This window comes from Triticum aestivum, chromosome 5B (assembly GCF_018294505.1).
Source record: "Triticum aestivum cultivar Chinese Spring chromosome 5B, IWGSC CS RefSeq v2.1, whole genome shotgun sequence".
In the NCBI taxonomy this organism is placed as follows: domain Eukaryota; kingdom Viridiplantae; phylum Streptophyta; class Magnoliopsida; order Poales; family Poaceae; genus Triticum; species Triticum aestivum.
The window spans coordinates 629,956,639-630,028,727 of NC_057807.1; the positions used below are offsets into that span (position 1 = coordinate 629,956,639).

The following is a 72,089-nucleotide window of genomic DNA, read 5'->3' on the forward strand; positions in this document are numbered from 1 at the left end:
TCCTTAAACCAGTTTTGCCATGAGAGTCCACCATACCTACCTATGGATTGAGTAAGATCCTTCAAGTAATTTGTCATCGTGCATGCAATAAAAATTGCTCCTTAAATATGTATGATCTATTAGTGCTAAGAAAATAAGCATTATACGAACTTGTGATAGGGAAGAAATAAAAGCGACAGACTGCATAATAAAGGTCTTTATCACAAGCGGCAACATAAAGTGACGTTCTTTTGCATTAATATTTTGTGCATCCGACCATAAAAGCGCATGACAACCTCTACTTCCCTCTGCGAAGGGCCTATCTTTTACTTTTATCTTCTACCCTTATACAAGAGTCATGGTGATCGTCACCTTTCCTTTTTACATTTTTTTCCTTTGGCAAGCACTTTGTATTGGAATGATCCGGATATATATATCCACTTGGATGTAGGTTTTCATAAATTATTATTGTTGACATTACCCTTGAGGTAAAAGGTTTGGAAGGCGAAACTATAAGCCCCTATCTTTCTCTGTGTCCGATTAAAACTTTGAACCCATAAATATCACATGAGTGTTAGCAATTGTGAAAGATTAAATGATAGTTGAGTATGTGGAGTTTGCTGAATCAAAGCTCTTACATAGAACCTTTCCGAAAATAAGATGAATTGCAATTTATGATCTATACTTTAACATGTGAATAGCTTGTTACTTGATCATGAGAAGTTTTATGAGTTGAGCTACTGTTATGATATATAATGATGCTAGAAAAAGTGATTGAAACTATCATTGATCAAACTTAAGCACTTGCTAGCATTCACACTTCATAAATTATTTCTTTTATCATTTACCTACTCGAGGACGAGCAGGAATTAAGCTTGGGGATGCTGATACGTCTCCAACGTATCTATAATTTATGAAGTATTCATGCCATGTTTATAATACTTTTACATGCTTTTGGTATGATTTCGTTAGAACTAACCCGGACTGACGCTGTTTTCAGCAGAACTACCGTGGTGGTGTTTTTGTGCAGAAATAAAAGTTCTCGGAATGCGCTGAAAATCACGGAGATTTTTCTGGAAAATATAAAAAATACTAGAACAAACTTCCAGAAAGAAACCTAGATCGGAAGTTCTCGGAATGCGCCCCTGTGCCTCGTGGACTCCTCGTGGGTCCCCCTAACTTGTTCTCGACGCCAAACCCTCCTATAAATACCCAAACTTCCAGAAAGAAACCTAGATCGGAAGTTTCGCCACCGCAAGCCTCTGTAGCCACGAGAAATCAATCTAGGCCCTCTCTGGCACCCTGCCGGAGGGGGCCATCATCACCGGAGGCCATGGGGAAGGATCTCGGAGGGGCCATCATCGCCATGAAGGCCAAGGACCAAAGCGGGAACCTTTCCCCATCTAGGGGGGAGGCCATGGAGGAGGAAGCACAAGGGGGAGAACCTCTCCTCCTCTCTCTCTCTCGGTGGCGCCAGATTACCACCGGGAGGGGAATCATCACCGCGGTGATCGTCTTCATCAACATCACCATCATCATCACCATCCTCATCGCTTTTACGTGGTCCACTCTCCTGCACCCCGCTGTAATCCCTACTTGAACATGGTGCTTTATGCCACATATTATGATCCAATGATGTGTTGCCATCCTATGATGTTCTGAGTAGATATCCTTTGTCTTTGGGTTGATTGATGATCTAGATTGGTATGAGTTGTATGTTTTATTTTGGTGATGTCCTATTGTGCCCTCCGTGTTGCGCAAGCATGAGGGATTCCCACTGTGGGGTGTTGCAATATGTCCATGGTTTACTTATTGTCTGCGTTGCTTGAGCGGTAGAAGCATAAACACGGATAAGTGGGTCACGACGTATGGGAATAAAGGGGACTTGATATGTTAATGCTATGGATGGGTTTTACCATAATGATCTTTAGTAGTTGTGGATGCTTGCTAGAGTTCCAATCATAAGTGCATATGATCCAAGAAGAGAAAGTATGTTAGCTTATGCCTCTTCCTCATATGAAATTGCAATAGTGATTACCGGTCTTGTTAACAATTGCCTAGGATAATTCCGCACACCAACCCATCATTATTCCACACTCGCTATTTATAATAGTTAGTAATATATTCTAACTTTATGATAACAGTACCTACTTTTATATTTTAGCTCTCCGATATCATGCAAAGCTATCCTCTTCATACTCGCAACATAGTTTTATTTCTCGTTTCTAGTTGGAAGCAAACGTTTGGTGTACGTAGAGTCGTATCAGTGGCAGATAGGACTTGAGAGAATATTGTTCTTACCTTTAGCTCCTTGTGGGTTCGATACTCCATGTTTATCACCTCCACCTTTGGAAATTACTATGATGATTCCCTGCACTTGGGGATTATCACTTGACAAACAGAAAAGTATCGAATATATTACAACAAGAAGTAGGGGGTCAACATAACAAAACAGCTTCCACACCCATCCTAGTTATTAGTGCTACTGATGGCCAATTTGTGAGATATTTATACAACTTAAGGTGATGCAAGTGCTAGGAAGTTTTTTCCTTGTAAACCTCAAAGAACCAAGTATCAACCTCTACGGAAGCGATATTGGTGAAATGGATAATTATAATATTATGGTCATGTTTAGATATTTACAGGGGTGAATCTAGTGTTCAGAATAGAACACACACACACACAGTGTGTAGCTACAGATTATGGAGTGTATGTGGTAAAGGATAGCTACTAGGTGGTTGATCATTGCCATCATTCGGGGCAGTCAGAGGAGTACGGTTAGTAGGAGCCTGTGGACCTCCTGTTTGCTGGAGCCACCTTAAGAAAGGTGTAATTGCTGCAGTTTGATATTTGGGAGAGATGAAACCCCATGGTTATTGAGGGAGTCCTGGACTAGGGGGTGTCCGGACAGCCGGACTATCATCGTCAGCCGGACTCCAAGACTACGAAGATACAAGATTGAAGACTCCGTCCCGTGTCCGGATGGGACTTTCCTTGGTGTGGAAGGCAAGCTTGGCGATACGGATATGTAGATCTCCTACCATTGTAACCGACTCTGTGTAACCCTAGCCCTCTCCGGTGTCTATATAAACCGGAGGGCTTTAGTCCGTAGGACACACAACCATTACAACAATCATACCATAGGCTAGCTTCTAGGGTTTAGCCTCTTTGATCTTGTGGTAGATCTACTCTTGTAATATCCACATCATCAATATCAATCAAGCAGGACGTAGGGTTTTACCTCCATCAAGAGGGCCCGAACCTGGGTAAAACATCGTGTCCGTTGTCTCCTATTACCATCCGCCTAGACGCACAGTTCGGGAGCCCCTACCCGAGATCCGCCGATTTTGACACTGACATTGGTGCTTTCATTGAGAGTTCCTCTGTGTCGTCACCGATAGGCTTGATGGCTTCTTCAATCAACAACAACGACATCCAGGGTGAGACTTTTCTCCCCGGACAGATCTTCGTATTCGGCGGCTTCGCACTGTGGGCTAATTCACTTGGCCATCTGGAGCAGATCGAAAGCTACGCCCTTGGTCGTCAGGTCAGATTTGGAAGCCTAAACTTCACAGCGGACATCCGCGGAGACTTGATCTTCGAGGATCCGATCCACCGCCGAGCGTGCCGCACTGTCGCGATGGGCATGATCTAACTCTGCCGCCGGATAGTACCTCGGAGGCCGCACACGAATCCGCTCCGACCCATAGTCCAGAGCCGATCGCGCAGATCGAGGACGGATGGCTGGACACCGCCTCGGGAGCTGCAACTTCCACGGCAATGGAGCCGAACACTGACCCCGTCCCTTATAAAGCTCGTGACTCCGAGGTGCCGGACTCCCTACCGGACTCCGAACCTCCTGCGCCCCTGCCAATCGAATCCGATTGGGCGCCGATCATGGAGTTCACTGCGGCGGACATCTTTCAGCACTCGCCCTTTGGCGACATCTTAAATTCGCTAAAGCATCTCTCGCTATCCGGAGATCCCTGGCCGGATTATGGCCAGGATGGTTGGGATGCGGACGACGAAGAAATTCAAAGCCCACCCACCACCCATTTTGTAGCCACTATCGACGATCTAACCGACATGCTAGACTATGACTCCGAAGACATCGACGGTATGGACGACGATGCCGAAGATGAACAAGAACCAACGCCTACAGGGCACTGGAAGACCACCTCGTCATATGACATATACATGGTGGACACCCCAAAAGATGGGGACGGCGAAGAAGCAGCGGAGGCAGATTCCTTAAAGAAACAGCCCAAGCGCCGACGTCAGCTGCGCTGCTCTAAATCCCGCCACAGCAAGAATGGAGATTCCAGCACAAGAGATAATAACACCCAGAAAGTGCCGAAGACAATCCCCTCCAGCAAGATTCAGCGCAGGAGGATGCAGAAGCAAGCCCTCACGAGAGAGCGGCAGACGAAGAGGTCGAGGATGATAATTACATACCTCCCTCCGGAGACGAGGCAAGCCTCGACGACGACGAATTCGTCGTGCCCAAGGATCCCGTCGAACAAGAGCATTTCAAACGCAGGCTAATGGCCACAGCAAACAGCCTAAAGAAAAAGCAGCAGCAGCTTCAAGCTGATCAAGACCTTCTGGCCGACAGATGGACCGAGGTCCTCGCGGCCGAAGAGTATGAACTCGAACGTCCCTCCAAGAGTTACCCAAAACGCAAGTTGCTCCCCCGATTAGAGGAGGAAGCATACATACCTTCATCACCAGCGCACAATACGACCGACCGACCACCCCGTGGTCGCGACAGAGAGGCATCCAGGCCCTCCACCAAGACCGTACCCCGGCATCGCTCCAAAAGTACGAAGCCACGAAGGAACGCGCCAGACTTGCGAGATATATTGGAGGACAGAGCAAGGCAATCCAGATCCATCTATGGATCACGTGGGCGCCCCACGACCCACGACGAATACCGTCGCGCCGGATACAACAACTCCGGCCGGGCTGAACACAGCAGACAACGCTCCCTTGAGCTACGTCGTGATATTGCTCAATACAGAGGAGCCGCACACCCGCTATGCTTCACTGACGAAGTAATGGATCATCAAATCCCTGAAGGGTTTAAACCCGTAAACATTGAATCCTACGATGGCACAACAGACCCCGCGGTTTGGATCGAAGACTATCTCCTTCATATCCATATGGCCCGCGGAGACGATCTCCACGCCATCAAATATCTCCCACTCAAGCTTAAAGGACCAGCTCGGCATTGGCTTAACAGCTTGCCCGCAGAGTTAATTGGGTGTTGGGAGGACCTGGAAGCCGCATTCCTCGACAACTTCCAGGGCACATATGTGCGACCACCAGACGCCGATGACCTAAGCCACATAATTCAGCAGCCAGACGAATCGGCCAGGCAATTCTGGACACGGTTCTTAACAAAGAAAAATCAAATCGTCGACTGTCCGGATGCAGAGGCCCTCGCAGCCTTCAAACATAACATCCGCGACGAGTGGCTAGCCCGGCACCTAGGACAGGAAAAGCCGAAATCCATGGCAGCCCTCACATCATTAATGACCCGCTTCTGTGCGGGAGAGGATAGCTGGCTAGCTCGCAGCAACAACCTCAGTAAAAATGCTCGTAGTCCGGATACCAAGGACCACAATGGCAGGTCGCGTCGAAGCAAAAATAAACGCCGCGTTAACGGCAACGACAAGGAGGATATGGCAGTCAATGCCGGATTCCGAGGCTCTAAACCCGGTCAGCGGAAGAAGCCATTTAAAAGAACCACCCCGGGCCCGTCCAATTTGGACCGAATACTCGACCGCTCTTGCCAGATACATGGCACCCCTGAAAAACCAGCTAACCACACCAACAAAGATTGTTGGGTATTTAAGCAGGCAGGCAAGTTAATTGCCGAAAACAACGACAAGTGGCTGCACAGCGACGAGGAGGAGGAGACCTGGCCGCCGAACAGTAGAGGACAGAAAGGTTTCCCCCCACAAGTGCGGACGGTAAACATGATATACGCAACCCATATACCTAAGAGGGAGCGGAAGCGTACACTAAGGGACGTATATGCGATGGAGCCAGTCGCCCCGAAGTTCAATCCATGGTCCTCTTGCCCGATCACCTTCGACCCAAGAGACCATTCGACCAGTATCCGCCATGGCGGATTCGCCGCATTGGTTTTAGACCCAATCGTCGATGGATTTCACCTCACAAGAGTCCTGATGGACGGCGGCAGTAGCCTGAACCTGCTTTATCAGGATACAGTGCGCAAGATGGGCATAGACCCCTCAAGGATTAAACCTACAAAGACGACCTTCAAAGGCGTCATACCAGGTGTTGAGGCCAATTGTGCAGGCTCAGTCACACTGGAAGTGGTCTTCGGATCCCCGGATAATTTCCGAAGCGAGGAGTTAATCTTCGACATAGTCCCGTTCCGCAGCGGCTATCACGCTCTGCTTGGACGAACCGCGTTCGCAAAGTTCAACGCGGTGCCGCATTATGCATACCTCAAGCTCAAGATGCCAGGCCCTCATGGAGTCATCACGGTCAACAGAAATACGGAACGCTCCCTCCGAACGGAGGAACATACAGCGGCTCTCGCGGCAGAAGTACAGAGCAGCCTTCTAAGGCAATTTTTGAGTCCGGCTGTTAAACGACCGGACACGGCCAAACGTGTCGGGAGCAACATCAATCAAGACCACCTGGCACGTTCTGAGCACGCGTAGCAATGCGGCCCCAACCCCAACCCTCGCATGATTGCAAGACAAGCTCTCCGCGTACATCATTACGCTCTGGAGATACCATGGGCATAGGGGGAGGGGCATGACCACAATAGACCCAGAGTGCGGCTCGACCACACCAGGGGCTCCCAAGTGTGTCGCTCTTTTTATTTTTATTTTCATTTTCCTTCTTTTTATACACAGGACTCCATTCACCAAAGGCTCTGTCCGACGGTGAACCTGCCGAACTCACGATGCAACAGCCAGGGAAGGACACAGGCTGCGACGAACACTCAGGTGGTCTCCATTATGAGCATTAAATTTGTCAAATACACCATTCCGCAGCCTACCCCTAGAGGGAGACACATCTAATTAGTCCAATCCCTTGCTTACCACACTGTTTGTATCATTCTGCACTCATAGCAGAATTCCTTGAATAAATAATGCAGCACTTTTTGCCTATAATTGCATTACTTTATATATATGTTCATTTATGATATCTTGCATCCGTCTATTTTGGTACGGTCGAATACACCAGGGGCTTATGTTCCCCGCATTATGGTGTGATAAGTCCGAACACTTTCACAAGTGCGGCACCCCGAACTTATAGCATTATATGAATCGGCTCTGAATCATGTCTTGGGTCAATAGTTGGGTTTGCCCGGCTCCCACGTTTTGGTACCTTACGTTCCATTCTGTCGGCTAAGGTGGCACTGGGAGAACCACTGCTATTGCGCCCCGGTTGAGCTGGGTTAACGCCTCAGTGGAGAAAGCTAAAACTGACTGTCATGATAAGGCGAGAGACTGGTCGCTGTTCGAGAGGTCTTTTCGAGTCCCTAAAGACTCATGCCGCTTCGAGCGAAGAACCGGATAATTCCGGCCAAGGCGTGGATAGCGCCCCGAACTGGGTCTTCCGAATACTAGGGGCTTCGCTGAAATTTAAAATTATAGAATTCTATGGCTAAGTGAGAGTGTTCAAGCATTATAAGTCCGGTTGGCTTGTTCGTTGTGTTGATCGCCTCCCTAGATGGACCCAAAAATGGGAACAAGAGTGCTCAAGTTTATCCCGAACACCCCAGCACTCGTGGCATGGGGGCTGAAGCCGACAACTTGCCATCTCTCAGATTTAATAAACGGCCGCACAGAAGGTAATATTTTAAATCAATAAGCGTTGCTTAGCGCATATGAACGAAGTTTTCAGCGCACAGGATAACACATTGCGAATTTACTCAATAATTACATCTCTGGGGCACTCATCCGCAATCTTGCGGGCACCCTTCAGGACAGTCTTATAGTACATCTCAGGCGTACGATACTCCTTGCCCGCTGGCGGGGCGTCAGTGATTAGCCTCTCCGCATCCAGCTTGCCCCAGTGCACCTTTGCGCAGGCAAGGGCCCGACGAGCACCATCAATACAGGCGGAGCGCTTGACGACCTCCACCCAGGGGCACGCATCCACCATCCGCCGCACGAGGCCGAAGTAGCTCCCCGGCATGGCCTCTCCAGGCCACAACCGGACTATGAGGCCCTTCATGGCCTGCTCGGCTACCTTGTGGAGCTCGACCAGCTGCTTCAGCTGGTCGCTAGGGGGCACTGGATGGCTAGCCTCAGCGTACTAAGACCAGAAGACCTTCTCCATTGAGCTCCCCTCCTCGCCACGGTAGAATGCGGCGGCATCGGATACACTGCGAGGTAGATCTGCAAACGCCCCTGGAGAGCTCCGAATTCGGGTAAGTATCAGGTAGTTTACATTAACATGCTTGCTTTGCATGAAAAATGCCTTACCCGCCGCTATTTTCTTCACATCCTCAACCTCCTGAAGGGCCTTATGGGCCTCGGCCTTGGCGGCTTTGGCACTTTCGAGAGCCGAGGCAACCTCGGACTCTCGAGTCTTCGAGTCATGCTCCAAACTCTCATGCTTTTCCATGAGAGCCTGGAGCTCTTGCCGCACCTCCGCCACCCGCGCCTCCTGCTTCTCTCGCTCTGCCCGTTCCGCAGCCGCATTGCGTTCGGCCGTGGACACAGCCTCCTTCAGGGTTGCCACCTCGTTCATGGCCCCTGCAGTACCCACGTTATCCTTGTTATTTTTATTGCAACCTAAATCCTTTTCTGTAAGGTAACTATTCAAAGTGGTGTTACTCACCTTCTTTGTCCTCGAGCTGCTTCTTGGCACGGCCGAGCTCTTGCTCGGACCGCTCGAGGTCCTGCTTCAAAGCACCGACCTCCGCAATCAGTGCGGCAGAGGTCAGCAGCGCAGCCTGCAACCCATATTGACATAATTTTTAGCAACCCTGCGTATATCTTTTTAGATCCTCAGTCCGGCTTTTCTTTCCGAACACCGAACCGAGCATCAGGGGCTACTGTCTATGCGGTATTACATTGAATATTTTTAACTTCTTACCTCAAAGCCTGTTAGAAGGCTACTGCAGGCTTCGGTCAGCCCGCTCTTGGCGAGCTGAACCTTCTGAATCACCGCACTCATAATAGTGCGGTGTTCTTCCTTGATGGAAGCGCCTTTGAGCGCCTCCAGCAAATTGTCCGGCGCCTCCGGTTGGACGGGGGCCGCCGGCGTCACGGTCTTGCCCTTCTTGCGAAGGGGCCGCCTGCCGGACTCCGGAACCACTGCGGGTTCCGGCGTGGAGTCTGGCGCAAAGTCCGGGAGGCTGCCTTGCGGCGCCTCCAGAGCCTCCTCCTGATGGGTCCCTTCCTGGGATCCCACCTCGGCGTCCTCAGCGGCGCGAGGGGTGGAGGCAGTCGGGATGGAATCCACATCCGACGGAGCCAACGACCCGCTCGATGAAGCGGGGAGATCATCATCGGCCGGACTGCGGGCAGTGTGCGGCATTAGAAGGACACTATGTGACACAAAAGAGAAATTGTAAATCATTCAGGAATCCGGATACTTACGATCTTGCCGGAGGCCTGGCCCTTGAGGGCCACTCTTCGTCGCCAACGTTGGTGTTGGCGGAGCTGTCCGGGGGAATAGTCCTTCCCCTCTTGGACCCTTCGGCCTCCCCTGTCGGGGAAGCCTTCCTCTTCCTCTCTTCTTCCTCTGAGAGAGGGTCTTCTCCCCCCCCCCCTCGCCTTCGGGGGAGGAGTCCGCCCCGGAATCGTCGGACACCTGAAAGCGGGAACTCTTTCGAGTACCCGTGGCCTCCTTCTTGGCCTTCTTCTCCGGCACCACATGCGGTGCCGGAACCAGCAGCCCCGCTAGACGGTCGTCTACTGGGTTTTCTGGCATGGGAGCTGGGCAGATGATCTGCTCGGCCTTCCTCATCCAGTCCTGTCAAAGGAAAAGGGAGATTGAAACCCGCGTGGAGTCAAACTATTAAAAACAAGTGTCCTGTAAAGGGGTAGAATCACTTACCTCGTCAGCTGGACGCTGCGAGCAAAATCCGCGATCTTCAGTGGCGGATGCGGGAGCCTCGGCGCCCTTGAACAGCACCCTCCAGGCGGCTTCGTACGTCGTATCGAAGAGCCCGCTCAATGCCTGGTGCTGTGCCGGATTGAACTCCCACAATCTAAATGCCCGTTGTTGGCAGGGGAGAATCCGGCGAATGAGCATGACTTGGACCACATTGACAAGCTTGAGCTTCTTGTTCACCAGCTTCTGGATACAGGCTTGAAGTCCCGTCAGCTCCTCCGAACTACCCCATAGCAAGCCCTTCTCTTTCCAGGAGGTGAGCTGCATAGGGATACCAGATCTGAACTCGGGGGCCGCCTCCCACTTAGGGTCGCACGGCTCGGTGATATAGAACCACCCCGATTGCCACCCCTTGACGGATTCCACGAAGGCCCCTTCGAACCAGATGATGTTGGGCATCTTGCCCAACATGGCTCCTCCGCACTCCGCTTGAGTGCCCTTCACTACCTTCAGCTTGACATTGAAGGTCTTGAGCCACAAGCCGAAGTGGGGCTGGATGCAGAGGAAGGCCTCGCACACGACGATAAACGCCGAGATGTTGAGGATGAAGTTTGGCGCCAGATCATGGAAATCTAGGCCGTAATAGAACATGAGCCCCTGGACAAAGGGATGCAGCGGGAAGCCCAGTCCGCGGAGGAAGTGGGGGAGAAACACAACCCTCTCATGGGGCCTGGGGGTGGGGATGTCGCCGGAAAGGTATCCGGCGCTGCGCAGTTTTGCGATGTGCTCCTCCGTCACGGAGGAGGCCAGCCATTTGCCTCCCGCTCCGGACATGGTCGGAGAAGGTCGAGGCGAGATGCGCGGACTTGGGCGCTGGAGCTCGAGAGTGCGCGGAGATGGATAAGCAAAGGAGGAAGAAGGCGTAGGTAAAAAGGGTGGATCCTTATCCCCTTATATATGGGCAGACGAAGACTATACGTCCCCACTGGCCTGGTAAAACTCGCTTATCTCCCAAGCGCCACCATCAATGGCGCGGTTGGGTTACCCACGTCCGTATTGATGAGAACCCCGGAATAAGGGGAACACGATCTCTGCTTCGACAAGACGTGCCAAGGAAACCGCTTCGCTAAACGCGTTGAGGTGGTATAATAAAAAACGATTCAAGTAAAGGCTTGGTAGTGGCATGACGTCATGCTACAAGATACGTCAGCAGATTGAACTTGTGTACATAATATTCTCTCTATGGTGGAATGTGGAAATTATTTTGCAGAGCCGGACACTATCCTGGTGTTCACAATCTTCTATGGATTATTCGGAGGAGGAACCCGCCTTGCAATGCCGAACAATATGCGCGCCGGACTCATCGTCATTGAAGCCTAGTTCAGGGGCTACTGAGGGAGTCCTGGACTAGGGGGTGTCCGGACAGCCGGACTATCATCGTCAGCCGGACTCCAAGACTACGAGGATACAAGATTCAAGACTCCGTCCCGTGTCCGGATGGGACTTTCCTTGGCGTGGAAGGCAAGCTTGGTGATACGGATATGTAGATCTCCTACCATTGTAACCGACTCTGTCTAACCCTAGCCATCTCCGGTGTCTATATAAACCGAAGGGCTTTAGTCCGTAGGACACACAACCATTACAACAATCATACCATAGGCTAGCTTCTAGGGTTTAGCCTCTTTGATCTCGTGGTAGATCTACTCTTGTAATATCCACATCATCAATATCAATCAAGTAGGACGTAGGGTTTTACCTCCATCAAGAGGGCCCGAACCTGGGTAAAACATCGTGTCCCTTGTCTCTTGTTACCGTCCGCCTAGACGCACAGTTCGGGACCCCCTACCCGAGATCCGCCAGTTTTGACACCGACAGTTATCTAGCAACATAAGAGAGGCTATACAAGAACTGAAGTGCAAACTGCAAAAATTAGAATGGTATCACATTCACACTAACTCATTACTTATTCTCCAGTTTCAGTTCAATTCCATGTTGTTACCCCTTTGCATAAAATTTCCACAATAGTTTAATCTAGGGTCAGGAACAATACACTATTGTAGTGAGGGTGCAAACTCACCTACCTCTGCAAACACATCAAGCAGAAACACAGAGCAGCAAACACATCTTTCTCCGGATCAAGAGCATCTCGTCCATCACCAACAGGGCCCCTGTCCTCTCGTATCCTCCCTCCAATTCCTACTGACATCAACATGTTCCCTTTCTTTGAAATCCGGGCAAAGCAAGGCTGTCCCCTCAATCTCCAGAGCCACCTTGCCTGCATGCCACCATCCTGGATCAAGACCATATCGTCCATCTCGAACAAGGTGAGCCGCTGAATTTGTGGGAGCACTGGTCACTTGTTCTCCAGCACCCTCGCTCGGTGCATTAGCTGACGAGTCTTCAACTTCGATCCTCTTATTCCAGTGATGTCGTACGACAGCCAGTCTTGAGGAAGGAGAGGTAGCCGTCTTCAAGGTTGTTGAACCGCAACAAAGATAATTGAAACAAATGACAGGTAAATATCACATCGTGATTCTTAAAAAATATATCTATCAATAAACAAGTCTATCAGTAGTTTGGAATTTCAATATCCCGTTAGAGGAAGTTTCATTAAGTTTATGTAATGAAATCAGTAAAACATCTTGAGTTATGTAGAATTGGCATGCCTGTTCATATAATCAAATTAGTGAAACATAGTGGGTAGGGTAGAATAGATAGCATCATTAGATAGGAGAACACTACAACTATAGACTCATCCTGACGATGTTGAAAATTAGAAGCAAAAAGGTTGTCATGCAATAGAAACTTAGTGAACCCTACCTTACCACAACCTGGATGTGGGCAAAAAAGCTCCTTTTGTCCTATGTGAGTAAGATTGTGCCCCTTCGACTTGAAGCTATGTACAGATTTTTGCAGAACAAACAGGAAATGATTCATCAATTGTACAAAAAGAAATATTCAGATAGTTAGGAACTATATTCCCCATTCAAAATTATATCGTACATATAACGGTTTTGCAGTTCACAAGTAACCGATACCGGAAAAAACCAAAGGTCTTGCATGTGAAGTTATGCTGGAACAAATCACTCGCCTTAAAAAATCATCAATAACTATGGAAAACACAGAACGGACACTGTGGAAAAGAAAGATAAAGAGCTTAAAGCCATTCCTCCTATGAGCCTAACATGCATGGTTTCAGTTAGGTACAGACTATAGGCACACTGTCCTCATAATTTTCAAAGCCTACTGTCGATTTAGCATGACTCAGACTGAAATTCAGTTTACATATATGATGCTTATTCCTGTTAGTATATGTGTTTAAGCAACAAAACCTGTCATGTCCAACATAGCACCAAAAATCCAGTGCAATTAAACAAAGGACATGACATGGCTGTGTAAATGAGAGGTTGCAGTATGGCACATTCAGTATAGGTATTTGAAGAAATAAGTGCCATCCATATGGAAATTTTGTTTCCTTCATGCAACAATATAGACGTGCTGCACATAATAGTAACATGTAGAAATATGCATGACTAAATACTACATTACTTACTGTGGAATCCAAATCCAAACAATATATAATACATGATTGTTTAAGTGTGTGCAAAGCAGTTATGTATATATTTCCACATATGCTTCACAGACTAAAACTAAGGGAAAGGAAGGTTACCAAGGTCATCGTTGTTGTGATCAATTCAAATCTTGTGAACAATATAGGACGGAGGGTAATATACTAAAATAATTCTCAAAGAAGAGTAGTTTCCCAGTTGTAAACATACCTAATTGTAGAACTTCCGTTGACACGTTACTTTTCAGCCATCAAATCGATCAACATGTGTCGTCATGTACGTGCATACCCGACGTAATAAACTAGCTTGGGGCGTACCTAGGGCGACGTATTATCTTGTACAATCCGCTCCCTGTGCCTCCACTCCCTTGGGCGACGCAGGCAGAGCCAAGGCACGGTGGATATGAACGGACCTTGCCCCAGACCTCAATGAATGCTAGCATGGGGTGTAGCCGGCGCGCGTTGGCGACGACGGTCGATGTGGGCAGCGGCGGGATGTTGATGTCCCAGACTACGTACCTCTAAAAGAGCAAACTCGAACAGGAAAATACCGCAGCAGTGACGTCCTAGGGATCCGCGGCCTCTTGGGGATCTGCGACGACGGCGCCCTGGCGATCTACGACGGCGGTGTCTTGCGGATCCGCAATGGCGGTGTCCTGCTGATCCGCGACGACATCGGCGGTCGGCGACGTCCTTGGAGATTGACGGCGGCGGCAACGGCGATGTATATAATCCTAGACAAATGATCTCTCCAGGGAGAGAAGCGGCGGCATGGGTTTGTTTCCTTTCTAGGGTCGCGTGGTCATAGGCGTCTCCTTTTTTTGAAGGAAAATCAAGGGGCGTTCTTGTTTTTGAAAGTCTAATCAAGGTATTCTTTATTTTTATAGCCAAATCAAGCTGTGTCCTTGATTTTGGAAACCTAATCAAGACGATTTATTTTTTATAGCCAAATCAAGATAAAATGGAGTAATTTTTTGTCAGCCAAATCAACACGTCTTTCTTTTCTGGGAGTAAATATTAAAGAAGTGGTGGCCTACGGTTTTTAGTGGAGTTTGGTTTTCTAATGAGAGGAAAAAATCGAATGGGAGGGAGTGGTGGGATGTGAGGCAAAAAAAACCGCGGGTACCGGCCTACCAACTCTCCTTTAGGAGTAGAGAAAATACATTTAAATAGGAAAACAATATGCATAATTTTCACACTGTGATACGTGATTACGTGAGGGTGTGGCTTCGACGGTTGTGTTTTTTTTCTAGTGGAGCTAAGTATGAAAGAGGATCGGTCGGAGAAATAAATCGGAGAGGGAGGTGATCTATTTGGAAGATGATCTCATGTACATGATATTATTTCTGAATTCTTAATTACCAAATATTTACATGATTGAATTGAATCGACACCAAGCAAGCACGAATAAATGGAAGGAGTGTCAGACGCGATTCGGTTTTAAGTGCTAAGAAGAAAAAAATAACGTGGGGGGTGGTGGGAGGTGAGACGAAAAAAACAGACAAAAATAAACCAGACAAAAGTGATGGGACTATTCAACCAACTCGTCCATTAAAAGTAGAGATACGTGTTCGTATCCCACCTCTTTGAGACATATCGTGCCTTTTGAACTCGCTGAGGCTGGAACATAGCTGAAACATGTAGGATTATAACCTTTCTCACCTTGCCTTTGGCATATTTTTTATGTTCATGCTCTATATCTTATATTGAAGTTTTAGATGCTTGGCCACAGTGATGAACCAGGCAAAGCGCGCCAGGACGCACTTTCGGTCTAGTAATCTGAGATTGAGGTCAAGATTAGCCTTTTCTTTCATGGTAATATGTGTCTCATTTATATAGAATAAAGATCAAGTTACAAGGCACGTGAGTACCGACCATACATGTTTGAAAAGATAGTAAAATCCTATGCAAAATACCAGCGCCTGTCCCTTTCCTTCGACACCACCGAACCGGCCACCAAAGGGTAAAAAGACAGATCACCTCTTCGCCCAAGCTCGACGCGGCTCCATCGCTGATCAGCAGCTTTACGGACCTCCAAAGTAGTTTGCCAAAAGCAAAACCATAGCCGTTGAAAGAATCAGACCGGGGCAACATGTCCCCGGACACGCCATCGAACTTCAGAACTGACACCCTCGCATGACGACGACGTCGGAGAAGGAAACCAGAACTGCCCGCCTTCGACCACAGACCCAACACAAGATACTCCATCTTCCAGCTGTCACTTGCGTAGACAACCGCCTGCGCGTACTCCTGAACGACAAAACCTCACTGCTCCACCATGACGTCGGAGACAACGCCACAGCAACGGGGACAGAGCAGAAGGAGAGACACACCTGATGGAGTTGCCGCGGCCGCCTCGTCAACACCATCCATGAACCCTAACATTGTCGATCTGAGGGATCGACAGAGACACGATGCCATCAACTCCGAGACGCCGCCATGAAGGACACCGCAGGTGTGGGAGTGGGGTTGAGGCAGATTTATTTGTCCGGACGCCGCTCCCACCACCCCAACGACGCACCACAACCTACAAATCCAAAACCTAACTACAGAGCGGAGGAACGGGGTCCCCCCTCCCTCCTGCCGCCGGAGCAGCAGTCGAAGGGAGAGAGGGCCAGCGCACCGGCCGGTGGAGATCGGAGGAAAAAGTGCCTCGCCCTAGTCGCCTGGTGGCGGCGGCGGCTAGGGTAGGAAAACGGATCGGTGTCCAGTGCTAGCGTTAGGTCAAGATTAGCCTGGAGAGGCAAGAAATGGATAGAAAAATAATACTCCCTCCGCTTCCTAAATACTCCTTCCAAAAATTTTGTTTTAAATTTGTCTACATACGGATGTATCTATTCACATTTTAGTGTGAGATACATTCATATCTAGATAAATCTAAGACAAGAATTTTGGGATGAAGTGAGTATAAGTTTTTGGAGAGATTCCACTATAAACCACATACGGATGTATGTAGATGCATTTTAGAGTGTAGATTCACTCATTTTTGCTTCGTATGTAGTACATAGTGAAATCTCTACAAAAACTTTATATTTAGGAACTGAGGGAGAAATAAATAATCTGAGATTGAGGTCTAGATTAGCCTGGAGAGACGAGAGAGAAAAATCACATGTGGGTGAACTACACGAGTACAACCCGAGTGAAATCAAGATGAAGATTGGAGAGATCTTTTTTCAAAAAAGGGCGTCCTTTCTTGAGAGTGGACGATCTGCATGTTAAAATTAATTCTATAATTAGGGGGAAATCTCCCCTTGCCCAAACCGTTGTTGCGGTTTGTCCCGCAACCGACGCCTCCCTTCGATCTCCTGGAACCGACGCCTCCTCGAGGGATCGTCGTGTCTCTTCGGGACATATAAAAGGGGGCATGTAACCATCGATCAATCAATTCGATCATTTTGATTCAAAACACGTTATCACGCACATAGAACAGCCAGCGAGAGCGAAAGGCCACAGAGAAAGGAGAAGAGAGGAAGCACTCACCGCCGGTGAGATGACAGGCCTCGTCTCCTTCTTCCTCCGTCTGATCCGCGAGGACGGTCGCTGCTACCGCCTCATTGCCCTTCGCCGCCATGGAGTTGGTGGCCACTGCCGTTTCCGTCGCCGGATGCAAGCCATCTGTCGATTCGGCCGCAGCGCCGCTGGACGTGGCGCTCCTGGCCGCCACCGCGCCGCTGGACGTGGTGCTCCTGGCCGCCACCGCGCCGCTGGACGCGCCCCCCGCGGTGCTCCCCTCGCCCCTGGACGCGCCCACGATGGTGCTCCCTGCGCCCGTGGCTTGGCGCCCATGGGGTTCGACCCCTGGCTAGTGGCCGGCCCGAGCGCCTCCATGGTGCACAGGGCTGCAGCCGCGCCTGCACCGCCCCCTGGATCTCCGCCTCCACCACCTCCTCCGCCGGCCGTGTGGCTCGCGCCGTCGACACCAACGCCCGCTGCCGAGGCTGCCGGCCCGCCCGGATACTGCCCCGTGCCGATGCGCGTCGTCATGAACGAGGAGGAGGCGCTCGCCTTTGTCTCCGCGCCGACCGGTGCCTCCGGAGTCGTCCGCCTTGGAGCAGGCATGGAGGACGGTGCCGCCACCGCCACGCCTCAACAGGAGACGGCCGCGGGCTCGAGAAACCGCAGTGAGGAGCGCTTCGGCCGCCTATTCGGGCGCGCCGTCGCAGCCCTCGATCACCGTCCCGGCCGCCGCGCCGGCTCGTGGGCTCCGGCGAGCCTCGGCCTCACCAGCGCCGCGCCTCCAGGAGTCCGCCTGGACCCCGTCGTCGTTGCTTCTTCTTCGGACGAGGAAAGCTTGGCGGGGCTGCGCCGGTAACCAATGGAGAAGAAGGGATGCGGCGGCGGCCACTCCTCCCCGCGGCGGCGCTGTGACCAGAGGTGGGGATCGAGCAGTGGCGCGGGGGGTCGGAGTATCCGACCGACCCATATCCGTAACCGCTCTCCCCCCTCTGCTTTATGCGGTGCGGCGGCAGAAGGGTTGGCCAAAGGCCGTGCAAGCCTAGGCCCAGGCGCATACGGGTCCTCGTGGTGGCTACGAATTTTTTTTCTCTGTTTCATTGAACATTAGTACTAATTATTGTATTAGTGCAGTTTTAGACTATGTTTAGTACTGTTTAGTACCTAGTTTGACTGCTACTTACATTCTAGTCTTGTTCTAGGTTACATCTGACTAGGACTTGTGTTATTAGTGTGTTTATATTATGTAATGGATTGATAATATAAATAAAGTACCGGATTTCATCTGGGAAGTATGACATGTTCCATGTGTTTACCACATATCAAGTTCTCTTGAACATGTTTTAGCGATCGAGATCATCTTCTCTCGCACACCAAACTTGGAAATTTTTGAATATTTCTCCCTCATTATATTTGGAATCACAAGGTAATGAGTTGGGATCTACTGCTCATTTGCAGATTATCCCCTCTTACTGTGAGGTCTACGCTTTGTCATTCTCAACAAGCGATTACCTCCAACGTGTATTCCTTATATCTAAATTGTAGCATACACAAGGTAATGGCGATATAGCCTATTACTGTGAAATATAAATGATCTTCAAAGTGTTATGTTCACACAATTGAGGTTGAGAATTTTTCAAGTTTACACTTGAGTATCAAATTTTTGCATTCTTATTACAGAACCATGATGGTTTTTAATTTACCACCTGTAAATTAATTATCTCTGGTTTTCCCATGTAGGTGAAGATGACTGCCAAAGAGTTTGAGGAGCTTGCCCTCAATGGCCACAATTACCATACATGGGCTATGGACATCAAGATCAGTCTTGCGTCCCGTGGGATAGCGCGTGCAATACAACCCCCGGAGACTCCTCTCCCGGATGGGGCCACGCCGCTGACAGAACAGCAGAACTATGCTGCCTTATTCATCATAAGGCACCATATTCATCCAGATCTCAAGTCTGAGTATTTACAGGAGGAATCTCCTAGTACTCTATTTCTGGCCCTCAAAACGAGGTATGAATAGCAGAAGGCAGTAGTCCTGCCCGAAGCACTCCATGATTGGACTCATCTTCGTCTTCGGGATTTCAAGTCCATCGGTGAGTACAAGCATGTTGTTCATAAGATATGTTCCAAACTGCGCTTTTGTGAGAAGGAACCTACTGAGGGGGAGAAGATAGAGAAAACTTTATCTACTATGCTCCCTTCAGATAGGATCCTCCAACAGCAATACCGTGCTCGTAACTACACTGTCTATTCCGAGCTTATTCACATGTTACTTCAGGCTGAGAAGCATGATGAGCTACTCGCTAAGAATGGCTCTCAGCGCCCAGTTGGGGCACAACTTTTACCTGAAGTCCATCTGAATGTTGCAAATAGACAAAAGTTTAATGGTACCCCTCGGGGTAAACAATCCAATTTCGAGCATAAGCGAAAGCGCAATGGGAACAGGAGATCTAGACACCCAGGCAAGGGAAAAGGCACTTCAAAGCCCAGGTTTGATAAATCTAAGCTTTGCAACAAGTGTGGATGCTCCACGCATTCTACTGAAAAGTGCACAATGCCCAAGCATCTGGTTATGTTGTACCAGCAATCTCAGGGACGCAAAGCACCTCAAGGGAAAAGGTTTGAAGCCAACTTCAACCTTCATCCGGATAGCGCAAAAGGAGCTGGTGGTTTGCACGATGTTCCTCCTGGACCGAGCAACGCCGTGGTTCCTTATCTGCCTGAGGCTACTGCTGAAATGGAGAACACGTTGATTGAGTACACTGCAAACGTGTTTGGCGACTTCGACTAGTCCCTCAATATCCTTAGTGATCTACTTAATTATGTCCATTTGTGATGATTGTAATAAGAACATAAGTTTATTGTTGTCTTTATATTGTATTGTATCAGCACATTTGATATAATAAAGATTGTATTCTATATATTACTATGAGGTTTTCTTATTGAAAATTCTTTGTTTTATATAGTATTCTACGGGGACAATCCGATGGAAGAGGAATTATGCCTTGTGGACAGTGGTGCCACAAACTCCATACTGAGGGAGATGAAATATTTCCAAACTCTGAAAAAGACAAATGGAGATATTCTAACTATCGCTGGACGCGATACTGTGATTGTTGGTACTGGGCGTGCCATATTCATTCTCCCAAGTGGTACATATGTGACAATTGAGGATGCTTTACTGTATCCCGATTCTGCACGTACCCTGATCAGTTATCGAGATATCCGTACAAATGGTTTTCATATTGAAACCCATGAAGACAACAAAGAGGAGTATCTACTCTTTACTAAAGATGACAGATATGGCAAAAAGGTACATGAGAAAATTCCTTCTCTATCGTCTGGTTTGTACTATACGTACATCAAACCCGTGGAACATGTTGCATACAAAGTAATTTTTCAGAATGTTAACACATTCCAAACCTGGCATGATCGCCTAGGCCATCCTGGAATAGGGATGATGAGAAAAATTACTAGCAATTCCATTGGTCATAATTTGCTTGAGTCAAAATTTCCTCAATCTTCTAATTTTGTGTGCACATCTTGTGCCACGGGAAAGCTAATTTTGAGGCCCTCACACCTCAAAATACAAGCTGAACCACTTCAGTTCCTTGAACGTATTCAATGAGACATTTGTGGTCCCATTCAGCCATTATCTGGACCTTTCCGGTATTTCATGGTTCTGATTGACGCATCTACACGATGGTCACATGTGTGCCTTCTATCCACACGAAACCGTGCATTTGCCAAGATAATGAGGCAAGTCATTAAGTTGCAAGCCCATTATCCTGAAAGTCGAATTAAGTCAATTCAAATGGACAATGCTGCAGAATTCTCCTCACGTGCTTTCAATGATTATTGCATGGCTTTGGGGATTGAAGTTCGGCACTCTGTTCCATATGTCCATACACAAAATGGTTTGGCTGAAGCATTGATTAAGAGGATCAAACTCATTGCAAGACCTTTGTTGATGAATTGCAATTTTCCAACCACTTGTGGGGCCATGCTATTTTACACGCTGCTGACTTGATACAATTGAGGCCAACTGCATATCACAATTCTTCCCCACTGGAATTGGTACGTGGAAATCCTCCAAGCATTTCCCATCTGCGTAAGTTCGGATGTGCTGCATACATCCCGATCTCACCACCACAGCGGACATCTATGGGCCCACACAGGAAGTTGGGGATCTATGTGGGGTACAAATCACCGTTGATTATTAAGTACCTGGAACCCCTGACAGGGGATCTGTTCACAGCCCGTCACGCTGATTGCATATTTAATGAGGAACATTTTCCAGCATTAGGGGGAGATTTCATGTACCAGAAAGAATGCCCGGAAATTGATTGGAATGCTCATTCCATTTCATCCTCCGATCCACGCACCCATGAGACCGAACTTCAAGTTTGGAAGATCATTAATTTGCAACATCTTGCAAATAATCTGCCAGATTCATTTACTGATTTGAAAGGTGTTACAAAATCCTTAAACCCGGCCAGAAATGCGCCAGAAAGAGTGGAGGTACCAATAAAAACCACTCAACTCCCTATTCCTAAAAAGAGGGGGAGTAGTAAGGCCTCTGACCCGGAGCATGCTTCTAGCAAGCAGCAAAGGAAATCGAGGAGAAAAACCTCGGAGTCAGTAAATGCAGGTCAACTCAACATTGACAAACACCTGATGGGTAGTATACACCTAGTGGAAGGGCAACCTCCACAACCCAGTTCCAGTATGCACAAACTGACTAGGACATCGGAACACCTAGACTCGATCGTATTGGGAAATCAAGAAGAGTCACTAGGGGTGCAGGAAATTTCCATCAACTATGTTGATTCTGGAGAATCATTTGACCGTAAGACTACGACTGTCAACATATATTTTGCTGAAAAGATTGCAGATACCCTTCTCACTGATCATGATCCAAGGTCTATCGTTGAGTGCCAAAAGCGCTCCGACTGGCCTAAATGGAAGGATGCAATCCAAGCAGAAATTGCCTCGCTTAACAAAAGAAAGGTATTCACTGAAGCAATACCCACACCTCCCAGTGTTTTCCCTGTGGGATTCAAATGGGTTTTTCTCCGGAAACGGAATGAGAACAATGAGGTGGTGAGATATAAAGCAAGGCTCGTAGCACAAGCTTTCACGCAGAAACCCGGCATTGATTTCACTGAAACATATTCTCCAGTAATGAGTGCAACCACTTTCCGATATCTTATATCTTTGGCAGTGAAAAATCGTCTATCTATGTAGTTGATGGACATCGTGACCGCATATCTTTACGGGTCACTAGATTCGGACATATATATGAAGGTTCCTGATGGAATCTCTGTCCCGAATAAAAATGCAAAACATAACATGTATTATGTAAAGCTGAATAAGTCATTATATGGCTTAAGGCAGTCAGGACGGATGTGGTACAACCGACTCAGTGAGTTCCTTCTTCAGAAAGGTTACTCCAGTAGTGCTGATTGCCCATGTGTTTTCATCAAGAAGTCCTCTATAGGATTTTGCATCATTTCTGTGTATGTTGATGATCTCAACATCATCGGCAGCACACCAGACATTGATGAAGCACGCAATCACCTAAAGATGGAATTTGAGATGAAGGATTTGGGTAAAACCAAATTTTGCTTAGGTATTCAACTTGAGCATCTTCCCTCAGGAATCATGGTACACCAATCTGCCTATATCCAGAAAATATTGGAGAAATTCAATATGGACAAATCCTATCCATCCAAAACTCCTATGGTGGTTCGATCTCTAGACGTTGAGAAAGATCCGTTCAGACCAAGGGATGATGGAGAAGAGGTGTTGGGACCTGAAGTTCCATACCTCAGTGTCGTTGGAGCGCTTATGTATCTTGCAAATTGCACAAGACCTGATATTGCATTTGCAGTGAATCTACTTGCTAGACATAGCGCAGCTCCCACCAAACGTCATTGGTCTGGAGTGAAGAATATCTTTCGATATCTCCAAGGCACAAAGGATCTTGGCCTATTTTTCCAGTTCCAGAAAAATCAGGACTCTGATGTGATTGGGTATGCAGATGCCGGCTATTTGTCTGATCCCCATAATGCCAGATCTCATACCAGCTTCGTGTTCCTACATGGTGGCACTGCTATATCATGGAAGTCTTCGAAACAGACTCTGGTGGCAACATCTACCAATCATTCTGAAATAATTTCATTATTTGAAGCAACATGCGAATGTGTATGGCTTCGCAGAATGATAAACCACATACAACAGTCATGTGGAATGGGTTCGATAAAATCACCTACCATTATCTATGAAGATAATGCGGCCTGTGTTGCGCAGATGCAAACAGGATACATCAAGAGTAATATCACCAAGCATATTTCTCCTAAATGGTTTTTTCCCATAATCTTCACAAAAGCGGGGAAATAAGAATTCTGCAAGTCATATCATGCGACAACCTTGCTGATTTATTTACCAAGTCTCTACCAAATTCTACATTCCAGATATGTGTTCATGGAATTGGTATGCGAAGACTTAGGGACTTGCAGGTGTCAGGGGGAGTCTCTTCTTGAGATATCCTCATTTTAATGATATCACATTATGCTATCTTTCTTTGTGAGTATATGTTTCAGGATCTCATCAAAGATTTTATGAAGAACTTTTGAAGGAGAATCTTTTGAGATGATAGAGCTTCCCGGACAATCGTGAAGATGATCTACATGGTCAAACGTAGATTAGGGGGAGTGTTAAAATTAATTTTGTAATTAGGGAAAATCTCCCCTTGCCCAAACCATCATTGCGGTTTGTCCCGCAACCGACGCCTCCCTTCGATCTCCTGGAACTGACGCCTCCTCGAGGGATCTTCGTGTCTCTTCGGGACATATAAAAGGGGGCCTGTAACCAACGATCAATCAATTCGATCATTCTGATTCAAAACACTCCACACAGGGGCATCTGCACCTGCTTTTCAAAAATGTACCTTTTACGCGTTTTGTAATGCTCAAAAATTCTAAAAAAAAAGATTATGCATACATGTTAGCAAAGGTATGTCCACAACACAAAGTTTTGTGTAAAAAAGTATTTTTGTTTTGTCTAAGTAAAAAAGACAAATTTTACTGCTTTTAAATAGCGTTTTACAGCACAAAAATTTGTCTTTTTTGCACAGGCTACAAAAAAATTGTTTTTCTGTGAAAATTTCTGCACACACATAGAATATGAAGATGTCCGCGCGCACCTTTTTCAGAACTTTTTGACATTGCAAAATGTGTTTTCCAAAGTGGGTTCATATGTACCGGGTTCATCCATGCACTTCTCGTCCTTTTATCTCATACTCCCTCCGTTCCGATTTACTCGTCGTGGTTTTAGTTCAAATTTGAACTAAAACGGCAATGAGTAAATCGGAAGGGAGGGAGTATGGATAGAAAACACCATATGGCCACACGAGAGGACCCGACTGAGAGGTGCAGGCAGCAACAACTCTAGACCATAGAGCTATGAGAGCTTCCCAATTAAAGAGAGCTTAGAAATTGTAGGAATATTCATCAGTACATCATGATTAGATGATCCAGAAACATGCATAGTCTACTCTAATAGATATAGGTATTCATCAGTACATTATCTTCATCACATATATCGATTTTGCCCTATTAACTTGGTTCTGCCTGCAGTGCACCATTAAGGCATTAACACAAACATCATCTTCGATAGGAGCGACCCCAAAGTGATTAACACCATGTCACCAGATTTAATTAAGAAGACTTCAAATGGAAAAGTTCTCAAAGTGAGAAAGTTTCGTATCGTCAGAAGGAGAAATTTTGATATTTGGGCCATAGCCATCTGATCTAATCTCTAAGGCCGAAGTTGTGTTTGAAGTACTGAGATTTTGCATTCAAAACACTATTCGGCTGATTATGCCCCAAGATGGCCTCATATGGGAAAAGTTTCTACATGGATTGTCTTTGTCTCGTCGAAACGATCGATTTTGATATAAGAAACGTCTAAATCGGAGCTCATATGCAAATGTTAGAGCCAAAACGGTGTGCTGCATAAGTCTGCCCCAGAAGTTCCGGGCAAAACTTCCGGGGAGGTTCCGGGATAAACCGAAAGTTTGCACGTGGTGCGCCCCGAAACTGGAATTTTAACATTATTTGCAGATTAGCGGGGCCGATTTCAACATCAAGATGACCTAGGATGAAAAAGTGATCAACTAAGGAATTTTTGTGCATTGCAAGATCTACAACTTTGCTTTTGGGACCATCGCGATCTGAAGCCATATGCGACCTCCAGGAGCTGTGCAATAGGGCTACTTGATGTAATTTTAGCCCGGAAGTTCCGGGCTGACCGGAAGTTTCGGCCCTCGTAGTCCGAGTTAGGTTATGTTTTGATGTTTTGGACATGATTTGAGTCCTTTTCTTGTACGGGAAGTCCAGCCGCCTCATATATATGTAAGGGGTGACGGCCGATTGAACAACACACAATCGAACCATCAATCTATCATCTTTTACCTTTACCTTTATCTCTCTCCCTTGTTCTTCTTCTTCCTCGTTCTTCCTTCGTTCTTCTAGTTGCAGGGCGGCGATCCACGAGGCCCTAGGGGCGATCAGGTCGACCTAGGGCAGCCCATAGCCACCGCACGCCCTGACGGGGTCCCTCCCGGGCGTGTGGGGTTTCGGGTCTACAAAAGCGCCCGCCGGATTGCCTGCGTACCGCGCTTCCGGATGGGTCTCCTTCAACGTGAGCTACGGTGCATCACCCTCGGCATCGAGGGTACACAGTGACGTGTTCATGAGCGAACAGTCTCCACAACTCCTTTCCGACACACACCGATCGATAAACCTCTCCAGCGATGCCTGCCTACAGCCTACACACACAGCTTCAATCTCCTCCTTTATGTGTCCTTGCCCCGTGTCTCTCATATGGTCAGACACATGTGTAAACTCTCACCCCTCTTTTAATCGATCTCACAACCGCACACTCCTCCCCCTATCCAGCTAGTAGTTGAGCCTCTCGCACCACCTCCTAGCTCCATTCTCTCTGTCTATCCGTCTCGCTGGGCCTTATGTGCCTCTAACAAATGGACGTACACCGACCGATCTCTCGCTATACATATAGCCAGCTAGGTCCTTATAACTCGTTTTTACCCACACATCGATCGATCTACCTCATTAGTTGTGTCTCTCCCTTCCTCCGACAAACAACAATTGATCTACAGATCTAGTTAGGTTTGCTTGCCAAGCACATGGTTCCCCTTCATCATCCATGGATGCGTCCCGACAGATCTATCACGCACAGGAACACACAGAAACACATCCCCACTCTTATTGATAACATTGCAGTTCCACCCTCAGTTTGTCTAGTAGGCCTCTCCCAACATCTCCGAGAAGCAACTCCATCACCCATCCAGCACTCTACCCCTCTCCCTCCCTCTCCCTCCCTCTCTCTCTCCTCTCTCTCTCTGTCCCATCATATTTCCCGCAACCTTGGACGCAAGATACATGTAACAGGAGCTGGAAGCTTCATAGCATTGTACAAATTTATCTCACCGATAAATTACAGTACGTACTAGTACTATACTAGTACTTCCTCCGTTCCTAAATATAAGTCTTTGTAGAGATTTCACCATTAACCACATGCGGATGTATATAGATGCATTTTAAGTGTAGATTCATTCATTTTGTTCCGTATGTAGTTCACCTAGTGGAATTTCTACAAAGACGTATCTACTAGTAATAGCTAGCCCCCACTACTAGGAATTCTCTATCCTCTCCTTGAGCCCCATCATCAAAATTGACGTAGCCGTTAGATGAAGTAAATCAGTCATAATAGCCGTCTGATCTAGACATTGAGAGGCTCAGCACTAAGCCACATGCAAGCATGCAGAAATACCGTGGCACATGCATGTGAGTGGGTTTTAAATCACATCAACATGTATGCATGCAAGCATTCACCGGTAGCATGCATGTAAGTGAGCTTTTAAGTCCCATTAACATGTCAAAAAGAAAAATATAATCCCATTATGCAGTAGGAGTTGGCTGATCTTTTTTCCTTATGTGGGATGATCTAAATGATGATGGGAGTTTATTTAATTTGGCTACCACATTTGTCATGCGGTTATAGATTTTTTCTTAGTTCTATGAAATCGATAATTTTGCGCAGAGAGATATACCGTTGTTCCGCGGCAACGAGCGAGGACTCATCTAGTAATATTTAGGAACGGAGGGAGTACTATGTAAAGAGTTAGGTGTCGCACGGTGATAGTGTGAGGTGGGCCATGTAATCACTGAGCCTGCGTGTTTTCACTGCTCTTGCACTCCTCTGCTGTAAGAATGGAGAAAATTGTAATCTACTACCTCCTTTCGCCGAAAGCGTGGGACATCCAGCAGTCCTACCACCTCAGTAATAAAGACCAATGAGCCGTCAAATCACATAGACCCAGCAGTAAGTTGGATGGATGAAGCAACCATCACTCTTGCGCCAGTGAGAGGTCGCGTCCGCTCTGCCCGGGCATGAATGCGGCACCGATTCTTTGGAGCGGTGCTGACCGTTTCAGGCGGGAAGCGCACGGGCGGTGGAGGGGCTTTGGGTGGGCCAGGCTAGTGAGAAGCGGGCGTGGCAGCTGTCGGCATGTCCCTACCGGACACGCCCGAAAACGAGAGGATGCACCGACTCTCGCGGCTAAAATCGTACACTACACACCATATCTCTGTAGGAGTAGGTCGATCTGTCGCACTCTCTAACACACACATGCTGTTAAACGCACACACGCACACGCACGCACCTTGGTCCCGTTGCACCTTCTAACGTGACTTATTACACCTAGACGGAGGGAGTAGTAAGTATACGAGATACGGTGGCACAATGACTTAAGTTGAATACAAGTGCCCAAAATTTGTGTGCATGTTATAATAAGGATTCACTTAAAATAGTACGTGAGCGAACAGAGGGATCAATTGGACAGTGTTCCCGAGCAGTAGCGAGATGTGTGAGGTAGTAAGATACACCGCTGGCGCTTTTAATTTTTCTTATTAATTTGTTTCTTTCACCCTCTGACTGGTGGGATCCAACGTACTACGTGGAGAGAGGTAAGGTGACTAAGGCTGCATTATTTCTGCACCACTGTGGATAGTCTTACCACCAAAGCCACATGACACGATTATGATTGAAATCCTAATGACTCCCACACACACACACACACACACACAAAACACGGCATGCCTGTCACACGAATGCAGGAATGTATAAAAGGTTATTTTCCTCTCGTTGAACATAATGGGAGGGTTGTGTAGCTGGTTAGCCTGTTCGCTCATCAAACTTGAGGTCTCGGGTTCGATAACTACACTTGAGCATAATTTTTGCCAGGAGGATTCTTTGACTGGTCAAAATGTTTTCTTGGGTTTGCACGCTTCACACTCTCTCTCTAGTATATATATACATGCTGGAGCCTCAGCGCTTGTAGTTGCTCTCTTCACACTCTCTCGCCCTCTCCTGCTGGATCCTCAGCGCTTGTAGTTTCTCTCTTCACACTCTCTCGCCCTCTCCAGATCTAAACAAGACTTCGTTGGCCTCTCTCTCCCCTCACTGCTGCTCAAAGAGCCGGCAGGATCCGTCCGTCAGGAAGGGAAGGAGGCTTAACGTTGTCGCCGTCGGTGAGGGAGGGAATCCACTACCAGCACTGCTATTCACTTTCCACCCAGCGGCGGCACGGGAGGGCCTCCGACCCTTCTTCTTTGCCGCCGTCCCGTCGCCCACCGGACCACGCCCCAAGAACCTTAAGGTATATTTTACTTACTCCACATGCATTGCTCTAGCTGCATGTATACCATGAATCTAGGACGTGGTTCAAAGAGGAAAGGAGTGGGGGAAAGTAGTGGAAAAAGTTGTATATAGCATGAATCTAGGACGTGGTTCAAAGAGGAAAGGAATGGGGGAAAGTTGTGGGGAAAGTTGTATTGCATAAATCTAGGACGTGGTTAAAAGAGGAAAGGAAGGGGCGAAAGTACTAGTTCAAAAAGGAAAGGAAGGGACAAGGCTGTAGAGTTTGAGCAGGACTAGATTTGCTGCGCTCACATAGGGAAAGGTGTCTAAAGATAACAAAACTGGGACCAACACAAATATGCTCCTTGGTTGTTTGTTCTTTGTTGCAACAGACTGTGCATGACCACAGTACATCGGTAGATGCACATGGTGCTGGTGCCATTTGAGAAATGCTATTGTCTTGCTTTCTTTCCCATTTTGATAAGGTAGATGCTTCTTTTTGTTGGCTTCTGTATCATCCACCGTTATTTACCACTAATAGTTTCCTTTGCACCTCTGTGTAAACAGGGTTATCTACTTCACCTCGTTGCCATCGTGACCTTTTGTTGCACTGCGCAAAACACTTTTGTTTTAAGAGTGTTTTGTGCAGTTCAACCAAAATGCCACACCGACAATGTTGCTTGATTGCTTGATCTTAGTGGAACTGCACAAGAGGATATCTTACTTCCTATCCGTTAAGGCGAATTTGGTTCAGATCTTCTTCTTGTGAGTTGTTTGAATTCCGCATCATGAGAGGTCAGTACTAGCCTTCTTTCACATGATTCTGCAGTGTGCTTTCATATGTTGTGCTACTTGTACGATAATGTTGCTTGATTTTAGTGAACTGCACAAATGGAGACAAGACTTCCAATTTGTATGTGCACCTATATCCCATTGAGGTAAGATAAGGATATTTCACAACTGCTGGCCTGTATTTTGCCACTTTCATCAGAAATTTAAGTTTAGTACTATACTTGTGCTCCCTAATTGACATGCCAAATCTTACATTGAAGGCAAAGCTTGTCTGTTATTGAACCAAGTGATGACGGGGAAGAACAAGCGGAAGAAAAACAAAAATCAACTCCCGGTGCTGTAATGAAGCACTAGAACTGTGATGACACAAGTAATGATATAGTTTTGCATCTTAATTCATTGCTATGGCTGGAACGAGCAATTGTTTTTCCACTGAGTTGATGCCATACATAATTATCTCTACTTGTGCAAACAGGGATCTACTTTGAAGATACCATATATTTTAGTGGAACTGCACAAGAAGATGTTGGAAACATTAAACTAATCGAGGAGTATATAGTAAGCATGGCCACCCCCGTAGATAGCAACAGATGGTTCCCGAGAAGTGCTTCATCTGTATGCTCTACACAGTCAGCCTCCTGACAAAGGTTGGTACTCACCCATTGATTTCATCCATATGATTGAGCTTTGTCATCTCTATTGGTGTTGTGCTACTGTTTAGATACTGTCATGAAAAAGTGGTATTGCCCTTGGGAAGTGCTTCATCCATGCTATTTTAAATATTTCCTTTCCTTTTTTTCGAGCAAACATGGATGCTAGCATTTAGTAGTCCTCTTGTCTTTGCACAACAGGATCATCTTCCTCTGAAGAAGAATATGGAGTATGTGAAGTGACTAGTTCCGATTATGCCAGGATGAAGAAGCACTGTCTATCTTCTCATCAGAAGGAGCAGTTGAAGGATGGTTACATTACTCCCCACAAGACCAAACTAACTTCAGCTCAGAAGGACTGACATATCTCCATTGTTTTGTTGTGATGCGCGAGTACAATGTTGTTCTAGGATTCTTTCTGGTGAGTTCCATTTTTCTAAAAGTGTGCTCTACATGGACCATGTATGTGCCTGTTGAAACTGTCAATTCATAGTATAGTTTGCTTTATACTAATCACTTTTTTGTATTTGTGCAAACAGGGGTGCTCAGCTTGATTTGAACGGGAACTGCACAAAATGTTCATGAATACATCGAATCATTCATTTCCACCACAAGAAAGGAGGTGCCCATAAGTTCAAGGCATTGCAACATATAAGGGCGAAATCATACAAGCTACCCGCGAATTTGGTTGATTTTGGTGGAACTGCACAAAAAGAACAGCTGGTTTATTTAGCACGAGTTGCCATGTCAATGTCCGAATTATTGGCAAACCCTGCCCATTCCACAATCGTAGGCATTTGATATTTTGGAATGGGACAACCTTGTCAAATTTTGCTCATTGATTTTAGCAAGATATGCGTTTGATATTTTCGAATGGGACACCCTTTGCTGTCAGCAGAGGCGATCAATTTTTTCTTTATTCTTTAATTGTGAAGTAAATATTGCCTCTGACATGTGAGTCACTGAGATGCATAATCATCGATTGTTTTGAATGTTCTCTATGAATTGCCAGGCCTGTGTGTTTGATTGCAATGTACAGAAACGCTAAAAAGCTTCTCAAACTCTTTGTACTCCTTCTGTTCCTTTTTACTTTGCACATTGTGAAAGTGCATACTTTTTTGTATAAGATTGGTCAAAGTAGAGATACTTTGACTACAGACAAAACTTGTATGCAGACTAGAAAGGACAGGAGGGAGTACATGTGAAACTGCTGCAAACGTGGTGATCACCATGGGAATAACCGAAGCTACCCACATGTGTCCTGCTGATCCGAACTAATCGAAAGTAGAGATGTTTTGCATGTTCATCCAATGCCAGTGATACAGGAATTCAAACTAATCGAAATAAATTCATTCATACACGGTCGGATTTCATATAAACATGCCGGATTTCATTACATTTCATACATTCTTCAACTAAAAAGGGGTGTTTGTGGCCGCATGCATCTCCCAGATGCAGAGTCCGGGGGTCATCCTCCTTTCCGAAAAAAAACTAAAAAGGGGTGTGCTACAGGTATAATTAAATAACCGAAGCTACCCACATGTGTCCTGCTGATCCGAACAGAAGCCTCAGTGACTTAACTGTAGGTGCAGTTGCGTAATTGACATGTGGCCTGTTGGGCCCACGTGTCACTCAGCCAACTGCACCAGTAGTTAAGTAGAAGTAGCGTTCTTCTCCAGCGCAGCTCTCCGACTCCACGTCGCTGCCAAGAAGCTAACCGGTCGTCAATGGTCAACCCGCCTAGCTTGGCTTCAACCGGAGGGTAGCAGCGGTGGTCATACTTGGACCCGAGCGGCGACGACCTACCATGTTCTACTCATCCTTGTTTTCTGTGTGGCGTGACCTCGTTGGCAGCGGGGCGGGGCCTCGGTGGAGCCGGCGATGCCTCTGTCTCATTGCCGGCGGGCGGCGCCTCAGCGGAGCAGTGGAAATCCTCCCCCATGTTGCCGGCACGGTGGGGCCTCGGCTGAGCCGGCGATGTCCTCTGCCTTGTTGTTGGCGGGGCGGGGCCTCGGTGGAGCCGGCGGTGTCCTCTGCCTTGCTGTTGGCGCCGCGGGGCCTCGGCGGAGCCGGCGGTGTCCTCTGCCTCGTTTTTGGCGCCGTGGGGCGTTGTCGACAAAAGCGGAGCGGGGACTCTCGGAGCCGGCATTGTCCTCTGCCTCATCCTCGGTCTCACCAAACAGCGCCTCGCCCACTTCATCACCCTCTTTGCTAGCCTCTTTGTAGGCGGTCGCAGCCTCCGCCACCCGCATGTGGTACCGCCAGCGCTCGAGGCGGCCCTTGCGGGCGGAGCGGTACGAGTCGAGCAGCGCCTCCTGCTCCGCCCGCTCCGCGGCGATCTGCTCCTCTGCCTGCAGGTGCTCCTGGAGGAGATGGTGGTTGTAGGCGGCGTCGGCCTGCGCCTCCCGGAACTGCTCCTCACGCACCTGCCTCACCCTGTCCATATATTGGGCACGGGCATCGCCGATGGTCATGGTGCAATACACCGGTGAGGATGGCGCGGAGGAGGGGGTTGGCGCTGGATCGTCGACTACCATGTTCTCCATTGGGACGTCGTCGTCCTCCGGCTGCTTGCCGGCCAGCCGGTCGACAGCAATGGCTACTATCTCCTTGTGGTCCGTCGTCCGCCTGTCCCGAAGAGCACTGGAGCACGAGGAAGCCATGGTGGGCAGTAGTGGTGTGGACAGGAGAAAGGCAACGGATGCGGATGACTGCGGCTATGGCCGCCGCAGCAGTTTATATAGCAATGGTGGGCGGGCGGAGGGACGGACGTGTGACGTCGGAGTAGCCGCCTTGGCAACTGCGTATCATTAATGTGTGCGGTAGATGGACGGACGGACGGCACTTGTGTCGTTTGAAGGCGGAACAATCGCCTGCACCGGGAAGCGGGGCGGCCGGCGCTGACTGTTTCTGGCAGAAAGCGCGCGCCGGCGAGGAGATCACTTTACTTGGATAGGATGACAATGGGGACCCACCAGGTCCATAGCCTCACGTACGCAAGTGCCTCCTTATTGCTTGAGCCTCGTGGGCATATATATATATATATATATATATATATATATATATATATATATATATATATATATATATATAATTTATTTTGCTTCCTCTTGGTTTCCTGACATCACGGCCCCACACCATTGTCTACCTATGTACTCCCTCCTTTCCGGTTTATAGGGCTTATCTCAAAATTTTAGTTTTTCCATTTTATAAGGCTCAATTTGGTTGTTTTCCATCACATGTTCAGATTCCAAGGTGCATTAAACCATTGCATGCAAGTATTAAGAGAAAATTAACCAATGCATGTACTTTATGCATGCATGCATTGCAATTAATGCATTGATAAACATAATTTTTTGAGGATAACAAGAGCATTAATTATGTGCTTTTGCAAAACTAGAAAAAGTATTCCACCACTCGCCATCTACCTTGATTGGTGAGATTTTTGAATTGAGCATTATAAATTGGAAAGGAGGGAGTAGTCAATAAACGAGAGAATTGCACAAGAAGCGGCCGATAGTTGGGGCCAAGCAGCTCGAGCAGTATTTGTGTTTTTGATGTGTGAGCACTGCAGAGTTTTTCGATGTTTACCCCAGATATTAATTTTTCTCCTCTAAACAACAACGAAAACATCGCTGCAGGTATTAACTGGGTGGGCTGTTATTCTCCGCCCTGCTGGGCTGCAACTCTTTCCTAGGAGAGATGCATTAGGCTTAACAAAAAAATGGGCTTTAAGAAATAATAAATGGGATGTAATTATAAAAACTGGGTAGTAACTTAAAAAATGCACCAAATAGTGATTACTTTATAAAATATTATTTTTGGAATATTGAAAATTTTAATTTCATTAATTGTTGCGAGCGGAATGTTTCGTTGGATTTTTACGCAATATAAATTTATATTGAAATTGTATTTAATCTGACTAAAATTTCAGGATAAAAATATTCGGATCCCATCAAAATGTGGGAAATTTTATTGAATTCTGTTTTGAATGGTTGGTTGAAATGGGTTGTACTTTTAACAAACTGTAAATGGGCTGTAGTAAATTCCATTAGAATTCAAAAATGGGCTACACATTCTTACAAATCTCAAATGGGCTATAAGTTCTCTGCCACACACTTCTGGCCTTACTAAGTTGACGCGTCCCCTAAAAAACAGAGTTGACGGATATGCAAGGCTTTGTCAATTTATAGTCAACACACGGTTCTAGCAGCAGTGGCCGTTGGATGTCCATCCAATGGATGCCATGCTTCTTCTTCAATCTCGGATATTCTAGCTTCACCCGCCCAAAAAATGAGTCATCCCCCTGACATCTGGGGCGCACTGTTTCGGAAGCTGACCTGTGGGCCTACTAAGTTGACATACCAAGGGCTTTGTCATCTTAGTCAATATAAACGATTCTAGCTGATGTGACCGTACGATGTTGATCCAACGACTGTCGTGCTTCTTCAACCTCTGGTCTTCTTGCTCCAGCCGCCCAAAGCAGCGCCGGTCGTGCCGCCTGCTCCTGCCTCCCGTGGCCGGCTGTGCTGCCACAGAGGCCTCACCGCCCCCTACTACTCCCACCGCTGGCTAGACCATCCCTCCACTCACCCACTGACCCACACCCCCTGTTATTCTGCGGCGACGGCAGCGCAGCCGAACCAGTGAACCCTCGTACTCCTCTCCACGTGTGCATCCACTGCCGCGTCTTCCCCGGCTCCGCGTCATCCCCTTCCTAGGCCTCGCCGTCGTCCACCGCCGTGGTGCTCTCGGCGCGGTGTGGTCAACGTGGTCAAGGAACGACTTCCATCGGACGTCGACTGTACGTGGAGAGGCTGACAGCCGGGTCCATGGCAGCCGCAAGGAAGTGCCTCCTTATTACGCGCAAAATAATTATTCCTCCACCTGACAGCGGGGACCCACCGGATGGGCCACCGTATTTCGCGAAAAAAATGATTCGCCCCCTGACTGCTGGGACCCACGAGCTACATCTTCGCACGCAAGGAAGTGCGTCCGAAAAAAATGATTCGCCCCCCTGACTGCTGGGACCCACCAGCTACATCTTCGCACGCAAGGAAGTGCGTCCGAAAAAAACGATTCACCCCCTGACTGCTGGGACCCACCAGCTACACCTTCGCACGCAAGGAAGTGCGTCCGAGGAAAAAAACAATTCGCCCCCCTGACTGCTAGGACCCAGAAGCTACACCTTCGCATGCAAGGAAGTGCGTCCGGGCAAAAAAAACGATTCGCTCCCCTGACTGCTGGGACCCAGCAGCTACACCTTCGCACGCAAGGAAGTGCGTCCGAAAAAAAACGATTCGCCCCCGTGACTGCTGGGACCCACCAGCTACATCTTCGCAGGCAAGGAAGTGCCTCACAGTTGGGACCCACCTGGTCGAAGCGTACATAGCGTTGTCATCCTGGTCGCAAATGTGTACGTACATACTGGTCAATGTAGAGCGCACGTGTCGTAGTAGAGGCGCGCACGTGTCATAGTAGAGGCGCACACGTAGCATGTACACGTACGTACAGCGGCCAAGGTGCAAGAAAGAAAATACGGTCACGTATGTGTACATACGGGCGGGGTATCGAACGCCTAGTCGCGCATACCGCAAAACAGAGGAAACGGACCTCCTACGGTCAAAACGGGGGTCCTGTTGATCGGGAGGGGTGTGGCGTACCGCAAAACGGAGGAAACGGACCTCCTACAGTCAAAACGGGGGTCCTGTTGATCAGGAGGGGTGTGGCGTACCGCAAAACGGAGGAAGCGGACCTCCTACGGTCGAAACGGGGGTCCTGTTGATCGGGAGGAGTGTGGTGTACCGCAAAACGGACGAAACGGACCTCCTACGGTCGAAACGGGGGTCCTGTTGATCGGGAGGGGTGTGGCATACCGCAAAACGGACGAAACGGACTTGTGTTGGAGCGCTACGGTCGAAACGGGGGGGAGGGGTGTGGCGTACCGCAAAACGGGACTCCACGGGATACTGTTCATCTCCACCATTGACCTCCTCCAGCCTCCACGGGCTACCATCGACCTCCTCCAGCCTCCACGGGCTCCTGTTCATCCAGCCTCCACCGCGCGCTACTCCACCAGCTACTATTCAACCACCCCTCCACGGGCACCCCTCCACCGTCTACTGTTCATCCAGCCCTCCACACCACGGGGTCCTATTCAACCACCCCTCCACGGCCACCCCTCCACCGTCTACTGTTCATCTAGCCCTCCACACCACGGGTTCCTGTTCATCCAGAGGCAACGCCACCGCTCACTGTTCATCCAAACCCCCCTGCAACACTCACTGTTCATCCAATCGATCGGCTTAAGTTAGCAACAGTAGCGAAGGAATCGCTCCATCGGGTTCAGTTAACGGCCATCAATCGATTGCTCAGGTTCAGTAACGTGTAGCCTATAGTGCAATCACTCGGGTTTAGTTAGAGTCCAACGCCTCGCTCGGCTTCAGTTAGAGCCAACGCCTCGCACACACACACGCGCGTACGTACGAGAGAAACGCGCATCACTCCACCCCCGACCTCCCACCGTAACCAGCAACTCCCCGAAATTTTCTTCCCCCTCGCTTCTACCATGGTTTTTTCCGTCATGGACATCCCAAAGAATATCATGCAGCTGCGTCTCCGGACCGCCCAGGACGAAAAGCCCATTTTCTGTCATGATTTTTTGTCATATAAGTAGGAGCCCACCACATCTATGATGATACCGGGTTTTGTCACAATTATCGTCATAGAAGTGTCATATGTATGACAGAAAAAAAATTGTTCGGCCCAAAATGTCACGGATGTGTCTTTTTTTTGTAGTGCAAGCATCAATCCATGGCTTGCTCGAAATGATGAGTGCCTCCAACTAACAATAGCCCTGGGGGTGTTTTGTTTAATTATTTTGATTTGCTTTGATCTTTTTGGATCATGGGACTGGGCATCCCGGTTACTGGCCCTTTCTCGTGAATGAGGAGCGGAGTCCACTCCTCTGAGAATAACCCACCTAGCATGGAAGATATAGGCAGCCCTAGTGGAAACATGAGCAGCTAGAGCATACAAAACAGAATTTCATTTGAAGGTTTAGAGTTTGGCACATACAAATTTACTTGGAACGGCAGGTAAATACCGCATATAGGAAGGTATGGTGGACTCATATGGAACAACTTTGGGGTTTAAGGAGTTTGGATGCACAAGCAGTATTCCCGCTTAGTACAGGTGAAGGATAGCAAAAGACTGGGAAGCAACCAACTGAGAGAGCGACAACAGTCATAAACATGCATTAAAATTAATTCAAACTGAATACAAGCATGAGTAGGATATAATCCACCATAAACATAAATATTGTGAATGCTATGTTGATTTGATTCAACTACATGCGTGAACATGTGCCAAGTCGAGTCACTCAATTCATTCAAAGGAGGATACTATCCCATCGTACCACATTATAATCATTCTAATAGCATGTTGGCACACAAGGTAAACCATTATAACTCAAAGCTAATCAAGCATGGCACAAGCAACTATAATCTCTAAATGTTATTGCAAATATGTTTACTTCATAATAATCTCTAAATGTTATTGCAAATATGTTTACTACAAAAACAAGAGAGTTCGAGTTCATACCAGCTTTTCTCATCTCAATAAGTCCATCATATATCGTCATTATTGCCTTTCACTTGCACGACCGAACGACATGTATAATAGTAAGAGTGTACGTGCATTGGCCTAAGATGGAATCTGCAAGCATTCAACTCAAGAGAGAAGACAAAGTAATATGGGCTCTAGGTTAAATAAACAATCATACAAATGAGAGCCACTAAACATTTTCAATATGGTCTTCTCGACCCCCAAACGAAAGAAAAGAAAATAAAGCTATTTACACGGGAAAGCTCCCAACAAGTAAAAGAAGAACGAGAAATCTTTTTGGGTTTTTCATTTAATTCTACTATAAGAATGGAAATTAAGCTAACTAATTTTGTTTTGTTTTGTTTTTCTTAAGGTTTATCAAACACACAATAAGAAAACTAGAAAAAGAAATTAAAACTAACATGGATAATACAATGAAAGAGTATGAGCACCGAGGATTACTGTGTGAACATGAATGTAAAGTCGGTGAGAAATACGTACTCCCCCAAGCTTAGGCTTTTGGCCTAAGTTGGTCTAATGCCAAGGGTAGCCTGGCTGATATCCGTAGTTGTATCTGGGGTCGTACTGAGATGCAGCAGCAAATGCCTCCTGAGCTGCGGCATGCTGGCGAGCCGCCTCCACTCTCCCCTCATGTTCAGCTGCTTCCTCCCTGGTAACAACATATCTTCCTTTTGCCTGATAATCAAAAAGGTAGGGAGCAGGAAGAGTAACATGGACAACGTTGCGTTTGTCATAGGTCAGTCGATATTGGAGGAATTGTTCATTCCTCCCAAGAAATTGATAACTGGCCATAGCTTCATAATCCAAATAAACAAGAGGTATTATCATATCTTCCTCTCGTGGGGCTATACCAAGATAATTAGCCACACGGGTTGCATAAATTCCTCCAAATAAATTTCCCTTTCTACTATTATTCTGCAACCTACGTGCAACTATTTCCCCCAAGTTATAACCTTTATAACCTAACACAACACTCTTGAGGATACTTAGATCAGGGACACACATGTGACATGCTTCATCCTTGCCATTAATACATCTATCAATGAGGAGAGCAAAATAATGTATAGCAGGAAAATGAATGCTCCCTATGGTAGCTTGTGTTATGTCCCTAGATTCTCCCACAGTAATATTAGCAAGAAAATCTCTAAATTCAGATTTGTGAGGATCATTAATATTACCCCACTGCGGGAGTTTGCAAGCAGTTGTGAAATTCTCTAAATCCATGCTATAAGATGTATCATAAATATCAAATATGATACTAGGAGAATTACGCGTACGATTATTTTTAAACCTCCGCACAAAGGAATCGGTCAATTGATAGTACTGCGGACACTTAGCTTGTAAGAAGTCCTCCATCTCGGCATTACGCACATATGCGTCAAATTCCTCCTTAAAGCCCGCTTTGACCATAAAATCATCGGATGGCCACTCACAAGCTCGTACATCCACGTTCCTCGACAATTCAACATCTTGCTCACGTATAGCAATCCTGGGCCCTTTCTTCACCGAGGAACCACCTTGGTACATTCTCCTAAGCATATTTCTTTTTCTGAAATAATTCTGAAATTTTAGTAACTTCAAAATAAAAGTGAATAAAATTAAACAAGATTGGTAGCAACTACTCCTACAAGTGCCTAGAGCCTATATCATGCATTAGAAATGCTTGGGACCTCATAAATTGAACATGCAAGCTCAATAACATGGTCACCTAAGAAGCAAAAATTTGCGATGAATAAAGCACTAGAACAAAAACTAATTGGACCAATGGAGGAGTCACATACCAACCAACAATCTCCCAAAGCAGTTTTATGAATGGAGCTTTGAGCAAGGAGATCGAAAATCGCAGCAAAATGAGCTAGAACTCATGCTTGAGCTGGATGGGGATTTTTTGGATAGAAGATGGAGTGTGTGGGTGCTGGCATAAGTGGAGGGGGGCTACTAGGGGCCCACGAGACAGGGGGGCACGCCCAGGTGGGGTGGGCGCGCCCTCCACTCTCGTGGCCTGGTGCTTGCCCCTACTGCAGTGATTTCAGTGCCTAAAATCCTCAAATATTCCATAAAAAATCATACTAAATTAGGAGGGCATTTGGAGCACTTTTATTTCCGAGATATTTTTTATTGCACGGATAATTCAGAAAACAGACGGATAATACTACTTTTGCTTTATTTATTGTAAATAATAGAAAGTAAAAAGAAAGTACAGAAGGCCGTGCCTTCTAGTTTCATGCATCTCATGATCATCAAAATGAATCCACTAACAAGGTTGATCAAGTCTTGTTAATAACTCATTCCGAATAACACGGAACCGGACAAATTTTGAAGTGACACTAAGTTACCTCAACGGGGATATGAAAATCCCCAACAATAAGAATATCATACTTTTTCTTGACAGTAGGGAGAGCAAATACAAAACCTCCAATAATAATTGATGGAATTTTCTCAATAGTATTTATGCTATGAACTTGGATTTGCTTCCTTGGAAAATGTACGGTATGCTCATTTCCGTTAACATGAAATGTGACATGGCCTTTGTTGCAATCAATAATAGCTCCTGCAGTATTCAAAAAGGGTCTACCAAGTATAATAGACATACTATCATCCTCGGGAATATCAAGAATAACGAAGTCTTTTAAGATAGTAATATTCGCAACAACAACAGGCACGTCCTCACAAATGCGACAGGTATAGCAGTTGATTTGTCAGCCATTTGCAAAGATATCTCAGTAGGAGTCAACTTACTTAATTCAAGTCTACCGTACAAGGAAAGAGGCATAACACTAACACCGGCTCCTAAATCACATAAGGCAGTTTTAACATAATTTCTTTTAATAGAGCAAGGTATAGTGGGTACTCCGGGATCGCCAAGTTTCTTGGGTATTCCACCCTTAAAGTTATAGTTGGCAAGCACGGTGGAAATCTCAGTTTCAGGTATTTTCCTCTTATTGGTGATGATATCTTTCATATATTTAGCATAAGGGTTTGTTTTAAGCATATCAGTTAAGCGCATGCGTAAGAAATAGGTCTAATCATTTCAGCAAAACGCTCAAAGTCCTCATCATCCTTTGTCTTGGATGGTTTAGGAGGAAAGGGCATGGGTTTCTGAACCCATGGTTCTCTTTCTCTACCATGCTTCCTAGCAACAAAATCTCTCTTATCATAACATTGGTTTCTTGATTGTGGGTTATCAAGACCAATAGCGGGTTCAATTTCTATATCGTTGTTATTACTAGGTTGAGCATCTACATGAACATCATTATTAGCATTATCATCAGGTTCATCTTCATCTCCGGATTGTGTTTCAGCATCAGAGATAGAAGTATTATTAGGATTCTCAGGTATTTCTACATTAGGTTCACTAGAAGTTTGCAAAGTTCTATCATTCTTCTTTTTCTTCTTCTTAGAAGAACTAGGAGCATCTAGATTATTATTCTGAGAATCTTGTTCAATTCTTTTAGGGTGGCCTTTAGGATACAAAGGTTCCTGAGTCATTCTACCAGTTCTAGTATCCACTCTAATAGCAAAGTCATTTTTATTATATAATTCAGCAAGCAATTCATTCTGAGCCTTAAGTACTTGTTCAGCTTGAGTAGCAACCATGGAAGCATGTTTACTAGTGAGTTCAAATTCATCTTTAACTCTAGCTACATAATCATTGAACCGTCCTATCGTATAAGCATTATTCTTCAATTGTCTACCAACATAATCATTGAAATTTGCTTGTCTATTCATGAAATCATCAAATTCATCTAAGCAAGGGCTATGAAATTTAGTAGATGGGATTTCATCTTTATCATATCTATAGAGAGAATTTACCTTTACTACCTATGTCGGGTTATCAAGACAATGCGTTTCTTCAACAGGCGGTATATTAAGACCATGTATTTCTTCAATAGGAGGCAAATTCTTAACATCTTGAGATTTAATACCTTTTTCTTTCATTGATTTCTTTGCCTCTTGCATATCTTCAGGACTAAGAAATAGAACACCTCTCTTCTTCGGAGTGGATTTGGAATAGGCTCAGGAGTTGGCTCAATTGGTTCAGGAATTGCCTCAGGAATTGGCTCCAGGAGAGTCCAATTATTTTCATTAGTTAACATATTATTCAATAGTAACTCAGCTTCGTCGACTGTTCTTTCCCTGAAAACACAACCAGCGCAACTATCCAAGTAGTCCTTGGAAGCATCAGTTAGTCCATCATAGAAGATATCAAGTATTTCATTTTTCTTAAGTGGATGATCAGGCAAAGCATTAAGTAATCGGAGAAGCCTCCCCCAAGCTTGTGGGAGACTCTCTTCTTTGATTTGCGCAAAATTATATATTTCCCGCAAGGCAGCTTGTTTCTTATGAGCAGGGAAATATTTAGCAGAGAAGTAATAACTCATATCCTAGGGACTAGCACACAACCAAGATCAAGAGAATTATACCAAGTCTTAGAATCACCCTTTAATGAGAACCGAAATATCTTAAGTATGTAGAAGTAGCGAGATCTATCATCATGAGTAAATAGGGTAGCTATATCATTCAACTTGGTAAGATGTGCCACAACAGTTTAAGATTCAAGGCCATAAAAAGGATCAGATTCTACTAGAGTAATAATCTCAGGATCAACAGAGAATTCATAATCCTTATTAGTAACACAGAGAGGTGAAGTAGCAAAAGCAGGGTCAGGTTTCATTCTAGCATTAAGAGACTGCTGCTTCCATTTAGCTAATAATTTCTTAAGATCATATCTATCATTGCAAGCAAAGATAGCTCTAGCAGCTTCTTCATTCATAACATAACCCTCAGGAACAACAGGCAATACATAATCATTGGGAGAATTTTCATCATCACTATCATCAATAATAGCATCTTCAATAATTTCATTCTCTCTAACTCTAGCAAGTTGTTCATCAAGAAATTCACCTAATGGCAAAGTAGTATCACGCACAGAAGTAGTTTCATCATGCATAGCAGAAGTAGCATCATCAATAACATGCAACATATCAGAATTCAATAGCGGTAGCAGGTTTAGGTGTCGCAAGCTTACTCATAACAGAAGGAGAATCTAGTGCAGAGCTAGATGGCAGTTCCTTACCTCCCCTCATAGTTGAGGGATAAATCTTGGTTTTAGCGTCTTTCAAGTTCTTCATAGTGATCAACAGATATAAATCCCAAGTGACTCAGAGAATAGAGCTATGCTCCCCGGCAACGGCGCCAGAAATTAGTCTTGATGACCCACAAGTGTAGGGGATCGCAACAGCTTTCGAGGGTAGAGTATTCAACCCAAATTTATTGATTCGACACAAGGGGAGCCAAAGAATATTCTTGAGTATTAGTAATTGAGTTGTCAATTCAACCACACCTGGATAACTTAGTATCTGCAGCAAGGTATTTAGTAGCAAAGTAGTATGATAGTAATGGTAACGGTGGTAAAAGGTAAAGATAGTAATAGCAATATTTTTGGTGTGTTTGTAGTAGTTGTAACAACAGCAACGGAAAAGTAAATAAGCGAAGAACAATATATGAAAAGCTCGTAGGCAATGGATCAGTGATGGATAATTATGCCGGATACGATTCCTCATGTAATAGCTATAACATAGGGTGACACAGAACTAGCTCCAGTTCATCAGTGTAATGTAGGCATGTATTCTGAATATAGTCATACGTGCTTATGGAAAAGAACTTGCATGACATCTTTTGTCCTACCCTCCCATGGCAGCGGGGTCCTAGTGGAAACTAAGGGATATTAAGGCCTCCTTTTAATAGAGAACCGAAACAAAGCATTAGCACAAAGTGAATACATGAACTCCTCAAACTACGGTCATCACCGAGAAGTATCCCGATTATTGTCACTTTGGGGTTGTCGGATCATAACACATAATAGGTGACTATAGACTTGCAAGATAGGATCAAGAACACACATATATTCATGAAAGCATAATAGGTTCAGATCTGAAATCATGGCACTCGGGCCCTAGTGACAAGCATTAAGCATAGCAAAGTCATAGCAACATCAATCTCAGAACATAGTGGATACTAGGGATCAAACCCTAACAAAACTAACTTGATTACATGGTAAATCTCATCCAACCCATCACCGTCCAGCAAGACTACGATGGAATTACTCACGCACGGCGGTGAGCATCATGAAATTGGTGATGGAGGATGGTTGATGATGACGACGGCGACGAATCCCCCTCTCCGGAGCCCCGAACGGACTCCAGATCAGCCCTCCCAAGAGAGATTAGGGCTTGGCGGCGGCTCCGTGTCGTAAAACACGATGAAACTTTCTCCCTGATTTTTTTTCTCCCCGAGACGGAATATATGGAGTTGGAGTTGAGGTCGGTGGAGGTCCAGGGGGCCCACGAGATAGGGGGGCGCGCCCTATAGGAGGGCGCCCCCTATCTCGTGGACAGGGCGTGGCCCCCCTGGTGTATTTTTTTCGCCTAGAAATTCTTATTAATTCCAAAAAGTGCCTCCGTGGATTTTCAGGACATTCTGAGAACTTTTCTTTTCTACACAGAGAACAACATCATGGCAGTTCTGCTGAAAACAGCGTCAGTCCGGGTTAGTTTCATTCAAATCATGCAAGTTAGAGTCCAAAACAAGAGCAAAAGTGTTTGGAAAAGTAGATACGTTGGAGACGTATCAGTGACCAAGTAACCTTCTCCACATGATCATACCAAATGGAACGGCTATTAACATAAGCACGGTTCGTTCCATGACTAACAAAAAAACCACCATGATTGATCTCCACAGAGAAATTACTGCTTCAACGGCCTGAGACAGCAACACATATACAACATGCATCAGAATCGACATAAATCTCCACATGAGCATCAATTTATTTGAACATCTAAAACCCTAAGTCCCAATTGTCGTACCCCCAAATCCCATGCCAAAACCCTAGCAGAATCCGACCTACCTACCAACTACAACACATCTAGTAAGGAAACGCGGGCCGAAAAGGAGGGTTTTCAACATCAAAACGCCAAAAAAGGGGGATTCTTCAGTTTAGGGGACTTACTGTACACTAGGCCGCCGCCCCTTCTGCATGACGAATAGGGGACATTGACGCCGCCTCCCACGGGTGGCGAAGGCGCGCGGTGGCGGCGCCTCCTCAACCACGCACGAAAACTGGCCGTCGCCTCCTCAACCTTGCGATGATTGTTGGAAATATGCCCTAGAGGCAATAATAAAAGCATTATTATTATATTTCTTTGTTCATGATAATTGTCTTTATTCATGCTATAATTGTGTTATCCGGAAATCGTAATACATGTGTGAATAACAGACACCAACATGTCCCTAGTAAGCCTCTAGTTGACTAGCTCGTTGATCAATAGATAGTCATGGTTTCCTGGCTATGGACATTGGATGTCATTGATAACGGGATCACTTCATTAGGATAATGATGTGATGGACAAGACCCAATCCTAAACATAGCACAAGATCGTATAGTTCGTTTGCTAGAGTTTTTGCAATGTCAAAGTATCTCTTCCTTCGACCATGAGATCGTATAACTCCTGGATACCGTAGGAGTGCTTTGGGTGTATCAAACGTCACAACGTAACTGGGTGACTATAAAGGTGCACTACAGGTATCTCCGAAAGTATCTATTGTTTTATATGGATCGAGACTGGGATTTGTCACTCCGTATGACGGAGAGATATCACTGGGCCCACTCAGTAATGCATCATCATAATGAGCTCAAAGTGACCAAGTGTTTGGTCATGGGATCATGCATTACGGTACGAGTAAAGTGACTTGCCGGTAACAAGATTGAACGAGGTATTGGGATACCGACGATTGAATCTCGGGCAAGTAACATATCGATTGACAAAGGGAATTGCATACGGGGTTGATTAAATCCTCGACATCGTGGTTCATCCGATGAGATCATTGTGGAGCATGTGGGAGCCAACATGGGTATCCAGATCCCGCTGTTGGTTATTGACCGGAGAGCGATCTCGGTCATGTCTACATGTCTCCCGAACCCGTAGGGTCTACACACTTAAGGTTCAGTTACGCTAGGGTTGTAGGGATATGTATATGCAGTAACCCGAATGTTGTTCGGAGTCCCGGATGAGATCCCGGACGTCACGAGGAGTTCCGGAATGGTCCGGAGGTAAAGATTTATATATGGGAAGTCCTGTTTCGGGCATCGGGACAAGTTTCGGGGTTATCGGTATTGTACCGGGACCACCGGAGGGGTCCCGGGGGCCCACCGGGTGGGGCCACCCATCCCCGGGGGCCACATGGGCTGTAGGGGGTGCGCCTTGGCCTACATGGGCCAAGGGCACCAGCCCCACTAGGCCCATGCGCCTAGGGTTCAAGGGGGCAAGAGTCCTAGGAGGGTAAGGCACCTCCTAGGTGCCTTGGGGGGGAGGGAAACCCCCCTTGGCCGCCGCACCCCCTAGGAGATTGGATCTCCTAGGGCCGGCCACCCCCCCTTGGCACCCCTATATATAGTGGGGGAGAGGAGGGACTTCATACCTTGAGTCCTTGGCCTTTGGTTGCCTCCTTCTCCCTCCCCAACACCTCCTCCACCTCCTTATTGCTTAGCGAAGCTCTGCCGGAGTACTGCAGCTCCATCAACACCACGCCGTCGTGCTGCTGCTGGTGCCATCTCCCTCAACCTCTCCTCCCTCCCTTGCTGGATCAAGAAGGAGGAGACGTGGCTGTTCCGTACGTGTGTTGAACGCGGAGGTGCCGTCCGTTCGGTGCTAGAATCTCCGGTGATTCGAATCACGTCGTGTTCGACTACATCATCCCCGTTCTTTGAACGCTTCCGCTTGCGATCTACAAGGTATGTAGATGCATCTATTCACTCGTTGCTAAATGAACTCCTAGATGATCTTGGTGAAACGAGTAGGAAAATTTTTGTTTTCTGCAACGTTCCCCAACAGTGGCATCATGAGCTAGGTCTATGCGTAGTTCTTCTTGCACGAGTAGAACACAATTGGTTGTGGGCGTAGATTTGTCAACTTTCTTGCCGCTACTAGTCTTATCTTGCTTCAGCGGTATTGTGGGATGAAGCGGCCCGGACCAACCTTACACGTACGCTTACGTGAGACCGGTTCCACCGACTAACATGCACAAGTTGCATAAGGTGGCTGGCGGGTGTCTGTCTCTCCTACTTTAGTTGAAGCGGATTAGATGAAAAGGGTCCTTATGAAGGGTAAATAGAAGTTGACAAATCACGTTGTGGTTTCACGTAGGTAAGAAAACGTTCTTGCTGGAACCCTACTTCAGCCACGTAAAACTTGCAAACAACAATTAGAGGACGTCTAACTTGTTTTTGCAGCAAGTGCTTTGTGATATGATATGGCCAAAGTTGTGATGAATGATGAATGATCTATATGTCATGTATGAGATGTTCATGCTATTGTAATAGGAATCACGACTTGCATGTCGATGAGTATGACAACCGGCAGGAGCCATAGGAGTTGTCTTTATTTTTTGTATGACCTACGTGTCATTAAAGAACGCCATGTAAACTACTTTACTTTATTACTAAACGCGTTAGTCATAGAAGTAGAAGTAGTCGTTGGCGTGACAACTTCATGAAGACACGATGATGGAGATCATGATGATGGAGATCATGGTGTCGTGCCGGTGACAAGATGATCATGGAGCCCCGAAGATGAAGATCAAAGGAGCTATATGATATTGGCCATATCATGTCACTACTTATATAATTGCATGTGATGTTTATTATGTTTTATGCATCTTGTTTACTTAGAACGACGGTAGTAAATAAGATGATCCCTTACAAAATTTCAAGAAGTGTTCTCCCCTAACTGTGCACCGTTGCTACAGTTCGTCGTTTCGAAGCACCACGTGATGATCGGGTGTGATAGATTCTTACGTTCACATACAACGGGTGTAAGACAGTTTTACACAGCGAAAACACTTAGGGTTAACTTGACGAGCCTAGCATGTACAGACATGGCCTCGGAACACGGAGACCGAAAGGTCGAACACGAGTCGTATGGAAGATACGATCTACATGAGAATGTTCACCGACGATGACTAGTCCGTCTCACGTGATGATCGGACACGGCCTAGTCGACTCAGATCGTGTAACACTTAGATGACCAAAGGGATGTCAAATCTGAGTGGGAGTTCATTATAATTTGATTAGATGAACTTAATTATCATGAACTTAGTCTAAATTTTTACAATATGTCTTGTAGATCAAATGGCCAACGTAGTCCTCAACTTCAACGCGTTCCTAGAGAAAACCAAGCTGAAAGACGATGGCAGCAACTATACGGACTGGGTCCGGAACCTGAGGATCATCCTCATAGCTGCCAAGAAAGATTATGTCCTACAAGCACCGCTAGGTGATGCACCTGTTCTCCCTGCTGAACAAGACGTTATGAACGCTTGGCAGGCACATTCTGATGACTACTCCCTCGTTCAGTGCGGCATGCTTTACAGCTTAGAGCCGGGGCTCCAAAAGCGTTTTGAGAGACATGGAGCATATGAGATGTTCGAAGAGCTGAAAATGGTTTTCCAAGCTCATGCCCGGGTCGAGAGATATGAAGTCTCTGACAAATTCTTCAGCTGTAAGATGGAGGAAAATAGTTCTGTCAGTGAGCACATACTCACTATGTCTGGGTTACATAACCGCTTGACTCAGCTGGGAGTTAATCTCCCGGATGATGCGGTCATTGACAGAATCCTCCAGTCGCTTCCACCGAGCTACAAGAGCTTTGTGATGAACTTCAATATGCAGGGGATGGAAAAGACCATTCCTGAAGTATTTGCTATGCTGAAATCAGCAGAGGTAGAAGTCAGAAAGGAACATCAAGTGTTGATGGTCAATAAAACCACTAAGTTCAAGAAGGGCAAGGGTAAAAAGAACTTCAAGAAGGACGGCAAGGTAGTTGCCGCGCCCAGCAAGCAAGCTGTCGGGAAGAAGCCAAAGAATGGACCCAAGCCCGAGACTGAGTGTTTTTATTGCAAGAAAGTGGTCACTGGAAGCGGAACTGCCCCAAATACTTAGCGGACAAGAAGGCCGGCAAAACCAAAGGTATATTTGATATACATGTAATTGATGTGTACCTTACCAGTAATCGTAGTAACTCCTGGGTATTTGATACCGGTGCCGTTGCTCATATTTGTAACACACAACAGGAGCTGCGGAATAAACGGAGACTGGCGAAGGACAAGGTGACGATGCGCGTCGGGAATGGTTCCAAGGTCGATGTGATAGCCGTCGGCACGCTACCTCTACATTTACCTACGGGATTAGTTTTGAACCTCAATAATTGTTATTTTGTGCCAAGTTTGAGCATGAACATTGTATCAGGATCTCGTTTAATTCGAGATGGCTACTCATTTAAATCCGAGAATAATGGTTGTTCTATTTATATGAGAGATATGTTTTATGGTCATGCTCCGATGGTGAATGGTTTATTCTTTATGAATCTCGAGCGTAATGCTACACATATTCATAGTGTAAGTACCAAAAGATGTAAGATTGATAGTGATAGTCCCACATACTTGTGGCACTGCCGCCTCGGTCACATAGGTGTCAAACGCATGAAGAAGCTCCATGCTGATGGACTTTTAGAGTCTCTTGATTACGAATCATTTGACACGTGCGAACCATGCCTCATGGGTAAAATGACCAAGACTCCATTCTCAGGAACAGTGGAGAGAGCAACCAACTTATTGGAAATCATACATACTGATGTGTGCGGTCCAATGAGTGTTGAGGCTCGCGGTGGCTATCGTTATGTTCTCACCCTCACTGATGACTTGAGTAGATATGGGTATGTCTACTTAATGAAACACAAGTCTGAGACCTTTGAAAAGTTCAAGGAATTTCAGAGTGAAGTTGAGAATCAACGTGACAGGAAAATCAAGTTTCTACGATCAGATCGTGGAGGAGAATACTTGAGTCACGAGTTTGGTACACACTTAAGAAAATGTGGAATAGTTTCACAACTCACGCCGCCTGGAACACCTCAGCATAATGGTGTGTCCGAATGTCGTAATCGCACTCTATTAGATATGGTGCGATCTATGATGTCTCTTGCCGATTTACCACTATCTTTTTGGGGCTATGCTTTAGAGACTGCCGCATTCACTTTAAATAGGGCCCCGTCGAAATCCGTTGAGACGACACCGTATGAATTATGGTTTGGGAAGAAACCTAAGCTGTCATTTCTAAAAGTTTGGGGATGCGATGCTTATGTCAGGAAACTTCAACCTGAAAAGCTCGAACCCAAATTGGAAAAATGCGTCTTCATAGGATACCCTAAAGAAACTGTTGGGTATATCTTCTACCTCAGATCCAAAGGCAAGATCTTTGTTGCCAAGAATGGGTCCTTTCTGGAGAAAGAGTTTCTCTCGAAAGAAGTAAGTGGGAGGAAAGTAGAGCTTGATGAAGTATTGCCTCTTGAACCGGAAAATGGTGCAACTCAAGAAAATGTTCCTGAGGTGCCAGCACCGACAAGAGAGGAAGTTAATGATAATGATCAAGATACTTCTGATCAAACTCCTACTGAAATTCGAAGGTCCACAAGGACACGTTCCGCACCAGAGTGGTACGGCAACCCTGTCTTGGAAATCATGTTGTTAGACAACGGTGAACCTTCGAACTATGAAGAAGCGATGGCGGGTCCGGATTCCGACAAATGGCTAGAAGCCATGAAATCCGAGATAGGATCCATGTATGAAAACGAAGTATGGACTTTGACTGACTTGCCCGTAGAACGGCGAGCCATAGAAAATAAATGGATCTTTAAGAAGAAGACAGACGCGGATGGTAATGTGACCATCTATAAAGCTCGGCTTGTCGCTAAGGGTTATCGACAAGTTCAAGGGGTTGACTACGATGAGACTTTCTCACCGGTAGCGAAGCTGAAGTCCGTCCGAATCATGTTAGCAATTGCCGCATTTTATGATTATGAAATTTGGCAAATGGACGTCAAAACGGCATTCCTTAATGGTTTCCTTAAGGAAGAATTGTATATGATGCAGCCGGAAGGTTTTGTCGATCCTAAAAATGCTGACAAGGTGTACAAGCTCCAACGCTCGATTTATGGGCCGGTGCAAGCATCTCGGAGTTGGAACATTCGTTTTGATGAGATGATCAAAGCGTTTGGGTTTACACAGACTTATGGAGAAGCCTGTGTTTACAAGAAAGTGAGTGGGAGCTCTATAGCATTTCTCATACTATATGTAGATGACATACTTTTGATGGGAAATGATATAGAACTTTTGGACAGCATTAAGGCCTACTTGAATAAGAGTTTTTCAATGAAGGACCTTGGAGAAGCTGCTTATATATTAGGCATCAAGATCTATAGGGATAGATCAAGACGCCTCATAGGTCTTTCACAAAGCACATATCTTGATAAGATTTTGAAGAAGTTCAAAATGGATCAGTCCAAGAAAGGGTTCTTGCCTGTTTTGCAAGGTGTGAAATTGAGCTCAGCTCAATGTCCGACCACGGCAACAGAGATAGAAGAGATGAGTGTCATCCCCTATGCCTCAGCCATAGGTTCTATTATGTATGCCATGCTGTGTACCAGACCTGATGTAAACCTTGCCGTAAGTTTGGTAGGAAGGTACCAAAGTAATCCCGGCAAGGAACACTGGACAGCGGTCAAGAATATCCTAAAGTACCTGAAAAGGACTAAGGAAATGTTTCTCGTTTATGGAGGTGACGAAGAGCTCGTCGTAAAAGGTTACGTCGACGCTAGCTTCGACACAGATCTGGATGACTCTAAGTCACAAACCGGATACGTGTATATTTTGAATGGTGGGGCAGTAAGCTGGTGCAGTTGCAAGCAGAGCGTCATGGCGGGATCTACATGTGAAGCGGAGTACATGGCAGCCTCGGAGGCAGCACATGAAGCAATATGGGTGAAGGAGTTCATCACCGACCTAGGAGTCATACCCAATGCGTCGGGGCCGATCAAGCTCTTCTGTGACAACACTGGAGCTATTGCACTTGCCAAGGAGCCCAGGTTTCACAAGAAGACAAGGCACATCAAGCGTCGCTTCAACTCCATCCGTGAAAATGTTCAAGATGGAGACATAGAGATTTGTAAGGTACATACGGACCTGAATGTAGCAGATCCGTTGACTAAACCTCTCCCAAGAGCAAAACATGATCAACACCAGAATTCCATGGGTGTTCGATTCATCACAATGTAACTAGATTATTGACTCTAGTGCAAGTGGGAGACTGTTGGAAATATGCCCTAGAGGCAATAATAAAAGCATTATTATTATATTTCTTTGTTCATGATAATTGTCTTTATTCATGCTATAATTGTGTTATCCGGAAATCGTAATACATGTGTGAATAACAGACACCAACATGTCCCTAGTAAGCCTCTAGTTGACTAGCTCGTTGATCAATAGATAGTCATGGTTTCCTGGCTATGGACATTGGATGTCATTGATAACGGGATCACATCATTAGGATAATGATGTGATGGACAAGACCCAATCCTAAACATAGCACAAGATCGTATAGTTCGTTTGCTAGAGTTTTTGCAATGTCAAAGTATCTCTTCCTTCGACCATGAGATCGTATAACTCCTGGATGCCGTAGGAGTGCTTTGGGTGTATCAAACGTCACAACGTAACTGGGTGACTATAAAGGTGCACTACAGGTATCTCCGAAAGTATCTATTGTTTTATATGGATCGTGACTGGGATTTGTCACTCCGTATGACGGAGAGATATCACTGGGCCCACTCAGTAATGCATCATCATAATGAGCTCAAAGTGACCAAGTGTTTGGTCACGGGATCATGCATTATGGTACGAGTAAAGTGACTTGCCGGTAACAAGATTGAACGAGGTATTGGGATACCGACGATCGAATCTCGGGCAAGTAACATATCGATTGACAAAGGGAATTGCATACGGGGTTGATTAAATCCTCGACATCGTGGTTCATCCGATGAGATCATCGTGGAGCATGTGGGAGCCAACATGGGTATCCAGATCCCGCTGTTGGTTATTGACCGGAGAGCGATCTCGGTCATGTCTACATGTCTCCCGAACCCGTAGGGTCTACACACTTAAGGTTCAGTTACGCTAGGGTTGTAGGGATATGTATATGCAGTAACCCGAATGTTGTTCGGAGTCCCGGATGAGATCCCGGACGTCACAGGAGTTCCGGAATGGTCCGGAGGTAAAGATTTATATATGGGAAGTCCTGTTTCGGGCATCGGGACAAGTTTCGGGGTTATCGGTATTGTACCGGGACCACCGGAGGGGTCCCGGGGGCCCACCGGGTGGGGCCACCCATCCCCGGGGGCCACATGGGCTGTAGGGGGTGTGCCTTGGCCTGCTTGGGCCAAGGGCACCAGCCCCACATAGGCCCATGCGCCTAGGGTTTAAGGGGGAAAGAGTCCTAGGAGGGTAAGGCACCTCCTAGGTGCCTTGGGGGGGAGGGAAACCCCCCTTGGCCGCCGCACCCCCGAGGAGATTGGATCTCCTAGGGCCGGCCACACCCCCTTGGCACCCCTATATATAGTGGGGGAGAGGAGGGACTTCATACCTTGAGTCCTTGGCCTTAGGTTGCCTCCTTCTCCCTCCCCAACACCTCCTCCACCTCCTTATAGCTTAGCGAAGCTCTGCCGGAGTACTGCAGCTCCATCAACACCACGCCGTCGTGCTGCTGCTGGTGCCATCTCCCTCAACCTCTCCTCCCTCCCTTGCTGGATCAAGAAGGAGGAGACGTGGCTGTTTCCGTACGTGTGTTGAACGCGGAGGTGCCGTCCGTTCGGTGCTAGGATCTCCGGTGATTCGAATCACGTCGTGTTCGACTACATCATCCCCGTTCTTTGAACGCTTCCGCTCGCGATCTACAAGGTATGTAGATGCATCTATTCACTCGTTGCTAGATGAACTCCTAGATGATCTTGGTGAAACGAGTAGGAAAATTTTTATTTTCTGCAACGTTCCCCAACAATGATCGCTAGGGCGGCGTCGCCTATGCAGCGCCCCCTTTCTCTAACGACGAAGACGAACATGCAGGTAGAGTGGAGGAGGGATGAATGGGGGTTGCGGTGATGCCTAAGGGCTTTTTTGCTTATTTCCACAGTCGCGCCTCCACGGTTCGCCACCTGTTCCCAACGAGCGGTCAACACGTGGTCAAACTGCGTGTACGCATCGCATATGCGCTACAGTGATCGTATTTTCACGTCCCGTCGTATTCAGTGACCGTAACAAGCGTATTTCAAATTTGGGTGACCGTATCGTGCTTTCAACGCAATTACAATGACCGTGGGTGTATTTATCTCAATCTCATTCTCTCACATGACTGCGCAAGAGATTATGTTCCTGCTCGCCATCGGCCTCTCCTCCCATCGATCGCCTCTGGTCTAATGTCCCATCGACTTGATGTCTCCTCCTTGCGCTGCTCCCCGTCCCGACTGCCCGTCGCCTCGCCCGCCTGTCCTTGTCGGTCTCCGTCCTTACTGTCACCACCACGGCGATTCTGGATCCATGCTCGCCCATCGCCGCCGCACGTCCTACCAAAGGTTGCTGGCTTGCTGCACAGATGCTTAGAGGGGAGAGGCCTTGGCATCAGGGAGCACGAGCAGTGCCATGGTGTCCTCCCGCACCGATATTATCTCTTGATCCGACGAAGCATGACGTCTCCTTCTCCGATTAAGCCCGACCTGCAGCGGGTTGTTTTCATTTCCAGGGTAAGCATCTCGATCTCTTTTGCATCTCCCTCTTCTTCTCAGGTGACTATGGTTTGATGATTTGGGGATTCTCACCTAACGTTCTTCAGTCTAGCAGTCCAATATTTTGTTCCACAATGCACAACCACCTTCAACCTCTTGGTTTTTATTTTGACGACCAATTGACTTGCTCAAAATTCTTTTCTTCAGAGCAATGACCACCTTCAGAGCATTCTTGATGATCAATTAATATTTAGTTCCTCGATTTGATTAGCAGTTTAGCATCAATCACATCACAGGCAGGATGAACATCATGGTGGATTGGAGCACGGTGAGCCCAACAACACCAGAAACGCCATGGTGTTAGAGTATAAGCAGGGGCGTATAGGTGATGTAGGCATATGGATATAGGATCACCGTCGACAGGTGAAGTAGGTGGCGATGATGACCAGCTTAGCCAGGTACTTGAGCAAACTTTCCCATTAACATGTACTCTCCCAACTTCAATCAATCCCTCAATCTTGAGAGAGTACACATAACGTAGGTCGGTTGTTGAGAGCAGCATGTTCGTACATGAGGAATTTGATTTATCGGCTTCAGGTTTTGAGAGCCAACAGGTATGTACAATATGTGCTAAGAATTTTTATGGGTAATCAATCTTAGGAGAGAAAGGATTGTTAGCATTTTTATGGGTAATCAATCTTATGGGAAAGAACTGATTTTTGTCTCTACTAAACAGTAGCACTCCTAACCTATTTGAACAAAAAATTTCAGGAACATAAAAGCAGTAGTGACTTGACCATGCAATAAGCTAAATTGTTATTACGGTTTCTGTTGTAACAAGTTGAAGTTATTCAAAAGAAAAGTTGAAGTTTCTGTTAGCAGCATCAACTTCTTTTCAGATGTCCGAAAGTACTTCAGTTCAAGATTTAGAAACAATCAGCCAACTTAACTGTCAGCCTAAAACCATTCTCTGTTGCATTATTAAGTTATGTCAAGCTATTATAATTCATTCAGCATGTGCATTCAAGTATTCCACTAATTTGCACATTGAATTGCAAATGTAATCAAAGGAGGTAGGGTATGGAGGGTACTTGGTGGGGAGGCGTGCATCCACTTCTTTGGGTGGGACGCCAACTATAGCAGCTTTGGGACGATGCCCTTGGTGGCGAGGTGTGCATGCACCGCTTGGTAATGAGTCGCCAACAACACTGGGTAGGGGGTTTTTTTTAACAGAGACGCATGAAGCGTCCGGCTTTAAATTAATAAAACCCCAAGGCAGCATCCACACAAGATTTTCAACATTACAAACCGGTAAGACATAAGTTTCGCGGGCTCGACGTCCCGGCAAAGGCTAAGAACCAAGTAGTTTAAGGATCACAAAAGCGGAGCGAAACATAGGGCTCAACGCAAAAGACTCAAGCTTGTTGTCCTTCTTGTCGCGATTGGGTAGGGGCTTTGGGTTTGGCGCCTACACTACACCGTCGCGCTGGTGACGATGTTGAGTGCCTCAATGGTGTGTGTGCGTGTGTGTGTGCGCGAGAGAGAAAAGGTGGGTGGCTGATGAAGGAGGTGTGCTACCGCCTACTGCCGAAGTATGATCTCTGTTTTGAATTTTTCTTTTGTGTGCGTCGCTTCTTATTCGAGAATTGTTATGTGTGAGTGTATCTTTTTGTTTTCTCAATTTTTGACTTATATTTATTTGTTTATGATTATACTAGAATTTCTTATTAGATGGTTAAATAAATTAGTAGTGTCCTTTTTCTTCTTCTATACATACAACATCAAAAAGTATATAGAAGATGATTATAACTTGTATAGGTCTTTGCTCCGTTTTCAGAAAATAGAAGATGATTATAACTTATACGGGTGCTTTTGCTGATTTATACATCTAGCTTCACAATGATAGCACATGCTTGTGGGATGTACTAATAAACATTAAATCTCAATAATGGAGGCGAATGGTGCTTTCAGAACTTTTTTTTGACTGGTCTATTTTAATTCAGATTAAATCAACAAAAGACTTGCATCTGTATTTGTTTCTTGCTGATGAAAGACAACCGCTTAGTTTCTGATGAGAGAGTTAAATGTTGTAGTTGTTTTGAAGTAATTGCCAACTCTTGCTTGGAGAAAGGAATCACCAAAGTCGTCTGACCCGAGGGGGTTTCCTCTACTATGGCTGCATCAAAGCTCTAGCTGATGCTGCTAGAGAGAATGGGATTCTGTCCTCTTAACCTAGTGTGTTGCAGCAGCTTTTGATGTCGTTTTAGCACCAACCAATGTCATAATTTATCATGTGTGCAAATGATTTTTTGACTGTAGTATGAGTATAACACATGGTTCAGAGAGGTTCGGTCAGATACTAAAGCATATCCTTAGTCTCAAAGTCATAAGCTATTCCTTTTCAACATTGCATCTATCCAGGCCTTCATTTAGGAGAGGATTTGGAAACTCAACATACAAAATTATTTAATCTAATGCAGGTTACATATTAAACCTTTTGGAAGCATGTATGGAAGAATATTTGGTGAGCTCTCCACAAGTAAAGTTATATAACAGTTTCTTTGACTCTAAGGAATATTTGTAGGATTTCAATCTTCAGGAAGTTTGAGGGCATCATCTTGGCAAAATAGATGTTGCTAACATAAATTATCAATGGCCTTTTTTTACCAGCCTTGCATATATGTCTGGGCAAAAAGCATACGATTTATTCACCACAGTTAACGTACAACCTTGCTCTACTTATGGATCTGTATTTGTGTTTCATATATGCCAACCATATTTTCACTAAACTCTCGTGTTAGCTATTGAGTGACAGGAACAGTTCATGATCTAACTGAAACCTGTGATCACACTTTTGGTCAGACTTACATTAGGCCAACGACACATTTTAATTAATGATAACTATGAGCTAAGATCATATAGGAGCTCTGTTTGGTTCAGATAATGTGCTACCGGTGCAGAAACAATTGTCTTCGAAATTCTCTCTCCCCTACAACGTCAGCTGAATGGACTGGAGCCATATCAAAGTTAATTAGAAGCACCAACATGTTTCAGACATGCTTTTGTTTTGCACCATAATCTTTCACTTGTACATTGAAGAAAAACAAAGGGATCGTTCATTGTGTTTTGAACCAACTGAATTATATACCACTTTATCTGTGCAATTCTCCATTTGAGAGAAGAAGTACTATTATTTGTGTATAGATCAAAGGGTTCGATCAACATGTGGCAGATTGGTTAATTGTTTTCGAGAAGGCAAGCATATAAGTTGCTCGGCAAAACAAATGTTATTGTGTAGATAATGCTATACTAGAGACCCATTCCTATATTTTACTGATATGCATGCTTGAATAGTAGTACTTATGTTACACGAGGAGTAATGTAAAATGAAGTGAAACATGGTGGAAAACATTCATGGCGGAGCTGGCGGAGAGATGTTTTTTGAAACTGCTAGCTGAACAAATGGGGTTCATCAGCGCTAGCAAGGAGGCTGATCGGTTCCATGGAGCAATGCAATGTTGGAGCAACAACGTATTGGGTTCGATTTTCAGGTGGAGAAGAACTAATGAACGGCATGCACATGATTCATTTGGTCCTTCCTTATTTCACTTAACTCAAGATTCATTTACTTTTGCACTTACCCATGGTTTGAGGGATCGAGGAATTAGGTGACGTTAATTCAATGAGGAATATCATATATCAACAAATCTAAAACAAACTTTGTAGAACATGATCATGATGAACCAGTAAGGTTTTTGAAGTGCCCCTTGCAACGCACGAGCACTCTACTAGTAAATATTAGTTGATTAGTAGATAAACCATAATCACACTGCCAAGAAAGCCCACCAGAACACTACATTTAAACACACACACACACACACACACACACACACACACACACACCATCTTCCGCACACGTCAAATCAAATAACAAACAAAAATTATGAAATCCCAAGAACACTAACGACGCGACAATGCGCACTCAAACTTTCTACTCCCTTTGTTTCAGTTTACAAATCCTACGCGTATATCTAGGTTGTCAATTTTATCACCCTAATATAAACTATATAACACAAAAACCATACCGTTTGAAAATAGAACATCTGAAGTTTGTATTGATATATTTTTTGTAATATATGACTTGTATTTAGTTGGTCAAATTGACGACCTAGGGGTACGCGGACGCCCTATAAACTAAGAGAGAGGGAGTAGTAAGATGGTTATATCTCGTCCAATCATTTCATTTTTATTTACTCCGCATATTAACTTTGTCTGAAGTCAAATTTTATAGACTTTGATCAAGTTTATAGAAAAAATATTTAACATGTAGTATACCAAATCAACATTGAATATATAAGATGACCATATTCTGTCTGAGGAAAAAAAATAAGCAACCCACAACGTGTCGTGTGGTCATCCAAGTCCGAGCAGCACCTATAAAGTATAATTCCATATTTCACGGTAAGAGATTGCTGACCAGGCCTGCTGCCTGGTTATAGCGTACTCGCCAAACAAGGTTATAAACACGTTGGTTCTACATTACGCACGCGGTGTGGTACTAAACGTACAGCAGAACCGGGACTCGGAGATCGCATCTCCGGGGCGGCGTGCGCCACAGTGTACCGCCTTGTATCTCGACCCAACACACTCCTACCCCGCAAGTTTGAGGCCAGGCCCGTCCGGTAAAGCGATGCCTTCGCGTTTATAATGTTTCAAAATTACGAGCCACCGAGAGCGCTATTTAGGGTTCAAAATTACACGTATACAAAAAGACGCAGCAAAAGCGAAAAGAAACATCCTGATTCCGATTTCCGAGGGACCTCACATCACGGCGACAGGAAAACATCAAGACAGGCACCTCTCCACACAGCTGCAGAAGCTGGGCTCGAGGGGGAAGCCTGCGCGGCAGCCTTCAGCCTGCACATGACAGCACATCATGATCATCCCAAACTAAAGATTGTGACCCATGCGCCGGCCGAATTTTCAGCAGGACGCAGGCCACGCTGACAACCCGCACCCACGGAAAACAGCGCCCCCACGTGAGACGCGTTTTTGTGGCCCCACGTAGATCGCGCCCTCCTCCCTTCTCTGTTCCCAACCGCACACCTTCATCCCCTACCTCTAGCCTCATCCCTCCCCATGCCCGTGTTTTCTTCTTCCTTTCCCCCGCTCTGCTGCCGGCGTGGTAACCTATGTCGCCGGCTCCTCGCACCACCGCACACTAGTTGTAGCAAATTCGGTCGTCGGAGGTAGCTTTTCCCGCTGCTGGTTGCAACAAATTTGCAACCTTGTCGCCGGCCACACTCCCGCCGTCTTCGTGTTTGTAGCCAAAAACGGAAAAAGCTTCAACCAGTGCATAAAAAAGATTCATCCGGTGAGTGAAAAAGCTTCAATGGCCATGAAAAAAAAGCTTCATCGCGCCCATTTGTTACAAACGTTGTTAGTTTTTGCTACAACCGACGACCAATTTTTCTGCATCGCCGACGGCCGGAGTTCTGTAGGTAAGGTGCATGTCGACGATAAAGTTGTGATTTGTTGCAACCCGCAACTTGCAAAGCTTCCACCGATGAGTTATTTTGCTTCGATGGCGATAGATGGAACTGGCGACCAGGGAGACGATGACAATGCGAGCGGCATGCACCCGGTGGCGAGCGTCGTCGGCGATGGCGGCCGGCGGCGCACCTAGCGTTGCAACCATTGGGGTGGTGAGCTGCAACCGCTGCCGGCCGGTGCTACAACGGCGTGATGTCGGAGCAGCGACCCGTCATGGCGATGAACTGCAAAAACACGACGGTCGGCTGTGAGGGGCCGACGATGAGGGATGCGAACGACGACGACGAGTTGCAAGCACGGCGTGGGAAGGCCGGTGGTTCTCGCTATCGGCTTTTCTTTTCTCCGCGCGCAGTAGCGTGATTTGGGGAAGAAGACCACGTGGGATACAGGCGAAAGGATTTGATCTGACGGTTGAAGGGATTGCATCGTACGGCCCGGGCTTGACCGGCCCAACAGTTGAGCCGGCGCGCCCTTGATTTTTGGGCACACACAGTGCATTGCTAGGTTGAATCAATGAATATCCCGAAATCCCATGCCCCCTTGATTTTTGGGCACACACATTTTCCACCAAGCCATCCAATGCATCCGCTTCTGATTATCCTCGCCCCCACCAGATTTGAGATATCGCATCAGTGATTCCCTTACAATTTTTTAGGAATTTTAAAGACAAACATCACATAGGTGGGGATAGCTTGTATAGCAGATTTCAGGAGGATTTCCTTCCCTCCCCCGGATAATTTTTTTCTTTCCATCAACTTATCTTCATGATGATACGGTCAATCAAATATTGAAAACAGTCAGATTTATCGATCCATACCCACATTAGCCGGTAACCCAAATATTTATCATTGAGAGCTTCAATCATAATATTAAGTGTTGTGCAGAGTTGCTCCTTGATTTTCACTTTTGTATTGGGGCTGAAAAATATACTTGATTTATCAACACTGACCAATTGCCCCGATGCTTTACAATACGAGTCTAGAATGGTTTTCAAAACCTCGGCACTGTGAATACTTGCTGTCATGAGGATCAATGAGTCATCCGCAAAAGAAGATTCATAATAGATGGTGCCTCTCTACATACTTTCACTCCTTCAATTTTCCCACTTTCCTCCGCATGTGACAAGAGAGCAGTCAGCCCCCCAGTACATAGCAAAAATAAATAAGGTGATAACATGTCTCCTTGTCGTAAAGCTCTGGATGACTTAAAACTCTCAGTTTCTTCCGAATTAAATTTAACTCGATATTCAACAGTAGAAACACATTGCATGATAAAATTAACCCAACTCTTTTGGAAGCCTAATCTCAACATGATCTCCTTCAGAAAAACCCACTCCACTTGGTCATAAGGTTTATGCATATCAAGTTTAATCGCGCACAATCCTTCCTTTCCATCCCTTCTATTTTTTATTTTGTGAAAACATTCATAAGCCACTAAAACATTATCAAATCATTCGTCTAGGTACAAAAGCACTCTGTATCGGGCTAATAATTTCTGGAAGGAAAACCTTCAATCGAGCAGCCACCCTTTTGGATATAACTTTGTGCACAACATTAGTCTGAACTGAGTTACCTTATCTGGTGAATTAATCTTCGGGATCATCACTATCAAAGTGTCATTTCAGCCTTCCGGGATAGTGCACGTATTCACGGCTTGCAACCCTTCTTGGACGAGATCATTCCCCAGCATAGGCCAAAATCCTTTATAAAAAATAGCATGGAGTCCGTCAGAGCACGGGGCCTTTAAATCTTCTATATCAAAAAGGGCTTTTCGAACATCATCAGCCGTATAAGGCGCCATGAGGGCGTTATTCATGTCATTTGACACTCTTTTCCTAACGAGGGATAGAACTTCCATACTTGGCTGCCCCACTTCAGAGGTAAAAAGGTTTGAGAAATAACTCCTAATATGATTCTTTAATTCCGCTCCTTGCCGCCAAACACCAGTATCATCAAGAAGTTTTTTAATGTTATTTCTTTTCTTCCTAGCCGTTGCGGCATTATGAAAAAAAGATGTATTACAATCTCCATGCATCAATCAGTTTGCTCTTCTTCTCTATACCCAAAAAATTTCCTCTTGATCTAACAAATTCTCGATGAGAACAAGGACTTCCTTCTCGCAAGAGCAAGATTATGCATCCATTGGTCCCTGCCTCAACTTTTCCAGCTCTTTTTTTAATTTACTTATTCTTCTCTTTGGTCCTTTTAGAGTTTCTCGGTCCCAGGTGTGTAAATCAGCCTGCACTGCCCGTGTACGTGCCGCAAGAGACGGACCAACACCCGCTAGTTTGACCTTTTCCCATGCTGTTCACACAATTTCTCCCACCGTCTCCTCTTTAAGCCATCTAGCCTCAAATTGCTTCACATGTATTTTTGGGCTATTAAAAAAATTCTCACCATAATATTCTGTGTCAAAGATTAAGGGACGATGATCAGAATGCACATACTCCTCATTGGTGATGCCCGTCTTTGGGAACTTATTTGACCATTCAACATTGTATACAACCCTATCAAGTCTCTCCCTAATCTCCGCTCTCCTCCAAGTGAAACAACCGCCAACATATCCCAGATCATGTAACCCACTGTCTCCCAAACAATTCTGAAATTCTTGCATCATTGCATTCGGTCTTGGGTTACCTCCATCCTTTTCATAAGAATACATAACTTCATTGAAATCACCAAGAACAACCCACGGATACGAGGCATTAGAATGTAAAGTGCGAAGGTCGGACCAAGATATATGTATGTCATTCCAGACCGGATGACCATAAAACCCCATAAAGCGCCAGTCCATTTTATTCTCATTTATAAATATTACATCAATAAAATACGGAGACAAGTAGTAACCTGTGGAAGAGATCCTGTGGTAACCAGCGGTGCGTTCAGAGACGAGACGCTGATCGCCATGGAGCGTCCGGGTTATATTGTCGGTGTGATCCATATAAATTCCAAGGTGGTGATGCCGATGCCATCCTTGGGGAGGGGAGGCACTCGTACACGATCGGACTTGCTAAGCTACCGGTAATCCCTGAATCGGCTGGCCTGTGATAGAGTTCAGGCCAAGACAGAGAGAGAGAGCACGCCCACGCAACGCTGCGCAGGCAGGAACGGCAAGCCGGCCGGCCGCGCGTTCCACTGTCGTACAGCGGCTATGCGAAGGTGAGAGCATCTACAACCGTACTTTACAAATTCGGCCTCTCAAACACCCGCGGACATGTCTGTGAAAAGTGACCGAAGTGACCGTCCACGTCTTAAATTAGCTACTCTGTATTCGAATCTCTCATACCTCAACCCCTAAATCCATATAAAGCATCCAAAAAAAATCCTACGTACTACATACTAGGTACTACCCTAGCTAATCTTCGTCGCCGAATATGTCCACGAGTTGGTGCCGGACGCTGGGTGGACGGACGCGCATGTAGGAGGGCTCCGGCTCATCCCGCTCGACCTCATCCAGGTAGGCGAACATCTCCTCCTCCTCCTCCTCCTCCGTGGCGTGATGCACCTCCATCTCCTGTCGGCGACGCCGTCTCTCGCCTCCGCATCCGGCTCCGAGCGGAGGGAATCCAGGATGGCCTGCTGCTCCGCCTGCAGATCTGCATCCCGGCGTCCCCCACATCCTCCTCCTCTGGATCCACTGCATCCGGAGGTAGCCCCGTGGCGATCCGGGCTTCATGCCTTGCCTGGATCTCCTCAAGGAGCTGCAGTCGGCGCTCCCGCGATAGAAATGGGTGGCCCCTTATCTGGTGGCGTGGGAGAATGGCTACTAGTGGTGGCGGAGGGGGAGTGAAAAGTGGCGGCGGCGGACGGGCGGAAGGAAATGTCGAAGGGTAGGGTTTCGGTGCTGGCGGTCGGCTTAAATAGCCGGACTAGGCACTACGCGGCCCGCTGGAGCGGTGCCACACGGCGACATCGGTCCGACAGAGTAGACTAGCTTCGGACCGTCGGGTTCCAGGCGATTCCACGTGGGTCCCCGATGTCAGTTCGACGTGGCGGGCGTGTCCAGACGCCCCATATCCGCCGCATATTTGGGATGGATATGAGGGATGCGGGTCAGCCGGGGAGTTTGAGGCTCATTTGAGGCGCCCAGCTGGGTCAAAATTTCATGACCGGGCGGCCTGTTCGGATGTTTAAGTCGGGTTTGGTAGATGCTCTGGGCTCTGGATTGTCGAAGCCATGTTGTACATCGGGATATGATGCCACCAACCATGGTACTGCTGTAGACGGTACAAATTGGGACAGTTAGACGACTATTCATTTTAAAAACCAACACGTAAGAAGCTTCTGGCTTTAAATTAATAACAAGTCACGCCATGCAATGGATTTAGCGGCAAATCGCGTCGACTTCGGTCATGGCGGACGATGACGGTGTCTCCGATGCTCCCTGTTGATGCATCGTCATTGCAAACTGCGTCAACATGATTGGAATGTTCCGGGGGAAACACTAGATCTGGGTCTACCGGATCGGACGATGACAGCGCCTTCAATGGAGTGCTCCCTCCTGAGGGCATCGTTTTGGAGCAGGAGCTTGCTGGAGGGGACGAGGAGGAGCGGTGTTTCATTTACCGCAAGGCCGATGACAGATCCCGGCGGCATGGCGCTGCGGAGTTTCGGTGACGGGCGCGTGTGGATGGACTCGCGCAGGAGGACGACGCTGTCTGGCGTCGTGGTGGCGTCGATGACAGAGAGACCTGGCACGGTAGATGTGATCCGTCTCCAACGTATCTATAATTTTTGATTGTTTCATGCTATTATATTACCCCTTTTGGATGTTTATGGGCTTTATTTTACACATTTATATCATTTTTGGGACTAACCTACTAACCGGAGGCCCAGCCCGTATTGCTGTTTTTTTGCCTATTTCAGTATTTCGAAGAAAAGGAATATCAAACGGAGTCAAAACGGAATAAAACCTTCGGGAGCGTGATTTTTAGAATGAACGTGATCCAGAGGACTTGGAGTGCAAGTCAAGAAGCAGCCGAGGCCTCCACGAGATAGGAGGGCGCGCCCCCCCTGTAGAGCGCGCCCCCTGTCTCGTGGGCCCCTCGGGCATCCACCGACGTACTTCTTCCTCCTATATAAGCCTACGTACCCTAAAAACATCCAGGGGCAGGACGAAACACAATTTCCACCACCGTAACCTTCTGTATCCGCGAGATCCCATCTTGAAGCCTTCGCCGACACTCTGCCGGAGGGGGAATCGACCACGGAGTGCTTCTACATCAACATCCTTGCCGCTCCGATGAGTTGTGACACTAGTAGAAAAGGGGGCAATGGTCCAGGCTGGTCCAGCCCATTAGTCCCGGTTCAATCCAGAACCGGGACCAATGGGGGCATTGGACCCGGTTCTTGAGCCCAGGGGGCCGGACGGGCCACATGGGCCATTGGTCCCGGTTCGTCTGGACCTTTTGGTCCCGGTTGGCAGGACGAACCGGGACCAATGTGCCTTGCTCCTGGCCCACCACCATTGGTCCCGATTCGTGGCACGAACCGGGACCAAAGGCTTCCCTTTAGTCCCGGTTCATGCCACGAACCGGGACCAATTAATTTCCTATATATACCCCACGAGCAGAGCACTCTCACTGCTCTGTTTTTCGTGGCCGGCGAGGAGAGAGCTTTGTGTTGCTCTAGCTCACCTCCTATGCACACGAGGTGTTCGATGGAATGCCCGAGCCACACTACTTAAGCTTTCTCCTCTCCAAGCTCCACCTCCAAGCTCCATTTTTCTCAATATTTCTCTAGGTTTAGCGGTCCGTCATGTCCCGTCCCCGTCTTCACCGCCGTCGATCACCCGCGTCGCCGGCACCACCGTGGTGAGCCTCTTGTTCTTATCTTCTTTCTGAAAGGAAAAAAAACTCTTACTTGTATGTTTATATAGACACTTGTATAATTTTCTTTCTTTTCTTATTGCATCTTATATAGTGCGATGGTTTTGGTATCCGCCCCCGTCGGCCCTCGTCCTGTCTATGATTCAGATGTGGTATATATTATCTTTTCATAACTATTGGTTCATTTATTGTTTATGACAATTATGCCGACGAACGTGACATAGATTTTATTTATCTAGGAGGTTGTTGAACCAGAAATTCCAACCGACCCTATTGTCAAGAGGTTAAATTTAGTTGAAGAAGAAAACAATTTGTTGAAGGAAAAAATTAGAAAAATTGAGGAGGAGAAGATGATATTGGAGTTGCATGTTGCGGATGTCGTCGATGATCACAAGATCAAGATGGATGCAATGCGCTTGAAGATTAGAAAGATTAGAAAATATGCCATTCATACCGAGGCTTGGTATCATTATGCCGTTGGATCAGTTGTTACATTGGTTGCGATTATGATCGCATTTGTTTTCGCATTGAAATGTTTTACATAGTTTCAGTGTATGGTTTAATTAATTTAGATGCTCTGCAGAGCTTTATGTTGTTAGATGAGAACTATGTATGTACTTTGGTTTTAATGTGATGATGAACTTCTATTAATTTGGTCACTTAATTATATAATGCACGCAGATGAACCGGCAATGGATGTACGGTTCAAGACACACCTCCGAGTACATTAAGGGCGTGCATGATTTTCTCAAAGTGGCTGAGGCAAACAAGCAGAATGGTTTTATGTGTTGTCCATGCCCTATATGTGGGAATACGAAGTCTTACTCTGACCGGAAAATCCTCCACACCCACCTGCTTTACAAGGGTTTCATGCCACACTATAATGTTTGGACGAGGCACGGAGAAATAGGGGTTATGATGGAAGATGGCGAAGAAGAAGAGTACGATGACAACTATGTGCCCCCTGAATACGGTGATGCTCCTGAAGATCAAGAGGAACCAGACGATGTGCACGATGATGCTGCAACGGGCGAAGCTGCTGAAGATCAAGAGGAACCAGACGATGTGCCCGATGATGATGATCTCCGCCGGGTCATTGTCGATGCAAGGACGCAATGCGAAAGTCAAAAGGAGAAGCTGAAGTTCGATCGCATGCTAGAGGACCACAAAAAAGGGTTGTACCCCAATTGCGAAGATGGCAACACAAAGCTGGGTACCGTACTGGAATTGCTGCAGTGGAAGGCAGAGAATGATGTGCCTGACAAAGGATTTGAGAAGCTACTTAAAATATTGAAGAAGAAGCTTCCAAAGGATAACGAATTGCCCGACAGTACATACGCAGCAAAGAAGGTCGTATGCCCTCTAGGATTGGAGGTGCAGAAGATACATGCATGCCCTAATGACTGCATCCTCTACCGCGGTGCGTACAAGGATCTGAACGCATGCCCGGTATCCGGTGCATTACGGTATAAGATCAGACGAGATGACCCTGGTGATGTTGACGGCGAGCCCCCCAGGAAGAGGGTTCCTGCGAAGGTGATGTGGTATGCTCCTATAATACCACGGTTGAAACGTCTGTTCAGAAACGGAGAGCATGCCAAGTTGATGCGATGGCACAGTGAGGACCATAAGAAAGACGGGAAGTTGAGAGCACCCGCTGACGGGTCGCAGTGGAGAAAAATCGAGAGAAAGTACTGGGATGAGTTTGCAAGTGATCCAAGGAACGTATGGTTTGCTTTAAGCGCGGATGGCATTAATCCTTTCGGGGAGCACAGCAGCAATCACAGCACCTGGCCCGTCACTCTATGTATGTATAACCTTCCTCCTTGGATGTGCATGAAGCGGAAGTTCATTATGATGCCAGTTCTCATCCAAGGCCCTAAGCAACCCGGCAATGACATTGATGTGTACCTAAGGCCATTAGTTAAAGAACTTTTAGAGCTGTGGAATGGAAACGGTGTGAGTACGTGGGATGAGCACAAACAGGAGGAATTTAACCTAAAGGCGTTGTTGTTCGTGACCATCAATGATTGGCCCGCTCTCAGTAACCTTTCAGGACAGACAAACAAGGGATACCACGCATGCACGCACTGTTTACTTGACACCGATAGTATGTACCTGGCAAGCTGCAGGAAGAATGTGTACCTGGGCCATCGTCGATTTCTTCCGACCAACCATCAATGTCGAAAGAAAGGCAAGCATTTCAAAGGCGAGGCAGATCACCGGAAGAAGCCCGCCATGCGTACCGGTGAGCACGTACTTGCTATGGTCAATGGTTTACACGTAATCTTTGGAAAGGGTCCCGGCGGACTAGCTGTTCCGAGTGACGCTGGGGGACACGCACCCATGTGGAAGAAGAAATCTATATTTTGGGACCTACCCTACTGGAAAGACCTAGAGGTCCGCTCTTCGATCGACGTGATGCACGTGACGAAGAACCTTTGCGTGAACCTGCTAGGCTTCTTGGGCGTGTATGGGAAGACAAAAGATACAGCTGAGGCACGGGAGGACCTGCAACGTTTGCACGAAAAAGACGGCATGCGTCCAAAGCAGTATGAAGGTCCTTCCAGCTATGCTCTTACCAAAGAAGAGAAGGAAATCTTCTTTGAATGCCTGCTTAGTATGAAGGTCCCGACTGGCTTCTCGTCGAATATAAAAGGAATAATAAATATGGCAGAGAAAAAGTTTCAGAACCTAAAGTCTCATGACTGCCATGTGATTATGACGCAACTGCTTCCGGTTGCATTGAGGGGGCTTCTACCGGAAAACGTCCGATTAGCCATTGTGAAGCTATGTGCATTCCTCAATGCAATATCTCAGAAGGTGATCGATCCAGAAATCATACCAAGGCTAAGGAGTGATGTGGTGCAATGTCTTGTCAGTTTTGAGCTGGTGTTCCCACCATCCTTCTTCAATATCATGACGCACATCCTAGTTCATCTAGTTGACGAGATTGTCATTCTGGGCCCCGTATTTCTACACAATATGTACCCCTTTGAGAGGTTCATGGGAGTCCTAAAGAAATATGTCCGTAACCGCGCTAGGCCAGAAGGAAGCATCTCCATGGGCCATCAAACAGAGGATGTCATCGGGTTTTGTGTTGACTTCATTCCTGGCCTTAAGAAGATAGGTCTCCCTAAATCGCGGTATGAGGGGAGACTGACTGGAAAAGGCATGCTTGGAAGGGACTCAATAATATGCAGGGACGGATATTCTTGGTCTCAAGCACACTACACAGTTCTACAGAACTCTACCTTGGTGACCCCGTATGTCGATGAACACAAGAACAGTCTGCGCTACAAACACCCGGAGCAGTGCGACGACTGGATGACATGTGAACACATCAGGACTTTCAGCAGTTGGTTGGAAGCACGTATCAGAGGTGACAACACTGTTTGTGATGAGTTGTACTTGTTATCCAGGGGACCATCTTTGACTGTATTGATTCGGAAAGGATACGAGATAAATGGGAATACATTTTACACGATTGACCAAGATCAAAAGAGCACCAACCAAAACAGCGGTGTCCACTTTGATGCAACAACCGAGAGGGGAAATGACACATATTATGGTTACATAGTGGACATATGGGAACTTGACTACGGACATGATTTTAAGGTCCCTTTGTTTAAGTGCAAATGGGTCAATATGTCAGGAGGCGGGGTATAGGTAGACCCACAGTACGGAATGACAACAGTGGATCAGAAAAATCTTGGGTACACTGACGAACCGTTCGTCCTAGCCAATGATGTGGCACAGGTTATCTATGTGAAGGACATGTCTACCAGACCGAGAAAGAGAAAAGATAAGGAAGCGAATACATCATACGATGAGCCAAAGCACCACATAGTTCTTTCAGGAAAAAGGGACATCGTGGGAGTGGAGGACAAGACAGACATGTCTGAAGATTATGAAAAGTTTCATGAAATTCCTCCCTTTAAAGTCAAGGCTGACCCCAGCATCTTGATAAACGATGAAGATTATCCATGGTTACGGCGCAATAAGCAAATGACACAAGCGAAGAAAAAGTGAAGACTTTCTCCCGCAACTATTATGATGATACCATGCCAACTTTGTAACTGACGAGTATGATACCATTGTCCGTTTTGTACATGCACATGCTATGTGTGGGTCAATTTATGATACCATGCCAACTTTCAACTTTTTCAGAGTTCATTTGAAATGCTTTAATGTCTTATGGTTCGGCCCTCGTAATAATTAAAAATAGCAACAATAAGTATTTTGTTGTAAGTAGAAACAAAATAAAACAAAAAAAGTAGGAAGTTTATAATTTTCTTAAAACTAAAAGCAAAAAGAATTAAAAATAAAGCAAAAAACAAAAGAAAATAAATAATGCACAAAACAAAACAAAAAAACTGGAAAAAAAATAAAAATAGCAACAATAAGTAAAGAAAACAAAAAAACAAAAAAAATGCCCCCCACTGGGGCCCCACGGCCTGAATACAACTTGAAACCCTACTATGGGCCAGGATTCAGGCCCGCAGTAGGCCCAGAAGGCCCATCAAGCAAAGCAGTCGCAAGTAGGCCCATAAGCCTGCAGTAGAGAGGAGCTCGAGAGGGGTGCGGCAGTGGGGCTTATAAACCACTGCACGCCCCTCTCAACTAGCGAGGTGGGACTAAACTTTGGCCCCGATGCGGGCAGCACAGGGGCCTTTGGTCCCGGTTGGTGGCACCAACCGGGACTAAAGGGGGGGAATTGGTCCCGGTTGGTGCCACCAACCGGGACTAAAGGCCGCAGCTTCCCGCCCTTTGGGCTGCCGAAAAAGAGGCCTTTGGTCCCGGTTGGTAGCACCAACTGGGACTAAAGGGTGCATTAGTCCCGGTTTGTGCCTCCAACCGGGACCAATGCTCCTTGTATATAAGTAGCACTTCGCAGTTTTGCAGAGTTCATCGCCACCAGTTGCCCCCCGACGACGCCGAGCACATCGACGCCGCCCGCCGCCCCCGCCGTCGCCGTCGCCATCGCCCGCGCTCGTCGTCGTCGCCGGCCTCCCCGAGCCCGCGCCGGCCTCCCCGAGCCCGCGCCCGCCGTCGTCGCCGCCAGGCTGCCCCGTCGCCGTCGCCCGCCCCCGCGCGCCACGCCCCGAGCCCCTGCCCCATCGCCGTCGCCCCCGCGCGCCGCCACCGCTGTGAGTCGCCGCCCTGCACCGGCTCTGTTTTTTTTCATTTTTATTAGTTTAATTTCTTTGTTCAATGTATATATATATATATATATATATGTATGTATGTGGCTATATATATATATGCGGCTCTGTTTTTTCATTTTTATTAGTTTAATTTTTTTGTTCATATATATATATATATATATATATATATAATGTATATGTGTATGTATGTGGCTATGTGTATGTAATGTTCAAAAATTGTTCAGAGCATGTTTTTGTTCATATATGTATTTATTGTTCATATGTGTATTTATTGTTCAGAACAAGCAATACTAAAAGAATGAGAGGAAAAAGGAAAATAAGAAGAGGAAGAAAGGAGAAAAAGAGGAGAGGAAGAAGAGGAGAAATAAATAAGAAGAGGAAAAAAGAAGAAAAAGAAGAGGAAAAAGAAGAAAGGAATAGAGGAGAAAGAAGAAATTCTATTTTTTCTTCTTTCTCTATTCCTTTCTTCTTCTCCTCTTTTTTTTTTCTTCTTCTTCCTTCTTCCTTTTTCTCTTTTCTTCCTTTTCCTTAATTATTTTCCTTTCTCGAGGGAGAAGAAGAAAAAGAAGAGGAGAAGAAGATATAACCCCCTCTAGATAACTTCGACATGAGGGGCGGTCGATATATATATATACCCCCTCTCGACCGTGATAACTTATACAACTGCAGCACCCCCCTTGGCCCTCTCGCTCGACCAAAACTCTCGAGGACACCCAAACCCTAGAGAGAAAACGATGTTGTGGTCTCCTACCCCCTCCCGCCGCGCCCCTACCCGACAAATTAACTCTCTCGAGGCCACCCAAATTTATCAAGTTAAAAGAGCGTTATCGTCGAGGCCACCCCAAACCCTTGAAGCGTTGTGTCGAGGCCACTAACATGATTCCTTATTGTGATTAGCTAGCTAGTTCTACGTTTGCCACTAATATATATATATATATATATATATATATATATATATATATATATATCCATCTGTACCATGTTTGAATAATAATTGACATGTTGTAAATATTTGCAGAAACTATGG

At 46.3% G+C, this 72,089-nt stretch overlaps 1 long non-coding RNA gene and 1 pseudogene across 1 annotated transcript; one reads left to right on the forward strand and one right to left on the reverse strand.

Annotated features, from left to right (window-relative positions):
* Positions 1-17,003: 17,003 nt before the first annotated feature.
* LOC123115140 (glycine-rich cell wall structural protein 1.0-like) lies at positions 17,004-17,662 on the reverse strand (annotated as a pseudogene).
* Positions 17,663-54,166: 36,504 nt separating this feature from the next.
* LOC123113770 (uncharacterized) lies at positions 54,167-56,954 on the forward strand. The gene is made up of 2 exons (XR_006456180.1): positions 54,167-54,532; positions 54,789-56,954. It is a non-coding gene; the product is annotated as an uncharacterized lncRNA (long non-coding RNA).
* The last annotated feature ends 15,135 nt before the right edge of the window (positions 56,955-72,089 follow it).